This window comes from Adiantum capillus-veneris, chromosome 26, assembly GCF_014529385.1.
Source record: "Adiantum capillus-veneris isolate H3 chromosome 26, ASM1452938v2, whole genome shotgun sequence".
In the NCBI taxonomy this organism is placed as follows: domain Eukaryota; kingdom Viridiplantae; phylum Streptophyta; class Polypodiopsida; order Polypodiales; family Pteridaceae; genus Adiantum; species Adiantum capillus-veneris.
Window position 1 is genome coordinate 98,965,453 of NC_140956.1, and position 72,089 is coordinate 99,037,541.

A 72,089-nucleotide genomic window follows, 5' to 3' on the forward strand; every position below is an offset into this window, starting at 1 on the left:
TTGGTATGAGAAAGCTGACACTCATTTGGTCAAACGAGGTTTTTGTAACAGTCCAACAGAAAGCACATTGTATGTAAAGCGTGAGGGTGATGTACTTCTCATTGTGGTTCTTTATGTCGATCATTTGTTGATCACTGGACCAAATGAGAGACATATTGTTGAATTTAAGGCTGATTTGAATGCTACTTTCAAGATGAAAGATTTGGGGTTGTTGCATCATTACTTGGGTATACAATTTAAGCAGTGTGATGGTGGTATTGCCTTGTGTCAGAAAAGTTACATAGAGACATTGCTATGTAAGTTTGGACTTGAGGATTGCAAACCTATTGCCACTCCCATGGAAACAAGTCTGAAGGTGAGTCCACATGATACTGGTGATCCTGCTGTGCTGATGTCACTCTTTATCAAACTACTGTTGGCTGCCTCATTTATGTATGCAACACGAGGCTGGATATTCAGTTTGCAGTCTCACAAGTCAGCAGATTTATGCATAGCCCAGGGTCTAAGCATTGGCAGGCTGTTAAGAGGATTTTCCGCTACCTTAGTGGCACTTTACATCTTGGCTTGTTTTATCCCAAGGGGGGATCATTGCCGCCAGACTTACATGCTTTTTCGGACTCAGATTGGGCTGGTTGGTTTGACACGCGAGTGTCCACAAGTGGTTTTTGTTTCATGCTTGGCAGTTCATGCATATCATGGTTGAGCAAGAGGCAACCTACTATGGCCACTTTGAGTTGTGAGGCTAAGTACAGGGCAGTCTTCACAGCTACGGTTGAGTGTGTATGGCTCAGACGCCTTATGGCTGATTCGGGTGTTGGACAGGACACTGCCAACAATATCTACACTGACAGCTAGAGCGCATTGGCAGTTGCAAGGAACCCAGTTTTTCATGCTCGCACAAAGCACATTGAGGTGCATTACCACTATGTCAGGGAGAGGCTCTCAGCAGGAGAGATCAGCTTGGCTTATGTACCAACACAGGACAAATTTGCATATCTTTTCACAAAGGCATTGTCTCATGAGAAGCTCGAAGCTTTCTGCAAAGCTTTGGGCTTACTCCCCTTTGTGGACTGATCATGTCCTCAGGGCATGGAACTTCCCTTTACGCATGTGCCAGCTCTCGTTCACCACATCACTCCAGGGGGGGATTGGTTACCATATACATGTGGTAGTGATGTGTGTGAACACACAAAGACCGCCAAGGAATTTTTTCCCTCTTTAGGAGGTTTTTTCCCCCGTGCATTGTATATATGCCCATCACTTTAGGGCTATATATCTTTCCATTGCACACTAAGTAACCCACTCTCTATTGTGTACCTTGAGCTTCCTTCATCTTCTCCAAGCTGTGTGTGTTTCTCTGCAACCCTAATTGCAACATAAAGCACTGTTTGGACTTACTGCATTTTGTCTTAATCAGTGTGCCAGTTCTCTGAGTCTATACAACCCTCTGGCTCTTCCTTGGTGGAACGAGGCTTCAACATGTTAAGGCGGCACTATTCCAATCACCAATTTTTTGTTGTCTTGCGGCCTTATGTAAACCCTAACCCACCTCCCCCTTTCCCTCCGCATCCTAATTCTTTTTATGGTGATTAGTTCTTTGTATGTGGAATCAATTCCTCCATGCATGCTAGATGTTAGGCCACCAAAAATCTTAATGCATGTATGAATCTGCAGGCTTGTTGATTAGAAGCGGTGCAACCTTTTGTACCGTTATGTTTATGCAAAATTATTCTAGACAGAAGCTTCACACCCTTTGGTGCCTCCAACCCTCTCACCCCTTCATTCCTTCCTTTAGTTAAAGATTTTCCCACCTTGTGGCTAACATAGTCTCAAGACAAAACGAATGTGGTAAAGCTTGACTCTTGACCATACATCGTGTCATTTTTGTAAGTGATTTGTTTTTTCTTTTAGCAACACCATTTTTTTGAGGTGTATACAAAAATGTAAATTGGTGTTTTATCCCACAATTAGCCAGAAATGCATTAAATTCATGAGACATATACTCCCTGCCTCGATCTAGAACGGAGGGTGACATAGTACATTTAAAGACATTTTTATCCATAGCGAGAAATTGCTTGAAGCACATGAACACTTTGCACTTATCTTTAAGCGAATACACCCATGCATGCCTAGAGTAATCATCAATGAAATTCACAAAGTATAGGTAATTGCTTAAGGATGGAGTTTGCATAGGCCCACAAACATCAATATGCACAAGTTGCAACCTGCATGTAGCTCTTATTGAACCATCCTTTGGAAACTTCAAACATTGCGTCTTACCCAAAATACAGCCTTCACAAACATGCTTAAAAGGTGCTTCAAGAGGTGGCAAAGAATCAACCATATCATATTTCTGCATACATAACAAATTGGCAAAATTCAAATGCCCAAAACGTGCATGCCAAAGTTTTGCATCTGAAGTAGCCTTTGAATCCACGACTGTATTTGCTAAAGTATGCCCATACTCCTCATATAAAGTGAGCTTATACATCCCACAACACAAAATTCTTGATACAACAATATCATCACCAAAACTCAGATCGTGGACTGTACATCTATCATCCACAAATTTGACAAGCATGCCAAGTCTTGGAAGTGAAAATTTAAACAAAAGATTTTTTTTTATCCTTGGTGCTTATAGTGCATCAACAAGTGTAGCAGAACTACCATTTGCACCAATTAGCACAATCTTTTTTACTTCCTTGATCGGATAAGAGGCATTGGTAGCACAAGTGACTGGATCCCCGTGAGGGATAGACTTGAGAGAGGTAAACAAGTCACAATGTGAAGTAATGTGCTTTGTAGCACCACAATCAAAGTACCACACATGTAAATCTGCATCAATTGATATGCATGCACCATGGATAGAAGGATCATAAGTGCTTTGCACTAAATGTCCACTTTACATCTACATTAGCATCGCAATCTCCTTTCCAAGAAGATTCTATAATAGTTGCACTTGTAGTGGAACTAGCCTCTTTCTTCTTGGCCCTTTTGTCTTTAATTTAGGACATTGCTTTATCAAGTGATCATTAGCTTTGCAATAATGGAAACACATCTTCTATTTGACTTTTTCATTAAAACTCCCAACCAAAGTGTTGCCATCAGAAGCATTAGAAACGGGTGATTTGCTACTTACTAACAAACCATAATAAGTGGTTGTACTACTATTACCACCTTTTCTTTGAGCAACAACAAAAGCCTATTCAATTGCACTTTGTTTAGCCATGTTCTCTCTTGAAAGTGACTCTTGAAACAACAATGTGCATAATGCATCAAATTTGACAGCTTGTTGGTTACCTTGGGTCATAAGTCTCCAAGTACTAGCAAAAGTCTGTAAGAATCTAGAACTGCATCAAGAATAGTCTACACAAGAGAGCTGTCAGAAATGACTTTGCCTGCAGAAATGAGTTTCTCAGCAAGGAAAGTGTCCATGTCATCTTTCTCTTGCATAATCTTTAACTCCATCTCTATACGTAGCAGTGCAATTTTAGCCTCATTGCGAATTACATAAAGACCAACCAAAATATTCCAAGCCTGTTTTGATGCTTTTGTTGAGAAAATGTGAGGAGTAATAGTTCATTCAGTGACTGAGCATGCTCATCTCTAACATCCCAATGAGACTATTTAGCCATAGGCAAAACAACTCTAGCAGTGACAAACCTGTCAAAACCTGCGTCGTCCTCAATAGAGCTTGTATCCATAGAAGGTGGATGTACATCAAATATCGTACACAACATTCCAAACGCCCTTTGACACAAGAACATGTGTCATCATGTAAGCCCACATTGGATAGTTATCCCCATCTAGTGTATCCTTAGCAACGAACATATTGAAAACATGTCAATCATGGCGAGTGACTGCACCCGAATGTAAAGACTACCAAAAAGAGAAAAATAAATCTAGAGTAACACGTGCTGTATAGCACACCCCAAAGAGGATTATAAGAGACTTGTTTTGCAAAAAATTACGCTGACAAAAATTCTGCACAAAAGTATGAAATTGCATATGCAGTACTGCCTATAGTGGAAACGGAGCTGAAATGAGTCCGAATCAAAATTTTGAGCACGCCAAGCTCTTTGAGCTTACGCAAATTATTTCTCGACCTACCAATGCTCACCAAACAAACCTCACCCAAATCGGAAAAACTGAGCAAGCAGATGTTAGTGATGCTAACGACTACCCCCATGAGGATGCAATCTACTCTAATACCAATTGTTGGAATTAGGGTTGCAAGGAAACACACACAGCTTGGAGAAGATGAAAAAGCTCAAGAGGCACAACAGAGATTATACTGCTTAATGCACAAATCGAAAGATAAGTTAGCCCTAAAAGGATGGACGCATATACAATGCACTAGGGGAAAAACCTCCTAGTGAGGGAAAAAATACCCCAACAGTCCTGAGTGTGTTCACACACATTACTACTACATATATGATAACATTCAAGAGCATTGTTCCACACATATATATATATATATATATATAAAGACACACACACACACACACTGGGTGGAAGGCCAATCAAAGCATGTATAGCTTGCTGGATTGTAGGCAAACTAAATACCAGAAAGAAAATTGAATTCAATAGACAACGATATTGTTGGAATTAGGGTTGCAAGGAAATGCACACAGCTTGGAGAAGACGAAGGAAGCTCAAGGCACACAATAGAGAGTGTCTTATTTAGTGTGAAATGGAAAGATAGATAGGCCTAGAGTGATGGGCGTATATACAATGCACGGGAAAAAAACCTCCTAAAGAGGGAAAAAATGCCCGGCGGTCCTAGTGTGTTCACACACATCACTGCCACATGTATATGGTAACAAATCCCCCTTGGAGTGATGTGGTGAACTAGAGTTGGCACATGAGTAAAGGGAAGTACCATGCCCTGAGAACATGATCAGTCCACAAAGGGGAGTAAGCCCAAAGCTTTTCGGAAAGCTTCAAGCTTCTCACAAGACAATGCCTTTGTGAAAAGATATGCAAGGTTGTCCTGTGTTGGCACATAAGACAAGCTGATCTCTCCTGCTGAGAGCCTCTCCTTGACATAGTGGTAATACACCTCAATGTTCTTTGTGCGAGCATGAAAAACTGGATTCCTTGCAACTACCAATGTGCTCTGACTGTCAGTGTAGATAGTGCTGGCAGTGTCCTGTCCAACACCCAAATTAGCCATAAGGCGTCTGAGCAATACACACTCAACCGTAGCTGTGAAGACTGCCCTGTACTCAACCTCACAACTAGAAGTGGCCACAGTCGGTTTCTTCTTGCTCAACCATGATATACATGAACTGCCAAGCATGAAACAAAAACCACTTGTGGACACTCTCATGTCAAAACAACCAACCCGGTTTGAGTCCGCAAAGGCATGTAAGCCTGGCGGCAATGATCCCCCCTTGGGATAAAACAAGCCAATATGTAAAGTACCACTAAGGTAGCAAAAAATCCTCTTGACAACCTGCCAATGCTTAGACCCTAGGCTATGCATAAATCTGTTGACCAATGAGACTGCAAACTAAATATCCGGCATCGTGTTGCATACATAAATGAGGCAGCCAACAGCATTTTGGTAAAGAGTGGCATCAGCAAGATCACCAACATCATGTAGACTCAACTTCAAACCTGTTTCCATGGGAGTGGCAATAGGTTTGCAATCATCAAGTCCAAATTTAGATAGTAATGTCTCTATGTAACTTTTTTGACACAAGGCAATACCACCATCACACTGCTTAAATTGTATACCCACGTAATGATGCAATAGCCCCAAATGGTTCATCTTGAAAGTAGCATTCAAATCAGCCTTAAATTTGCAATATGTTTCTCATTTGGTCCAGTGATCAACAAATCATCGACAATTAAAGAACCACAATGAGAAGTACATCACCCTCATGCTTTACATACAATGTGCTTTCTGTTGGACTGTTACGAAAGCCTTGTTTGACCAAATGAGTGTCAACTTTCTCATACCAAGCACGAGGAGAATTCTTCAACCCATACAAAGCCTTCTTACATCTTCACACTTTGTCCTCTTGTCCTTTCTTGACAAAACCGCGAGGCTGCGTTACATAAACTTCCTCAAATATGTCACCATTCAAGAAAGCTGTAACAATGTCTAATTGATGTACATCCCAACCAAAATGAGCTACCAATGCACATAGAAAAAGCCTTATGGCTATCGATCTCACCATCTAGCTTGTGTTTCAACTTGTAAACTCACTTCGTATTAATAGCCTTTTTGCCAAGAGGCAAATCACATAAAGTCCATGTGTCATTTTCTATAAGTGCATCATATTTTGATTTCATGGTAGCCATCCAATTTTTTGAATTTTGTGCTTCATCAAAAGACAGAGGTTTCTCAACATCATGTAATCTAGACACATCCAAAGCATAACAATCTGATGCATAAGATGCATGGCGAGAGCCCGAACGAATACGACTAGACAAAAGTGCATCCAATTTACTGTCACGCAATGCATGCACCAGCCATTTTGGCATACCTCTAGCCTGCTCATTCTCAGCCCTTTCCTCATCAAGTACATCAAGTACAGCCCTTTCCTCATCAAGTAAATCATGCAGACCTACATCAGTAATAGGCTGATCTGTAACATTTTCAAAAACCCCCATAGGCTGTACATTTGCCTCATTGTACATTCGTATTTCCACCACTGAAAAGAGGCAAAAAAGTGTCATAAATGTCATGTGAGCTTACATTATTGTCTCTAGTACATGACAACAAGGGCTGAACAGAATCTTCCACAACACTACATCCTGTAAAACTAGAATATGCTTTGGATGATTCAACCTGTAACCTTTGCTTTCAACACTATAACCAACAAAAGTACATTTGACAGCTTTATCATCCAATTTTTTGCGTTGTGTTTGTTGCACCAAAGCATATGCCAAACAGCCAAAAACATGCATGTGCTCAATAGAAGGCTTTCTATCATGCCATGCTTCATATGGAGTAATAGACTACTAAGCTTTCGTAGGACACCTGTTTAATACATAAGTGGCATACATGATGGCCTCAAGCCAAAAAGAATGCACAAATTTTGACTTTTGAGCATACATCGTGCCATCTTTGTAAGTGACCTGTTTTTTCTCTCAGCAAGACCATTTTGTTGAGGTGTATAAGGCACTGTACATTGGTGTTTTATCCCACGACTAGCCAGAAATGCATTAAATTCATGAGACGTATACTTCCCCCCCTCGATCGGAACGGAGGGTGCCCATAGTACATTTTGAGACAGATACATCTTTTGTCTACCAAGTGCAGATACAGACAAAAGATACAGCCCATTCTGCATCAACATCAGCATCATAGTCTCCTTTCACAAAAGACTCAACAATGGCTGCATTTGTAGTGGAACCAACATTTGCAGTGGAACCACACTCTTTCTTCTTAGCCTCTTTTGGCCTTCAACTTAGGACACTGCTTGATCAAGTGATCATTAGCTTTACAATAATGGCAACGCATCTTCTTTTTGCCCTTATCACCAGAATTTCCAGACGAATTGCTGCCAGCAGAAGCATTAGCAACAGAATTTTTGCCACTCGTAGCAGAACGATAAGAAGTGGCTGCATTGTTGTTATCACCCTTTCTTTGAGAAGCAATAAAATCATGTTCAAGTGCACGCTGCCTAGTCCTATTTTTTTTGGAAAGTGACTCTTGCAACAGCAATGTGCATAATGTATCAAACTTGACAACTTCAGGATTTCCTTGGGTCATAAGTCTCCAAGTACTAGCAAAAGTTTGGTAAGAATTTGGTAAGGAGTCAAGAACATTCTGCACAAGGGAACTGTCTGAGATGACTTCACCTGCAGAAATAAGTTACTCATTGATATCCTTGACACCAACAAGAAAAGTGTCCATATCATCTTCCTCATGCATAATCTTTGACTCCATCTCTTTACGTAGCAAAGCATTCTTAGCCTCATTGCGACTTGCATAAAGACCAGACAAAATATCCCAAGCCTGTTTTCCAGATTTTGCTGAACGAATGTGAGGAACAATGGTGTGCTTCACAGACAACACAATTAATGCATGAGCTTGAGCATCCTTTACATCCCAACGAGATTGTTATGTCATAGGCAAAACAACTCTAATAGCAGCAATCCTTGCAGCAAGACCTGCCACATCCTCAGAACAAGGACGTGCATCAATGCCCTGCACAATATTCTAGACTCCCTTTGACACAAGAACATGTTGCATCATGTAAGCGCACATAGGGTAATTCTCCCCATCCAATCTATCCTCAACAGCAAACATCTTGAACACATCTGTGTTGTTGTCAGCCATGTTAAATGCTGCACCCGATGTGAAAACTGCCCGAAAAGAGGAGAAACGAAGCGGGAACAACATGTGCTATATAGCACAAACCATAGAAGACTGTAAGGCACTTGTTATGCAAAAAAACGACATTGACAAAAGTTCTGCACAAAATGACAAAATAGCATGTGCAGTACTGCTTGTAGTGGAAATGGAGGCCGAAATGAGCCCGGATCAGAAATATGAGCTCACTGAAATCGGAGAAAATGGGCAAGAGTGTGTTGGAGCTGCTAGCAACTAAGCCCGGGAGGACGCAACCTGCTCTGATACCAATTGTTGGAATTAGGGTTGCAAGAAAACGCACAGCTTGGAGAAGACGAAGGAAGCTCAAGGCACACAATAGAGAGTGTGTTACTTAGTGTGCAATGGAAAGATAGATATCCCTAGAGTGATGGGCGTATATACAATGCACAGGAGAAAGAACCTCCTAAAGAGGGGAAAAATGCCCCAGCGGTCCTAGTGTGTTCACACACATCACTACCTTATGTATATGGTAACAGATACCACCGACTGCTACAAATTTTGATGCCAAAGGTGGTGTTTCAAGCAAGTCAATAAGTACATTAAATTCAAAGTTTACCATTGTGAACTTATCAAATTTTTCAAAATTTTCTACGAAGATAGCTTTGAAGTTGGCAAGCAAAAGTTGCCTTGGCATTTTGTAGTTAGATGAAGTTTGATAGCTAAGTTTTCTGAGCTATCTATTGTCCACATTAAGCAATCTATGGTACTTTTATGTTTCTCAATAAAACATGCGATTTGACAAGGTTGATTCTTTGTGAAAGCTCGACAAGGTCGGTTATATACTGCCATGAGAACAAACACTCCATCTTATTTTAGTCTTATAATGTCCTTATGTGAAGCACGGCTTCAATTTTAGGCATCTTGTATAGAAGCTTCCATAGCTTGTAATATGCTATTAGCATACAAACTTGGGGGGACTTATCAACATTTCTACATGATTTTTCACTGGAGGTCGGTATAAATCAAGCTATGAGGGCATGCATGGTACATCCAAATATCAACATACATGGCTATGAGCTAGATTCAAGCAAAGACAACGGGCCTCAGAGGGGCAACAAGATTAGACAATTTCAAGTTCTTCTTTCTTTGTTGTGCTTTAATGTTTACTTTGGACAAGATCTTCGTTTTGCAAAGCAAGGTGCTTTGGTGGTCGTCATGAGAAGCAAGGTTTCTAACCCATACTGAGGTATTGCTCATTGAGTTGAGATCAAGAGCAATGGCATACGACATTGGTAATAAGAGGATATAAGCTCACATTTTACATTTGGCAATGTCAAATTATGATGTATCCATGCCAGTATAGATTGTGCAAGGCACGTATGGAATAAGCTCAAATTGTTGAGACTGCCATTGATACCAAGGGGTTATCACTCTATTTTTCTAATATGCATGCATGGCATGCCAATACGATGGAATTAGTTCCATTGAATCATTGGCCATTTTTTGCTAATTCTCTCTTGTTTTATTTCCAAATGAAATCTCATGGATATTTCTAAGGCATTTTTATCGCCATTTTATTTTCACAATAGCTTGCCGCAAGTCTAAGAAAATTACCCATCAGCTTTTGAATGTCACACAATCCTTTTATCATTGATATGTTTTGGCTTCAACATCCTAATTCTAGCTCAATTAGAGGCGTTTCTGAGCATTTTCTCCCTAGTAGAGAGGGCATATCATTCTTTTAGTTTCATTATTGCAATCTAATCGCATAGCTTACATGCAATGAAATGAAGTTCTTGAGACTTATTCCATTAATCAAACAATCCAATTGATGATAGCAATATTGCAAAGGTTCCAATTTCGCATTACAATTGTCAAAGTTTATCCAATTACCACAAAATCCAATGTTTCATGTAAAAGCTAGGCACATTGATGTGAAGTATTACTTTGAGCATGAGAAACGTTGAGCTTGTCAAGATTCAATCTTAGTAAATAACCCTATAGATCTTACGTAAGGACACACTCCAAACGATTTGCACACTACCAAGTACTTATGGTCATTGAGTAGAGATTCATGGTTGTGTTTATGTCATCCTTTACTAATCATTACTAATTTTACATGTTCTCTTTATTTAGCCTAGAGGACAATAATGAGCTCTCACAAACCTTTCTACTACTTCACTGTAAATCTTCACTAGTTTGGTACCAAAAAGGACATTCTTTTCACACATTTTAATAAAATGGTACATGAAATGTATAAAACATCTCAAGAAATGCTTTTGCAAACTTATGAAATGCTAGCCAAAGTAATTAAAAATTATAATCTTTCACTTTTTTACACTTCAATAAGAACTACTCATGCAAAATACCTCCACAAAACAACAATTGTTGGTTCACTAAAACTTGTACCCTAATTTTGGGGGGGGGGGGGGGGGGGGGGGGGGGGGGGGGGGGTATATAAGGTGCATGCAATAATCCATCGTAACTACTTATATATGTGCTTGGCATTTTTGCAACTCTCATGAGATCGTTGTCACTAGAATTAAATAAAGAAAGCCGTGTGGATCAAACATACACCATTTGTGAGTTCAATTAACGACCACAAAAAAACATTTAATTCGTCTAAATTTGCAATGTCTTATGTAAAATATATACTAGATCTATCACTCCATTACTCAAGGTGATGGCGATGCAAACCACATTTGGTAATTCATGTATTAAAAATTATGCTTAAGACTTTTTGAAACCAATCTGCCTTTTTTTCGCATGAAGTTGTATAGTTGGGCCTTACAAATCTACCACTAAGTACCTCATTTACTTCAGGTGCATTTTTCTCTTTTAATCCCTAGCTTTGGACGTGTGGACCCAATGCTTTTAGTTTTGGCACTCAAAAGAGTCGAATAAATTAGTGTTACACATTGCTCATCACCATTGGGTTGTGATTGCACAATAAGCTATGTAAAGTGCCATGTTTCGTCAATTTATTTTAAGTTATTAAACAATTACCTTGATTTATTTGGTTTAGAAAGCCCACAACAAAATTTGTATTCAGCTCTTAAGAAAAGAAGAGAACCATTTTCCTGATGCTTTAGGAACTCTAGGAAGTTGTGGACTCTTAAAATCGATATGGTACAAGCCAAAGCGTGAAGTAAAGCCGCTCATCCACTCCCAATCATCCATAAACGTCCAATAGAAATAGCCCTTCACATTCACATCGTCCTCCCTATAAAAAAAGAAAACAAAAAATCATCAACAAACCAAATGCCCCCCCCCCCCCCCCCCCCCCCAACCCAACACAAACCCACCCCCAAAAAATAAAAAACAAAATAAAAAAAACTATTCATCACATTGCACTTCCTAATGAGTGAGTGACCATTCATCCCAATAATCCTAGCACCTTGAAACCAGTTGCATGCACTAAGTTGAAACTCAAGATTTTTGGGCAGTCAATAGTTTAGTTTACAAAAATAACAGAAGCAGTAAGAAATTTCATTTCACACCCCTAAGCGAAGCGGAAGAAGTTTTGAGATTGATGCTGTCACACAATTGAATAATAGGGGTGGCATTGCTTAATCAATTTGATTAAGTTCTGTGAAAACAAGGTTCAAACCTCTTGGTCTGAGAGTAAAGCTACTCATCATCCTCTATGCACCCTTTATACCTTTCTCACAAAGTTCAATTACTGCATGTATCACAAGGCACTCCTTTGATAAATCCAATGACTCACCCTCGGATGTATCAAAAGGCAAGATTAGTCAAATTAAAGGAGCTTTACCAGGTTGTAACACCTAATGTTCCCAGAATAACCAAAGAACAGTTCACTTTCCTCGCATGATGACTTGTATTTCCCTGTTCAAGTGCAGTATCACATTGTCCTCCTTGTTCACGGATCAGCCAATGAGCACCCATTTTTAACAACGCCAAATTGTTCTTAACACACAACCTATTAGCCAAGGCATAGCTCTTGCAATGATGTGACAATAAGTCTAAGAAAAGACCCATATCGTAGAGAACATTCAAGTGTGGGCTAATCATGCCTCTTGAGTGTTGAGCATGTCTGTGAATGCCCACTTATGGTTCTTGGCCAATACCTTGAAACAGAGGGACGCTCACAAAGTCTCTTCAAATGTTTTACGGTAAGCAAATGCTGTAACACTTGGAACTTTACTTCTTGTCAATTCTGAATGAAATGCTCAACCTGAATGCAGACTAGTGGCCGAGACTGATACTCCGCATGGATGAGGAATGTAGAACAGGAAGACTCAATTTTTTCATCATATCTACAGGAGAAAAGGTGACCAGCTGGGGCTTCTCTACTTCACCTTAAAGAGCTCAAAAAAGAACCTAGAACTGGGACAACCCTCACGTGAACATATTTGGATGCAATCAATAGAATTGTATTTTTTCCCTCTGATATCCTTCTAGAGCTGGGAGTCTTTCATTGCCGAACCATAACAAACCAGAGATTCATACTTATGTACTTATTTATTTATTTATCTATTTTTTATTCACATGTATGTGTGTGTGTGACACACACACACACACACTTTTTTTTGTAAATCGATTTGATTAATTTACTAGTGGGAAACCTCAAAGCGAGGAAAACCCACTGAAAGAGTCATATACAAGGGGAAGAGCACATAACTACTCAGCTGTATAGAGTAGCTAAAAACATTGAGAGGAAAGCTGATGCATCTCTGAGGTGATATCACCAACTTCCAAAGCAAACTGTAATGATTGCCTAAGAGAGAGCTTGAAGAGAGAATGGGTCTGCATGAGTATGATGGAACATGTAAGCATTACGTTGACTCCACAAAGTCCAGTAAGCCCAGTATCTGACCCACATAAAGAAGACCGCAAAATGCTGTAGTGACGGTGAAAAAATGCCAAATGCCCAGAACCTTTTGTGAAAGACTCCCAGGAAAAATGGAGTCGCATATAGGCCGACACACGCCGAAGGAAGTCTCTAGTAATGCAGCAATCCCACAGCAAGTGACAAATGTCCTCTTCTGCAGTCGAGCAACGAATGCAAGAAGAAGGACGAATATGACGCGCCCGAAGAAAAGTGCCGACCGGAAGCACTCCAAGCAAACAGCGCCAAAGGAACAAGCATTCTTTCAAAGGCAAATGGCTTTTCCACAAGGCAGATAGGCGCCTCCTCCACCAGAGATCAGATTTGTGCATGCGCCAAAGGGCATTACAATGACCATCAAGCCATGGTTGAGGTAGAAGAAGAGCGTAAATTCGACCTGCAGAAATATCTCGAAAAGGCGTTTCTCGAAGGGCCCAATCAAACATGCGGTCACCATCAGGCAAAGATGAAACAGGTAAAAAGTCGAGCAGCATCTCTGAAGCTCTCTCCAAAATTGACGGTAATGCATGCCCAATCCAAAACGGCGAGCAGCAAAGGGAAACTCAAAAGTGTATCCAGCCTCATCTACCACATCCTCAACCACACAAATGCCACGTCTCGAGAGAAAGTAAGCCTGACGAGGGGAGCGGTCGACCAAAGTAAGAGAGAATGCCCAACTCCAGTGGAGACTTTCCAAACGAATCGAATCACCTTCCTACCGAAGATTCCACGATAAACGCATCGTAAGCTCTTTCCAGGCAGATACTAAAGTGGAAGCAAGAGAACATCCAGGAATGTGCCCTTCCATCTTGCCAAAAACCACCTCCAGATAGAGGGTTGCCAATGGCCAAATGTAACAGACTTGGACACTCCAAGTCAAGAATCAAGCGCGACAGCACCAAATAACCACTTCAAAACAATTCACAGATCACAATAGATTTGCACTGGCCAGACGGAGTTCCGTGCCTAGAGATATTGGCCCCAAAGACTGGCGCCCCTTTCGGTATTTCTTTTTATATTAATCAATCATCAAAGTACAAGAGAGCGGTTAGGGTTTCACTCTCAGACTCTGCGTCCAGATGCTCTGAGAAGTGAGGCACTCACCACTAATTTAAAGGTTACAAGGGATGCCCAAAAGCAGAGCCCCAAAAGCTTTTAAAATCAAAAGCATCAGTTCTTTCTCTCTCTTAGAGAGTCTTTTCTCTTTTTTTTATTAAAAAAAAGCAAAAGCAAAATTCGCGTCGCTCATCATTTTCCACAAAAAAAAAAGAAAATAATCATAATAATAATAATCCGCCTCCGCGATTTCCGGAATTTAGGGTTTTTGACAAAAATTAGGGTTTGCAGGAATTTTAGGGTTTCTGGCAGAAATTAGGGTTTCTGCTGTCCGCCACGTCATCACTTTGTGACACCAAAAGCAGAAGTAACAACATGCTGACCAAGGAATGCAAACATCAGAGTCCAAGGCTGAATTTGTTGCACAAGAGTAGGCAACAACATAGCTTTCCTCGCAAGAACATGCTGGTGCAAATCCAAGATATTAAGTCCACCAAGACGTTTCGGAGTGCAAAGCTTCTCCATCGACATCAAGCATAAGCCTTTTTTCATAGCATGAGTCCACCACAAATGGGACATAATGTCCGACATAAGAGAATCAAGACAACGGCAAGGCCAATACATCAATGGCAAAAAGAACTGAACATATGCCAACAAAATACTCTGAACAATTTGCAAACGAACATGCAAGGACCAAGTAGATATATTCCAATAATGCAATTTGATATTCAAACGTTGCATGACCCAATTGACTTTCTGAGAGTGAGTAACATTCCATCCAATAGGATAACCCAAATGCCTAGTGATCACATTTGACGACACAATCTCCCCTGGCCATAACAAACTATGCCAATCACACGAACAAAGAGGCAAAAGCTTTGATTTACAAAAGTTGACTCTAAGCCCAGCCGCACTGCCAAAAAGTACCAAGGCTTCCATAATCACTTTGACATCCGCCTGCTGATTACGAGGCATAAACAATGAATCATCAGCGTAAGCCTGGCCAGCAAATGTACAGCCCAAAGGTAACCGCAGACCATGAAGACGCTCAGTAGAGGTCAAGTGATCAAGATAAGTCAACAGCAGGTGAGTAGCAATAGCATACAACAGAGCACTAAGGGGGCAGCCCTGCCTAACCGAACAACCAAGAGGCCAAGATTCAGTTAATTCATCTGCCAAGATCCCTGAAGACGTGCTACATGCATACAAAAAATAAACCACATTGGCGAATTTAGGACCAAACCCTAGGCATCTCATCGTGGCGGCAATGAAATCCCACTGCACAATGTCAAAGGCCTTTTCAATGTCAACTTGCATAACCAACACATCTTGTTGAGTGTACTTAGCATACTCCATGCCAATCATAACATTAGCTAGATTATCCATAATCTGGCTTGGATAATCTGGCGACGTGGAATGAAACCATATTGAGCCTGATGGAGTCCTGCAAAAAGATGGTCCTTTATGCGGTGCACCAGCATCTTAGCCAGTATCTTACAAACCACCGACATCAAAGTAATCGGGCGCCAATGAAAAAATCGATCACAGAGCGCTTGCTTAGGCAACAGTTTAAGTAAACCTTCTTTCCAAGATAGAGGCAAATCCTGTTTCTCCCACGCCGCATTATCATGAAAAGCAGTGGATGCTCAAGAGCCTCCCAAAAGGAGAGGAAAAATTCCACAGTAAGTCCATCCCAGCCAGGAGAGCGCCGACGGCCCAAAGCAAGCAACGCACTATGCAATTCTGAAGCAGTGAAGGGGTCCTCAAGGCCACATGCATCTTGCGGGGATATGATCGGAGCAACAAAGGAAAGCATCAATTGACGCGCATGGCAAGCAGCCGAAGATGCCTGAGAGGGAGCAGCAAACACCTGTCGATAATGCAAAACCATGGCATCTGCAAGTTCTTGCTTTGAAGAAGTCCAAACACTTGAAGAAAGCATAACCCGCTTGATGGCCTGTGAGAATCTCGAATGATGCAAACGCTTAAAGAATTGCTTTGAAGCACAGCTTTTATCCATGAAAGCCTGTTGACGGGCACGCGTCTGCCATTTAGCAAGCTTTCGCTTATCATTACGCTGAATACACACAGAAGCTTCATATAACTCTGACATCTCAGAATTAGACAAAGGCCGCAAATCAGCCAACGCTTGCAGACGTTACCAAGTATGCTTCGCATCTTTGACATCCCCTCGAGTGCATTGCATAAAGTGCGTGCCATAGTCACAAATAACACTTTGCACCCTCATGACAAAACGATACCAGGAAGCATCAAGATCAAGATGCATCTGAGCAAGCAGGGGGGAATAACCTCCGAAATCATGTCACGGAAAACCTCATGTGTGAGATAAGCAGTATTAACCATTAGCAGGTGTTTCCTAGGAAGAGCCCGATCACAACGAGTCTGTCCAAAACTCACATCCAACAAAACAAGGTAATGATCCGATAGCTACAAGGTGTAATCGATGTTGACCTCACATACAAATTCCTCATATTGTTGCAAATTAAGCAAATACCAACCGTGCTCGATAAGAAGAGTGGGCAACATGCTGAAAAGTAGAACCAAAGGCATTTGGATACAAATGCCGCCATAAATCAATCATCTGAGTAGAAGCAAAAAAATTATCCCATTCTTGCTTTTCCGCAAACAATATATGTGAATTGCCAATGGTACTATCATCCATCTCAGGTGTATTATTAAAATCCCAGCAAAGGAATGCATTCGAGGTCCATGGGAGAGAAGAGATGTCTCGCCATAGAGCAGCCCTTTGTCCAAATGATGTATACGCATAAATGCCTCCAAATTCATACACCTGACCGTTCAACAAGAATTGAATCACCATCCAACGGCCGTGCGGATCATTAAACAAGAGAACTGGCGAAGCTCATGCCGAACCAGCATCAATAAACCTGAGTAATCTTGCAAACCAGCATATGCAATCCAGGAACCTGCAAAATAAGAGCACTGACCAACAAAGTCATGTTGGTTGTGTTCTTGCAAAACCACGATATTTGCCTTACATGTATGTACATAGTGCCAGGTCAATCGCCATTTATCAAGGTTACATAACCCACGCACATTATATGAAATGCATTTAGTGCGACTATGCATTGAAAACAGTATTTACAACAGCAAGAAAGACAGGGATCAAGTCGAGATGCCCATATGGACATCTCCATCCGCCACATCCATGCGGAACCCGTCCGCTAAGTCAAAGCAGGAAATTTGTCTATAGAAACCGCTTGAGAAGTGGAAGCCTCACCCAAAAGTACATCCTTATAAGAGTGCATCGCTTTTTCCGAAGCGTCAATCAACGTGCGATTGTCATTGCAGAGAAGCTACTTAAATGATAAATTCTTGTTGGCGTTAACCAAAGGAACATAATTACGGAAGGAGGGTGGAGTACGAATTTTCACTGTCTTTTTAGGTACCACCCAGGAGCCAACATCACTTGATGCAACATTTTTGGCTTTCCCTGCATTTACATTCCCAACCTCCGTAGACGGCGGATTTTTGTTTTTCCCTTTATCAGCATTGGAAGTCACCTTGATAGCGGGGACTCCATTCGATTTAGCTTCACCAACAGATTTGCCTACAAGGTAGGGGAAGAGGAAGGCACAGCCAAAAGAGAGGGCTGTAAAACAGGTTCACGACATTCAGATTGCATGTGACCGAATTTACCACATCGAAAACAAGAGTTAGCAAATTTGCCCCATTTGAGTTTAAAAGGGCGCTTGCACACCCAAGGATCCCCTGAATCCACCATAATTCCATCTGGGGTATGCTTATCCGTATCCCACAGAATGCAAAACCTGTTGGTGTTTGCATCCAATTTCGAAGGGCAAATCACCTTGCCAAGTTGAGCAGCCAACAAAGGAAGAAAATGCCTCCACAAGTGAGGAAAATCAACAATTTCCACCCACACAGGACATTTGTGACGAATAAGACTTTGATAGTCCTTTGTCATTGCCCAAGGCAAAACATGAGTCATCTGCGTGCCAAAAAAGAGGGGAGACATCTCCAGCAAAAGGTTTCTAGCCTCAGTGTTTGCCAATAGTACCTCACAGAAACCCCGAGCACCAAAATAAACTCCTCGGACAGCCTTGCGTTTGAGAAGAAAATCAACCCACTGTCTGACATCCTGCGCAACAGGCATTTTGCCAGGGAAAAACAAAATGACCGCATTCATGGAATATTGCGCTACGGGATCCATAAGATCTTGTACAGGAATTCGCACCTCAAGGGCAGGTGTCTGACCATTCCAGGCTTTACGGGCCTCTTCACAATCTTCATACAGACAACTTTTGATTTCCGAAGCACTTTCCGAAACACTGCCCATGGCTTTACAACGCTTGAAGACACACGGGAACTCTGACATGCATCAACCAGAGCACAACCGAAAACTAAAGCAAAAGACTTTTTTTGTATTTTGTGAATTAGCTATTTACAAAATCCTCAGAGATATGTACATCTCCACAAAACGCATACATCTGCAAAATGAATGTGCCGGAAAAACTGTACTCTGTACTCTGTAAGCAGCTATAGGATGCCTGATAATGCTGCTGCAGCCAGTCGTACCCACTGTAGAGAATCACACAAGTTAACTACATGCAGGCTGTTCTTTGTACAGAGTGTCTTCGCACAAACCTGTGAGACTGTGCAGGCTGTCAGCGCACAGATGTGCAGAGTCGCGCAGAGACACAGGGCAGCACGCACGCACGCACACACACACACACACACACACTGTCACACCCACACACACGCTCTGAAGCAGACCAGCAGCAGCAGACGGAACGCGAACAGGCAGGTGCTGATTGCTGCACGCAAGGGGACTGCTATGGAGAGGAGCGCAGGGCGCGCGGAACGCCCAGTTCGCAGAGGTAAAGTCGTGCAGGAACCAGCAACGCGCAGGGATTGCAGTTCGCGTGCAAGGTTTTCACGAAGTTCACTCACACACTCTACACACACTCTCTCTCTCCACACACACACACACACACACACACACACAGGTGCAAATCGATAAGAGAAAAAGAGAGGCACCCACAAGCGAGCCACGGTGTGCCTCTCAAAAATCTAATTTTGAAAACGCCTAGTTAGGTTTCCCCTCTTAAAGATGTGAACCCGAAAAATGGACTCTCAATATCAGGATGCTGAAGGAAAATCTAGATGCTTGCACAAGCAGCACAATGTGGACAATTTTTGAGACAATCGACATACAGCAAGCAAATACTAAGCTCCTCAAAACACCATACCTGATGGACTCAGATACGACACGTAAGTGTTCCCGTAAGAAATTGATTCTCCCCTGATCATTGTAAGGCTCATTCAAAGTTGCATTCATGTCTCCGTCTGTCATCCCTGACACAACATTGTCAAAGAACATGCCTCCCCTTCTAAGCCCCTCTAGAGGTAAACTACTCATAACTGATGCACAAGTTTCATGAAATGAAAGTCTTGCAATGCGTACCATTCTCCGTAATATAGATAGGTATGTTGCCATACCGGCTTCGGAGTGCTGCCAATGCTTTCCTTAGGCCCCATGGGCAGCTGCGAAAAAGTGCTTGTTCATGTGGTTCCTAGCAGTAATGACAACAAATTGGAGGGTTTAACTGAAAGAACTGGAGGCATATTTGCTCATTGAAAACTTTTAACTTACCGGTGCCTCGCCCAAGAGCTTTCCGTTTGCATCAATCCCTGCACAACACCAACCACAGTAAAGCGAAATATTCTGCAAGTTCTTAAGTTTTGACCCTTTAGATGACACAAGTTACAACTCACAGTGAAGATCTGCTTCTGATTCTTTCAGCCACACGTGAAATCCTCCTGGGCTAACCACCGCTGCCTTTTTTGCCCAGAGCACAAAATAGTAGTTCAAACCAAGAAAATCGAGGCTGCCTTTGAGGTCTCGGCCTTGCTCTTCCGTAAACCTTGGCAGCCTTTCACCCACAACTTCTCTCATCATTTTGGGATAGTCACCGAAAAACAATGGATCCAGAATCCTGAAAGCAGATAAGTATATCAAGCAAAATGTCTAGGAAACAACATGCATGTTATTGGCTCCCTCTGCTTGGTTCCACGCACAAGGCGATATTTTGAATTTGTAACTTTGTGTCAAAAAACTAGCAACAAATGTAGCTAGAGAGCTCGAAGCATTCAACGAGCGCCACAAGCTGAGACACCAAAATCATCAATTCATGCCTGGTTGTGGCAAATACTAGACATTACCTTTAAAGTAATAAATGCTTAATATCTTAGTAATGTATAAGGACACTTACCCAAAACCTCCGACACACGTGCAAATCCCTAGCCACCCCCGCCCCCCCAAACAAAAAAAAACAAAAAAACGAGATTCTGAAACGCCTCTCTTACCAGCCCATTCCGAACTCTCCACACCTCACGGCAGCATCAATGTCTTCTTGACGTTCTGAGATAGGCTCAAACCATGTGACATCAGCACTCATGCCGATGAAACCCTGATGTTCTTTCTGAACCAAACAGCAAGGATATATTCACCAAAATGAAATAATCAACCACTAAAAAATTGTGTAAGTCCATTATAACACAATTCTTTCTCCTATTCCTCTGAGAAAGTGAATATGTTTGATTTGAGTTCATTAATTGGTGTTTCACCGATAAATAAACAGGTCATTGTATCCTTGACCATGCCAAAAATGCGATGTCATCATCAACAACTACAATCCAAACAATATGTATACAGAAAATAGAGAGATGACATGCCTGATATCTTTTTCTATAGAGTTTAGCTGTTGCTGCATGAGCAAGAAGTAAGTGATGAGCAAGTATGTACGAGTCACTACTTGCTTCTGATGAATTCCCAGGGGGTATTAACTGGAGTTCACATGACAAAATTGTTCCCATATGTATTTCATTGAAAGTGATCCAATGTTTTACTCTATCTCCGAAGTAATTAAAGCATGTATTTGCAAAATATAAAAAATGATCTCTGCAAAGCATATACAAAATATCAGTCGAAAACGATTGGCTCGAGGAGAATGCAGACCAAACAAAACACAGACGTGCACATACATCCTCTTGACCATGTGCACACTCCTAAAAGCTTACATAATATTGGTTGTTAACCATCCCTTTACTTCAGGATCATCTTGAAGATACTGTGGTAGATCCCAATGGTATAAGGTCACAAATGGGGTTAAACCTAACAAGTAACAATTGAAATCAATCTCTATGGTCTATAAAGCTCAAAAAATACCACTGAAGTTACAAATACTGCACAATTAAGAGGAACTTAAACCAGTATGACAAGCCAGCAGGTGTGCGAATTGTCAAAGCAAGAGGACCAGTATACTTAAGGAACTTAAACAAGTATGGCAAGCCAGCAGGTGTGCGAATTGTCAAAGCAAGTGTTGAATTTACTTAAGGCACACACTCTTAGTAGGATCAGATTCAAATACAAAGATGACAAGCAATGACAGCAAGTTAAACTTGAAGGAGCCAACCAGCTTCCAGTAAGCAATCAAGGACATCACTGTAAAACGCCACCCCTTCCTTATTCAGCGTTTGGGAATTTTCTGAGAACACATTTGCATCATCCAATACATACATTAGCTTTGAGAGAGTATTGGCACAATCAACACATTAAATAATAATTTAAAATAAGGTGGGAGTTACATACCTGGAAAAAGACGGGGCCATGAAATTGAGAATCGATAAGCCTCAACACCCAACCTCTTCATTTCCAATATGTCTTCCTACATATCAACAGGCCCAAAGCTCAGATGTACCAATCAATATCTTACAACAGAATTAGGATGCTTGCGAGGTAATTAAAGCTGTGTTGCATCAAATGTAACAAGGTGCTGGCGAGAGCAGGAGCAGAGGAGTTGAAACTTTCTCTGTTTGTTTACAATTATTTAAAGTTTGTATCATTGGTTCTCGTTGGCACGTGAGCCACCTCATTACATAGACATGTTTTATCAAGGAACGTCTTGCCTAAGCAAACCCAGAGAAATGCCAGAACAAATAGCTGATCATCAAGGGTGCACTCAGATTGAGGAATGGCGCCCACATTTAAGAAGAATGGACAAAGTTTTTGGCAATTGATGACATATAAAACCGTGTAACTAAGTAGGTCAAGTCTATCAAGAAAGCTGTCAGGGCGTCCAGACGCCATGTAGCTGGGAAATGCTCCAAAAACCACTTAAAGTAAGCTCTACACTCTTGTGAAGTTTCTTTCATGTGTAGCTAGGTGCTACGTCAGCGTTTGACTGCTGTCAATAGTGGTCAATAGACTCACATCCATAGTTACCTGGAACGAGAAATCAAAACGCAGAACAGGGAATGGCAACTTGCATGAAATGTTATTCCCTGTTACTGATACTCACATCTGAAACATGGAATGGGATTCAGAACAGGAACCTAGAATGGGACGGGGAAGGGAGACCTGAAAATGGCCATTCCCTTTAACTATGCTCACATCAAAAACTAATACATAGAGTTTAGACAAACAAGTTATACAAGGGGTAAGATTTGTAGACCCCGAGAAGCCAAGGTGGACAAGTCCTGTGCATTAAGCCACTAAAAGCCCCAATTTAGAGTCGTTTTGCCACCACTTTGTCAACAAGAAGTTCCAAGCAAATCACATGATTTAAAATAGGAAGCTGCCATTCGCCAAGTGCTAAGCTCAAACCACCCTGGCAACATCAGCTTGTTTGGCTCAATTTGTCTTCTATTACATGCGCAAGTTTGTTACACGTGATTATCTTAATCATGGCATTCAAGCATCAATCTTTGGTAGAATCATATCCATGTCTTCTAACTACCCGCTAAAAGGCAAGTCTGATGAGCTTTGACTGCTCCAAAATTCGAAAAAAACGCAAAGAGCAGAAAAGGAGGAAAACAAACCAAAAAAGAAAAACACAAAGACACAAGCAAAAACTCTCTCTCTCTCTCTCTCTCAACCTGGGTAAAACCAAGGTTATCTTGGAAGCAAGTCTTCCAAAACAGCACCGAAAGGAGAAGTAGAGGTAAACCAGGAGCAGCTTGTAGATGAAGTGCTAAAAAAGATCAACTTGTACACCAAACCCCAAGCTAAACAGCCCAAGTGGTGTGCTATTGAACAAAAATGGACAAACCATGGGACCGAGGAATGTTATTATAACAAAGGATATGTGAGAGAGAGACCTTACGCTCCCCAAGCTCCAGTAGCTTCCCCTCAAGTTCCACCGATGCCTAGATATCAAGCAGGCAACTTACCAGGACCTGTAGGTGTAGAAAGACCACAACCGGTGTTGGGGCAACAACCACCCCTACCAGGATTACGACCAGTTGGTATAAGATACACACCAACAATAACTGAATCAGAGGAAAAGGCTTTGGTGCCTATGCATGCGTATTATGAAGATCCCAATGGATATGCGGCAAACCCTGTCTATTATCCACCGGAAGAACCCTCGACGCCAGAACCATGGAGCATGATAGGGAATCAAGGACCACCAACTGCTGCACAGGCCGCAGGAGAAGGAAGATATAGCTTAAATGAACGAACACTGATGTTCATAGCCAATGGCGGCATGGGCGGACAGAGACATGCTTACCAACAAAGAGGGGCTCAAGGAGCACCTCAACAACCCAAGGGACCCTGTTACAAGTGTGGTGGAGACCATTGGCTGAGAGACTGTCCTCATGATGAAATCATTAGAGTCAATGCGTATTGCCCAGAATGTGGAATTACTCATTTGATTCCCGATTGCCCTAAAAACCCGAACAAAGGAGCAAAAACCACCTTGAACATGTTAGAAACAGTACCTTCCAATGGAGGATCGGAAAATGAAACAATCATACCTATTCAGGCGGTAACACGGACCCAAGTCCAAAGAAGGACGAACGAACCCATAGTTGAAGGACCAAAAACCGATGCCCAAAGTTCAGAAACGAAAAATCAGAGAAGCACTTGGAAAGCTAGAAAGGCGCGTAGGAAGGCCAGGAAGGAACGAGAGCAAACAGCCCTATCCGAGGAGTTGAAACATACAAAGAACAGATTGGAGCGGTTAGAGGATCTAGCTAGCTTAAGCTCACACACCACAGCAGCCATAGCACCCAAGGAAATAGCAGAGCCCAAAAGTGCAGGATCAGGAGGATCTGTACTGGCAGACAAGGTAAACGAGCAATTGGATGCGCTTCTAAAAGCTTATGAAGCTCGACTTAAAAAGAACCAAACCCAGGAGCAAAGGTGGATGATTTATCCATATGCAGAAATAGAAAAACAGAGGTTGGATATGTGTAAAAAGATGATCGAAACGCTCAATCATTGATGGAAGACCCGTTGGGTAAACCGGCAAATTGTCATGAAGCACCAGCTCCAACCCCTATCCAACCAACATTAGAGAAACATGAAGAAACAAAGGAAAGACTCACTAATGACTATGAGTCCAGAGGAGAGCCTATCATAGTGCCAAATACCACCGATGGGACAAGTGACAGGTTCCAGCCTAAAATATTGGCAGAAATGGGTAAGGACTATAAAGGTCTAGATGATCTGTGGAAGCAAATCCGTGAGGCCAACGAAGCTAATAGGATGAGTAACCACCTGAATAGCGCGAGAAAAGAAAAGAATGTGATCTTACCTCCTATTGAAGAATTTGAGGCAGCGTCGCAAATGAACTTTGAGATATTCACAAGGGGGAGATCAAGGATCAATTAGTTCGGGACACAGCCAACCGGACTCTTTGAGAACTTTACCCTCTTACCTAGGAGAGTACGAAGCTAAGTCGGAAGTGAGAGCAATCCCATCTCAAAGACTTTCTTCTAACAAGGTGATGGATTCTCAAGGATTGATTGAGTTGTTATCCACTCCGGTGGCATGCACAATCACGTTAGCAGAACTCCTAAAGTTAAGGCCAAATATGTGGACCACAGTAGGAAAATGCCTAGAAAAATTTGGAGTGAAAGACCCCACCTTAAAGCTACAAGAAGGAATCAGAGAGTTGGACAGACCTCAACTAAACACTATGCCAGTACCATTGAATAAGGTTGGAGAATATTGCGAGGGAGAAGACGGAAACACTACACTACCAGTAGAATTCCAAGGAGTAGTTTCCAAAGCTATTCTTGACAGTGGAGCGGGAGTTGCTATTGCCACCAAAGAAATCTGGAAAAAATGGGAAAAACCAGCTTTGAGAGCTATCAGAATGAAACTGCAATTGGCAGATGGGTTCATGGAGAAGCCGTTGAGACTCCTAGAAAAAGTGATTGTCACTTCGTGCAGAATTGAGTATGAGCATACATTTGCAATAGTCGATTTCGACAAAAAGAACAATTATGAGATAATCTTGGGACGGACCATTCATGCGACAATTGAAGATAGTCCAAGATTGGGGTTATGACCACATATACCTCAGACATGGCGAAACGACAACTAAAATACACCTGAAAAACCATAGTTACAAGGATGTGAACCAAACACCGGTGGAAGAGTTTGATTCGGCTACAGTAGCAGGATCAGAACTACCAGCATGGTTAGGGCAACCAAAAGAGCTATGAATGTGCGGAGCTTCACATTGTGGAAGCTTAAGAAGAGAGGAATGCGTCTTAGAAAGAGCAATTGAGGACAAGGAGTATATTCCGGAACCTTTCCCTGAAGATGCCTTGGAACCTCTAGAATGGGAACACATACTGGTAACATTGGATGTTTGTACCATTATCGACAGTCTAACAACAAAATTTTGCAATAAGGATGGCTATGATGTGTTACCCTATTACATGGTAAGCGTTATACCAGAAAAGGAGACGGTAAAACCACCGAAACAAGAAGAGTTTTACAACTCCTCTGAACATTTGGAAGTAAATGATGATGCAGATAATGAGTGTTCAGACACCTCAAGTGAGCGTGGAAATGAAGCCGAGAATATCAAGTTTTATGATTTTGCTAATCAACATCCTAGACGCCAAGAACGCTATAGGAGGAAACGAGCAGGAAACAAAGCGAGAGAGAACCTGATGCCAAGGATAAAAGGTAAAACTCACTATTTGATGCTTATAAGAGCAGAGGATTGTGTAAAAGATCAAATATCAGGAAAATTCTCAACAAATCGAATAGAACGAACGGGAGAGGAAATAAAACAGGTACGAAAAGCTAAAACCGAAACAAAATCACAAAAATCTCAAAATTCAAAAAAAGAAATAACAAAGGACCAAGAGTGGACTAAACTGAAGCGTAAACAGAAATACCAAGAACTAAAACGGTCTTTGAGAGAGATATTGACTACGGAAAAAGATAGTGATGGTAAAGGGGAGTCAGAAATGGAGAACATTAATGTACCATCACACTATTAGAAATTTACTATCCAGGACAGAAAAATCATCATGACACCACCAGTAAGGAAAAGAACAAACCAAGAATCCTACGATGGGCCTGAAAAGGCAAAAAAGATAGACCTCGCAGAACCAGGTGAAAAGCCTCAGCCGGTCTATATAGCTAACGATTTAGAGCCTGAGGAGGAAGCACAGCTAACACAACTTCTCAAGAAGTATAAAGATGTGTTCGCTTGGTCCTATAAAGACCTAAAAGGAGTTGATCCATTGATATGCCAACATACAATTCCTTAAAAATCGGATGCAAAACCTAGCAAACAACGTCCTTATACATATAATGACACATTTGCTAAACGAATAAACTAATGGAAGCTGAATTCATCTACGAAATCGAACATACAGATTAGGTGTCACCCATTATGGTAGTTCCCAAAAAGAATGAAAAATTGCGAGCGTGTGTAAACCTCAAGAAGGTGAATGCAACAACCATAAGGGATAATTATCCCTTGCCAATTACAGAACATGTACTTGAGCGAGTGGTCGGGAAACGGGCTTATTCCTTTATGGATGGGTTTTCAGGATACAACCAACTGGCAATAGCAAGGGAGGATCAACACAAAACAACGTTTGCCACAGAATGGGGGATTTATGCGTATCGAGTTATGCCATTTGGCTTAACTAATGCACCAGCCACTTTCCAGAGGTTAATGACTCACGCATTCAAGGAATACCTAAGAATATTCTTAGAAATTTACATGGATGACCTGTGTGTACACTCTCTTCTGCGAGAGGAACATATGGACCATTTGCAAAAGGTCTTTGAAAAGTGCACGACATATCGAATCTGTCTTAACCCGGAAAAGTGTGTATTTATGGTTAAGCGGGGACGAAAACCTTAGGTAGATGACCGAGACTAATCCTTGAGGATTGGGATTTTTTGCTTGCCAAGAGTCTCGCTTTACATTTAGATAGGATCAGAGGGTGGAGGACTCTCTAGGTCTTAGATGGAGTCTAGGAACCGTGTGTCTGGCTTAGATCCTTCGACTTAGGTAAATGAGGTTGACTTAGGTAGTTTTAGGTAGTAGTCGAGTTCTAGAGTAGAAGTTGGAGTGGTAGAAGCGGTGAGAGGAGAGCTTGAGAGTCCGGAGAGGCCAAAAAGCAACCAAAAACACCATTATCACCATTTCACATGATAGGTAGGAGTAGAGTAAGTAGGACATCATGATTCAAGATCTAGGGCATTTCATGCATGTACACTTGCTTGGTAGAATCATTACAAGTTTGTAAAAGACGCAAAAAGACACAAAAAGACGCAAAAGTGTGTTTGAAAGCCTAATTGAAGTCTAAAAGTTACTGTGAGTGTTTCTGATAGATCTACAGAGCATCAGGAGCATTCCTGCCAAAAAAAACTTTAATTTTAAGCCAAGAGACATCCTACGTGTAGGATGTCTACAAGCCCATCTGGGAGGAATTTTGGGATTTTGAGTTGACCAGTGTGTTCAGGAGGTAGGGTTTACCCTAATTTCAACTGGAAAGTGAAAATTTAGCCATATCTTGACAGGATAAGGCCAGATAGACTGAAATTGCCAGACATCCTACCCAAATAGTGCCAAAACATTATTTTGGGACCAAAACCCTAAGATGGTTGCATGAGCATGTCTTGCATGATATATTGAGTGACTGAAAGGGGTTTCACCTCATTTGAGTAAGAAAATTGGGTTCAAAGCGGACTTTAGCACTTTTGACTAAAAAAGTAAAAACAGCTGAAATTTGGGACTTTTGACATCCAAAACAAAATCTAAGCATACCACTGGGTTACTGACATCAAAGGGAAGCTGTGAGACAAATCTGGGGTCAAACAGGCCAAAAAGACATCCTACGCGTAGGATGTCTACATCCTACGCGTAGGATGTCTTCTGAGTGATTTTGGACTCCAAACTGAATTCTGAGTATACCAAAATGATCAGCAACTCAAGGGGAGCCTGGGTTTTGAGTTTGAAGCCATTCTGATGAAAAAGACATCCTACGCGTAGGATGTCTAATGCAAGAAATTGAAGCCAGACTTTTACTTTGAGCATAGTAAGGTGTTATATAGCCTAAGGCAAGCCTCCTAGTCAACTTTGGTCCAATTTGGAGTTGATTAGACTGATCACTACCATCAACAGGCCGTCGGAACAGATTTCTGACTCTTTGACCAGCTAGTAGGTGTCCAAATCAAAAAGTAAAAGCAGCTGTAAGCTCAGCACAACAAGAGGAAACAACAGTGCAAAAATCCAGGCAAAACACAGCAGGAGACATCCTACGCTATTGGGGCATACTGCAAAGAAAATTTGACCTGGCATAGACAATGAGATTCCATTTGGCTTAAGGGTTTCAGAACTTCTTTCAGAAGTGAATTTGGACCTTGTTTGCCCATTTGACGAAGCAAAGACTGAATTCAGACTTTTTCGCGTAAATTGACCAACATCTGAGGGAAGTACTGTTTCAGATTAGCAAACCTAATCCAGAACATCAACAGTGTATAAAATACAATAGTGGTTGAGATTAACTCTCCAGTTATACCAATCATTACTAAGATAACCTCTAGCAGATAAATGCTTTGATTCGATTGCCGAAATTAAAACGCTTGTGTACAGGTATATTCAGCAACAAAGCAAGAACTTGTGCAGAAACTGACTCATTGCCAGGTAAGTGGTTGAATTTGTGATAAATTGCATTGATAAGTTTGATGAATTTAAGATCAGGAAGATACATTGTTAGAGACCAGAAAGTGGCAGGTGACCAAAGTAGCTTAGTGTCCACCGAAGAGAGTGTAACTCATGCAAGGCTAGATCCGCTAGCACCGATTATTGAGGAAGGTAGTGATACTGACACTTCGTCACACAAATCTTTCTTCATGATGGGTAGTCAACAGCCAGGAGGTTTCACCTATGATGGACCTATGCGAGGAGGAAACACCTCCCAAAATCCTTTGAATGATTCCAGGCTCACGGTGATCTTCTTAGAGGAAACAAACTCGAGAGGAGCCCTAGTCTATTCTGACTCTCGAGGCCGCAAGTGCATTTGTATCGAAGAGAGGCCAGCTCAAAGATTGGAGATAATCCGAGTGTATGATGATGGAGATAGATTCCGAGACGAAAAGGGGAACCACTATTTAATAGTTAGTAACCCTGAAGATTACAACAGATATGGAGATAACGTGGCTGAAGGGAAAATGGTTTCAGAAACTCAAGAACCGCCACCAAACATTGATAGACCCGGAGCTATTTTTATGTATGATAAGAAAACAACCAGGGTTCCAACTTATAACGAGAATGTGGGAATCTACAAACATGAAAGCGAGGGTATAGTCTCTTACTTTCGCAGCAAAGAACCGTACGTAAACGAATTAAGCAAAGACAAGGTTCTTTACTTATTCTCTTATGAAACTGCTACGGGGAAGGGCATAGTTTTTGTTGATAGATACGGACGAGAATACCAACGTATTCTCCCATAGGAAGTAGAGAGAGCAACAGGTCCAGGAGCATCAGCATATGCCCCTGAGGAAGTGCCAAGAGCCGCCCACACCCCAAGCAAGTCAACGAATCCTTTTTCAGATGAGTATGACACTACCTCACATTCCACCCGACCGCAAGCATTCAACAACCAAAACCAATCAACAAACCAGCCATCATTGCAGGCATGGCTTTGACAGAGTGCAACAATGGAACCAGACCGAAACCGAGATGGTTATCAAGCCATACGAGGGCTCAGAGATTTGCAAGAACCACCACTCTATTCAAGGTATCAAGCAGAGAGTAAGCCAAAGACACAAGGGACGACATGAGCAAGGAGGGGGGGAGTGTTAGAAGCTGGACACACCCCACGGCATCTAACTACTCGGAGGACTATTATTTTTTGTAATTATTCATTCATTGAGGAAAACCTGATTTTTCACCTTGTAATTATTGGGACTTACAGAAGTTTCCAGATTGTATCTCAGTTTTGATAGTTAGATTGAGTAGATGGTTGATTTTGGAACTTTAGGGTTTGAGAAATTGTAATGTATATATACCACTTTTTGACCTTAATGAAAAACCTTTTGTCATTTTAAACAAGTTTTGAAGTCTGGGAGTGAGTGTACTGTGTACGAGAGAGAGAGTGTGAGCTTCATCTTGACGCTATGTGTGCTCCGAAGGTCGGAATCGAGTGCGAAGAAGTGCAGAGTGTTGCCCCCGACTAAAGCTACGCGCCGATACCAACATTGCGCGCGTACAGTCCGGCTTTGTGAGCTCTTTCTACGAGCTTCATCGGTTGTTTGGGTGAGCATACGTTGTCCGATTTTGCATTGCAGCATATCCACACGTTCACATTGAGTAGAACTACACATTAGGCACTTTAGATTTCGGAAACGAAGACCTGCAGATTTCGGCCAGACATCCTACGTGTTTCTGCACAAGGTGTTTTGGGTCGGGATTTTGGTTCATAGACCTTAGGGAGAGCGACCTATTGGTATTAGTAGGGTCTCCTTCAAGTTCTATGGTGTTTCGAGATTGTTTGATGGGTGTTCGGCTCTAGGGAGCGTTGTAGGAAGTTTCCTCTTTTGCACTCTTGAAGGCTGTGACTTAGACAATTGGTAGAGACCTCTGTAGGAATTAGTTAGAAGTCGGTCGAATGTAGGTTGACACCTTATGCTTGCTTCCACGCGCCTGCGGGTCGAGCTTTGTCCACTAAGGTGCCTCTCTAGGTGCTTCGTCTTTAGGTACCTCTACCAAGTGGATTAGGTATTGTGGGTACTTTGTAAGCAAAGCCTTCCTCCACTTTGGCTGAGAATCCACTATAAGCTTAACTCCTTCTGGCTTCGAGGTGTCTACATTGTAGAGAGGTACCGTTGGCTCTTCTCTGATCCGCTTGTTTATTGTAGCTGCCTCATATTTCAGCAATGGATATGGGAGAGAGGGTTGAAGCCACTCGCGCCTGAGATTGCTGGCGTCGATCTTCTGAATTGTCATAGATTTGAAGGCCCTCTGCTCCCATTCCAAGGCTTCCTTCGTGCTTTCTCTTAGCTCTTCCTCTATTGCCTTACGCAATTTTTCCTCCTCTTCTTGTGTTAGATCCTGTGGCTCTTGAGAGGATCCTGCTATGCTTTCGTCTTGCATGGGTGTGTCCACAGGATCTGCCACATTGTCGAGGTCGATGTCCTCATTGGCGGCTGGCCCTGAGCTTTTTGCCTCTCCTCCTTGCTGGCCTTTCAACTCCTCAATTTGACTGAGGAGTGTTTGCTTTTCCGCTTCAGCTTCTCCGCCCATATTCACGAGGAGATCATTAAGTTCAGCGTTTACTCTTTCCGCCTCCTCGAGCTTTTTCTTTATGCTTTCCACTTCTTCTTGCAGGGCTTTTTGGCCCTCCTCCATTCTTGTATGCATTACAATAGAACCTTCAGCCATCATTAACCTCTGCTTTTTCTCGAGAGTCAGCTCCTTTTGAAGTTCCTGCATTTGCTCTTCATATAGTTGACTCTCGGAAATGATTTGAGTCGGGCTCGTAGCCTCTGGATCTAGCAAGTGATGCTCGCAGTCTCTGGATGGTTTGATCTTTGACTTTTAATTGGTCCTTGAGCTCAAGGACTTCATCCAGGCTTGCTTCTTGTTCTATCTTTGCTTTTTCCTTGGCATTTCTCATGGCCTCTACTTCTTTCGATTCTTCGGCCAGCTGTAGTGTCAGATTATCTCTTTCTCTTTCGGCATCTCGCAATGACTTGCTGAGCTACAGACACTCTTCTTCAGCTGCTTGTATTCTTTTTGTTGCTGCCTCGTTTGCTTCTTTCATTGCTTGGCAGTTTTGTAGAGTCGTTGCCAAGCTGGCCTGGAGGTCAGCTTCTCTCTCTTTTTGCCCTTGGCTTTGTGCCTGCAGAGAATCCCTTTCCATTTTGGTCTTTTCTTCGGTGGCTTTGAGAGTTATCATCTCTTTCTCTGAAGCCATAGATTATGCCCTCAATCCGGCTAGCTTTGTCATCACCACATCCCAGTCATTGGAGGGCGGGTGAAGGTCTACCGTGTCGGTAGCAATTTCTTTTAGTTCCACTAGCTGGATGCCTTGCATCTGTTCTTTATGCCTTGTCCTCGCCAAGTCGAATGCGACTGTGGCAGCTTCTTCCTTTGTATAGCCTGCAGCTAGCAGGTCCAAAAATGCGTAGTAGGCCTCATCTAATCCTTTTCGCTCAGACTCAGGCTTGCCTCTTCTTTTGGCTCAGGTTCCTGCCTTTGCTCTTGCTTCTCAGCTTGCCTTTCATCTTGTTTGTCCTCAGCCTCCTTATCTTCTGGTGGAGGGCTGCTAGGAGGTGGTGATGGCGGTGGTGATGGTTGTGGGCTGGGTTTAGGGCTATCTGGTAAAGCTGCCGGTTTGCCCTTTAAGTCCCTGTCTGCTTTTGTTTTCCTTTCTCTTTCTTGGCTTTCTTGTTCATCTAGCAGTGTCTGCCTTATCTGCACAACTTCCTCCTCGGTGAAAGGGACATGGGGAATGTTTTCCGCTGCAACATCAAGAATCTCGAAATTCTTGATATAATCTTCAAAGCGGTCCCTTTGCACTCTTCTGGATGATCCGGACATAGACTCGAGAGATGGCTTCCAGAGTTCGTTTAAATCACCCTTGAGGGCTCTTTCTGCTCGGAAACTCTCCATCAGCCTCTTGAGTCTTGCCGCTTTCTGAGACCTGGTTTCTTTGGCCGGCACTTGAGCAAACTCCTTCTTTCCTTTCTTCTGCTCGGGTTGCTCCTCTTCAACTGGCTCCAACCGTCTCTTCAATCTCGTAGCCACCCTTGGTGCCCTTTGCGACTCATCTTCCTTGTCTTCTTTTACTCTCAGCCATTCATTCTGAGATGGGGGGTCAGGCCACCTTCCTTTAGCGTGTAGTGCCCCATAAACCACTTTGGTGATCAGCTCTCCTGGCACTATGTAGGTTGGCTTTTTGTTGCCCATCTTTACTAAGCTGTCATGTATGTATGCCACATAGTTGATTATCTTTGGGGTGCCTTTTGTCATTGCCCAAGTAAACGTTGTGGCAATTGCACCTGGCGGCATCCTGTACTTCTGTGGCCTCTTAGTGCACATGTGGAAGTACTGGTTGTACAACTGGCTCATAATTGCCACCTTTGGGTTGGCAATGTCTTCAAAGGTGTAATTTGCCTTTTTCTCTTTGTACACTTTGACTTCATCTCTTCTTTTTGTGACGTTGTCCCCCTCATTGGAGAGGTCTAGTGCATGGGCTTCAACCCGCTCCGTGATTATGATATTTGTATCTGGTCTGCCTTGTAAATCTGTTACCTTGGTCACTCCATCTTCTTTGATGCTTGTTACAAATTCCTATACTCTTTTGATGTCCACCCGTGCCGGCATTGCTTCGAAGTAGTTGTGGAGGTCAATTTTCTCCAAGTAGCCGGCCATTTTGCTTCGTACAAACTCATTGAGCTCTCTCGGCAGCAGTGGTAGCTCTATGACATTGCCTTCATTGTCCTTGAACACTCCCTAGTAGATCTTTAGGTCGTTTGACTCTAACAGATCTTCTTGTATCCAAGTGCTGGTGGGCTTTAATGTTCCTTCTGGAATGACAAAGGGTTCCACTTCGTCCAGATAATCCTTGATGGTCATTCTTTTCCTCTTTGCCGGTGACTTCGAGGCTGCCATTGATCCTGTTGCACTCAGTAGTCCGAAGTTAGCGTTTTTTACATATCAGCTGCGAAACTGAGTTTTACTTATCCAAATGACTTGAAAATTGAAAATAAAGCTTAAAAGGAACTTGTGAAGCTGTGCATGTGCTCACAGTGCAAATCTAGCCAAAAATTTTCATCTAGACATCCTACGCGTAGGATGTCTTTTTCATCAGAATTGGTTCATACTTGACATGCAGGTAGTGTAAGGCTCATGGAACATGGCTATAGGCTTGGATTTGAATTTGGATATCAAAAAGTTGATTTTTGGGCTGATTCAGACTTTAGGTCACAATTTGGGTAGAATGTCCATCATAGGTAGCAATTGATGTTCAAATGGGTTGAAAACTGGTATATAGGCTTATTGCACCATGGTATTGGCTCCCATGATGTCATTCTTTACACAGAAGGCTAAATTTATGCTGGAGACACCTACGCATAGGATGTCTTTTTTCATCAAAATGACATCAAACTTGTTCTGTGGGTTGTCCTTGGCCTATGGAACATGGCCATGTTCTTGGATTTGAATTTGGACAAGATTTGATGCTTGTAAGGCTCTGTGAGGTGTTTTTGGGCTCAAAAAGTGTATCTTGAAGGTGTTGGGGGTCAAAAGTGATTAGAATGGCTTCAAACTTGACGTATGGACTCTTGACGATGAGGTAATTGGATCTGGAATGATAAAACATCCCTTGCATGCCAAAAAGGTCAAATAGACATCCTACGCGCTTATGGTGTTTAATACCACCCCACAGTGGATCAGGAGGTCAGCACCTACATTCACATACGGCCAGGAGACGGTGGAGTACACAGACGCTTACACTTATCTTGGAGTGGTTTTTAGCGGACCTGCATTCTCACTCAGAAGAGCAGCACAGACCAGACTTACTAGAGCCCACGCAGCATTGGGTAGATTGGAGAGGATGTGTTCGCAGGTTCAGTTTCAAGAGCCCCGGACGAAGCTCTAGCTCTTTGACACCTTGGTGGCTTCAGCACTGCTCTATGGAACCGAGATATGGGGACCTTCACTGGATCACCACGGGAGGCCGGGTCGCTCAGACGGATGGGGGAACATGGAGAAACCTCTCGTCTCTATGATCTCGCGGCTCATTAGAAGCAAGGCATCAGTACCACGGGCCATTATCCGAGCAGAGCTAGCGGCCCCCCCACTTGTGGTGGAGGCGCTCACCAGATCAGTCTCCTTCATAAACCGCACATGGGCACTTCCTAGAGACAGATATGCCCGCATAGCACTAGAATCCTCTCGACAGCTAGCCATACAAGGAGATACAACATGCTGGTATGGGGAGATGACATCATGGTTTCAGGCACATGGGTTCAGCATAGACAGGCTGCCACCATTCTAGTACTCATTGGATGCACCATCTCTCACTCTTACACAGTCAGAGATCACCAAGCTCATCCGCCAAGCCCTGACCCAGCTAGACACCAGGAGGACATGGATACAACCAGCACAGGAATTGGGCACGAAGATGGCTTTCTACAGAGACCACCTCCTCCAGCTTACGGAAGATGGTTTTGTGGCGAGACCCAGATACATGGATACCCACCTGTCTCATGGGATACGATGTGCTATCGGCCAGTTACGCACATCTTCTCACCAGTTGCGGATTGAGACTGGGAGATACAGCGGAGTACCAGCAGAGGACAGGACATGCCCCTTATGTAACATGGAACCTGAGACAGAGCTACACTATACATGCCGCTGCCCCGTCTACTACAAGATACGAGGCCGCTTCCATTACTTGTTCAGAGAGGGTTTTGGACCGCTCTCAAGAGTCATGGGATACGAAGATCAGAGATGCATGGGTTTGTTCTTGCTCGAGCTGCGCAGACACAGAGATAGCCTGATGAATGGCGAGGCTAGCCAGTCTCAAAGACGGATCACAGACTTCTTCAAAGCAGACACGGGACAACCGCAAGAGCCACTCCCACAGCAGAGCTCCCCCCCGTCTCACACCAAACCGAGCGATTGAACTGGGGAAATCCAGGCGCCCGCGACTGCGAAGAACTACACAGCATCGACGAAGGCTACGACAGAAAATTCGGAGCACGCTGGCTAGACATACAAGACGCCCGGTCAGACTACTTACCATGGAGGAAATTGATGAGATTCGCCAACGACCGATGCTAGATCTCTTGTGATTCAGCTATCCCAACAAGCCACCCATTATTCTGCTTAGTTTTTTGCTTGACTCACATAGACCAACTTAGGACCCCATAGTATATATCTTTGTTTTGTATTGTTGTTAGGTTATTTTGTTACTCTGACTTTGTATCAGATCCACCACTTTGTAACTTTTGGGTCTCATAGGTCATTGTGGCCTTTTGAAGACGTTAATATAACATTTCATTTCATTTCATTTCTCTCTCTCTCCTCTTCTCTTTTATTTTGTGCCAGTCCGAACTATTTTGTCTTTTCCAATAGACAAAGGACATACACAAATGTATACGTGATTTCTCTCTCTCTCTCTCTCTCTCTCTCTCTCTCTCTCTCTCTCTCTCTCTCTCTCTCTCTCTCTCTCTCTCTCTCTCTCTCACACACACACACAACAAGTCTTGGGATTGAACTCGTCCAAGAGATCTTTGAGGTCTTGGGATAATTTTCCACTACATTAAAAATTCTCTCTTCTCCTCCTCCTCCTCCTCCTCCTCCTCCTCTCTCTCTCTCTCTCTCATCACCCAAAGGACAGTCCCCTTTTTCTATTTTGGATGATGACATATGGGAGTTCTCTAGAGATGGTGACATTATCATTCTAGGGGACTTCAATGCTAGGACTGCCCATCACCAGACAGTGTTTTATGATACTTCAGAGGAGATGCTGAGAGAGCTAGATGTTGTAGAGACGGGCCTGTCCAGACTATCACACGATGTGGAATATACTGAGTATGGGCGACACCTGATAGACATGGGCACCGCACATGGATTGGCCATCTTGAATGGCCTACAGAGATTTCCTGCTTTTTGCGGGAGGTTTTACATGCTTCCCACACAGACATGGAGCCAGCATAGTGGACTATGTCATGGCACAACCGAATCTCATCTCTAGTATCCAGGACCTCACAGTTGGGCCCAGACCGGTCGGGGTGGCAGTGGATCATGCTCTTGTGTCGATGACCACCTCTTTCCAGTTCAGTGTAGCACACAGGCCACGGGTAGCAGCCCCTACTCGCTACACCTTCACGCGGGAGACGGATTCTGTATACATAGACGGCATCTACAGGTGCCTATGCACTAAGGAACCGGGGCGACCTCTGGAGGAGCTAACTACTATACTGACACAGACATTACATGATGCAGCAGCAGAGGCATACCCACACATCCAGCCTCAGCAGAGACGCCAATCAGGGAGCATGCCTCGGAACAGCTGGTACGATGAGGAGTGTCACCAGATTAGAGCTAGACTTCAGAGGGAGGTGCTTTTGGGGGACGTCACTCACAGGGTCACAGATTGACTTCCGACGCCTGGTGCGGCGGAAGAAGAGGGCATTTTTGGCTCGACTCGAGCAGGATCTATACCAGCTATTCTTGAGTCAGGACTTGCGTGAGGCGTGGCGGCTCTTTCATGAGCAGTCCCCCCCCCCCCCCCCCCCCCGTTGTTACCTCCACAGAGACCTAGGGTTAGTACGCATCATCTTTGTACACAGTACCTGGACAACCGCCCCTTCCCAACCCCCCCGATCCATGCCCACACACATGTGCTTTTTTCATCGCTGAGATGGTGAAGAAAGCCATTGACAGGATGAGGACTGGGAGAGCATATGATCATGTTGGTTTAGTCGTTGAGCATTTCATGCATGCCAAAGACCTACTAGCAGAGCTTCTAGCAGTTATGTTTAACCGTGCCATGTGTGAGGGCCTACCGGACACTTGGAGCCTATCTACGATTGTACCTATCTTCAAGTCAGGAGACCCCATGGAGCCTGGGAATTATCGCACTATCATGATTGGACACACACTGGCACGGTTGTATGCATCCATTCTTGAGCAAAAGTTGAGTAGATCGACAGAGAGGGAAGGAATGCGTGCAGCGGGGCAGGCAGGGTTCAGGAGAGGCTTCTCTACTCTTGACCATAAAGGCCATCATTGAGGAGGACAAATCTCATGGGAGACGGATCTATTGTAGCTTTGTGGACTTCCGCAAAGCTTTTGACACAGTACCCAGAGCTAGATTGATGCGCAAATTACAGGAGATGGGAGTACCCACAGAGCTCATTTGGGGGATCATGGCATTGTACAGATCAATAGTAGGGCATGTACGGCGTACGCACCCCTGAGGGACTTTCTACACCAGTTCACTCCACTATTGGGGTGAAGCAGGGTTGCCCGCTCTCTCCTACTCTTTTCGGTATGTATGTGGATGAGGTTTCTGAGTACATTGAGAGCGATGGCGATAGAGGTGCACAGTTGGCAGGGACATGGATTCCACTTTTGTTATATGCTGATGATATTGTGTTGATCTCCGGATCTCCGGAGGGAATGCAACGTCAATTGGATGCTTTGCATAGGTTTGCCCACGAAAGTGGTTTGTCTGTCAACCTTGGTAAAACCAAGGTTATGGTGTTCAATACCACACCACAGTGGATCAGGAGGTCAACACCTACATTCACATACGGCCAGGAGACTGTGGAGTACACAGATGCTTACACTTACCTTGGAGTGGTTTTTAGCGGACCTGCATTCTCACTCAGAAGAGCAACAGAGACCAGACTGACTAGAGCCCACGTAGCATTGGGTAGATTGGAGCAGTGTAACCGCGAAACGTTTCAAGGCCGAAACGTTTCACCCTGAAACGCGGCGTTTCACCACGAAACGTTTCAGTCCAAAATGAGAACACAATGAAACGTGAGACCGAAACGTGCGTTTAGCGGCTTTGAAACTAAAACTATGGTAACTTGTTGTTAGTGAAACGGCTAGGGTTTCACTTGGTGAGCGAAACGTTTCAAGGCCCGAAACGTTTCACTTGCCCTTACCTGCCGAAACGCGTTTCATGGTGACTCTGGATTGGAGAGGATGTGTTCGCAGGTTCAGTTTCAGGAGCCCCGGACGAAGCTCTGGCTCTTTGACACTTTGGTGGCTTCTGATTTGCTCTATGGAACTGAGATATGGGGACCTTCATTGGATCACCACGGGAGGCCAGGTCGCACTGATGGATGGGGGAACATGGAGAAACCTCTCATCTCTATGATCTCGCGGCTCATTAGAGCCAAGGCATCAGTACCACGGGCCATTATCCGAGCAAAGCTAGCGGCCCCCCCATTAGTGGTTGAGGCGCTCACCAGATCAGTCTCCTTCATAAACCGCACATGGGAACTTCCTACAGACAGATATGCTCGCATTGCACTTGAGTCCTCTCGACAGTTTTCCATGCAAGGAGATACAGCATGCTGGTATGGGTAGATGGCATCATGGTTTCAGGCGCCTGGGTTCAGCATAGACAGGCTGCCACCATTCCAGTACTCATTGGATGCACCGTCTCTCACTCTTACACAGTCAGAAATCACCAAGCTCATCCACCAAGACCTGACCCAGCTAGACACCAAGAGGACATGGATACAACCAGCACAGGAATTGGGCACGAAGATGGCTTTCTACAGAGACCATCTTCTCCAGCTTACGGAGGATGGTTTTGTGACGAGACCCAGATACATGGACACCCACTTGTCTCATGGGATACAATGTGCTATTGGCCAATTACGCACATCTTCTCACCAGCTGCGGATTGAGACTGGGAGATACAGCGGAGTACCAGCAGAGGCAAGGACATGCCCCTTGTGTGACATGGAGCCTGAGACAAAGTTGCACTACACATGCCGCTGCCCCGTCTACTACGAGATTCGAGGCCGCTTCCATTGCTTGTTCAGAGAGGGTTTCTGACCACTCTCAAGAGTCATGGGATACGAGGATCAGAGATGCCTGGGTTTGTTCTTGCTCAATCTGCGCAAACACAGAGATAGCCTGATGAGTGGCGAGGCTAGCCAGTCTCAAAGATGGATCACAAACTTCTTCAGGGCAGACACGGGACAGCCGCAGGAGCCACTCCCACAACAGAGCTCCCTCTCGTCTCACACAAGAGGCACATTGATCGATCGAGCAATTGAGCTGGGGAAATCCAGGCACCCACACGACTGCGGAGGACTACACAGCATCGACGGAGGCTACGTCAGAAGATTCGGAGCACTCTGGCCAGGCATGCACAACGCCTTGTTAAACTACTAACCATGGAGGAGATTGATGAGATCCGCCAACGACCGATGCTAGATCTCCTGTGATTCAGCTATCCCAGCAAGCCGCCCATTTTGCTTAGTTCACATCGACCAGTCTAGGAATCCATAGTATATATCTTTGTTTTGTTTTGTTGTTATTTTGTTACTCTGACATTGTATCAGATCCACTACATTGTAACTTTCTGGTCTCATAGGTCACTTTGGCCTTTTGAAGACGTTAATATAACATTTCATTTCATCTCTCTCTCTCTCTCTCTCTCTCTCTCTCTCTCTCTCTCTCTCTCTCTCTCTCTCTCTCTCTCTCTCTCTCTCTCTCTCTCTCTCTAGCTTCTCCAACAATCACGTCTTCTCAAAGACACCAAGTTTTGGATCGCAGAAGAACTCACCCCGCTACAACTCAAACGCAAAAGTGAAGAGCTCAAGAAGGTACATGAAGCCCGCAAACAAGGCAAATGGGCAGTCTACCGAGGTGGTAAAGCCATCATCCAGGAGTTTCGAAACCCCAAATCGGCTCTCCCCACAGCTGATCCCTCTTAGGTTTTTGTCTTTTTCATCTTTCCATCTTTCCAATGGACCCTCAGTCCTTAACTGATATGTATTCAGTGCGATTTGCTACAAATGTCACCGTTGTACTGTTTGTTTTTGGTCCCATGGGTCATATCTGACCTCCGTGGACAATAATTTAATCTCTCTCTCTCTCTCTCTCTCTCTCTCTCTCTCTCTCTCTCTCTCTCTCTCTCTCGCGGGGGCAAAGCACTTATCCAAGAATTTCGGTCCTCAAGACACCACACCTCCCCAAAAAAAAGAAAAACACATAGACACAAGCGAAAACTCTCTCTCTCTCTTAAAGTTTGCAAAGCACGAGCCAAGGGGAAGTGGACAGTCTATAGAGGCGGCAAAGCACTCATCCAAGACTTTCAGTTCTCAAGACGCCCCACCTACCCCCACAAACCCCCCTACTCTCCTTTGTCTTTCCCAGTGACCTATGTCTCAAGTTCGTTGTAATAGTCTCTCAGTGCAAGAGGCACTCATGTACATTTGTTTTGGTCCCATGGTTCATATTTGACCTCCAAGGATGATAAAGAAATCTCTCTCAAAAAAAAAAAGTGTTGTGTTTTGGTGGCGCAAAAGCTGTAAAATGTACAAAAGTAGATGGGTATGTGCATCAAGGCAGCCTATAACCGACCGGTGTGGACTGACTCACCACACACACACAAACACACACGCATGTTTAAGTTGTGCATGAAGATATGAATACCTTATACTTATGAAAGAAATCACAAGTTACATCCGGGGTGCTACCATCAGCTATCTTTCCTGAGAAAATTTATGCCAATTTCTTCAAACATCAGCTGGTAGAGCAAAATCAGAAATTGCAACAGGATCAGGAAGAATCTCCACCTGGAATGCTTGAAAATGTATCCCATATGCCCTTGCCTCGCCCCCCTTCAGAAGTTGCACCTTCTATCTGCATTCCAACCACACGCGCACACGCACACGCACACGCAGAGAAACAACCCTTCAAACGAGATATATATGCCCTTGCACACGCACATCAAAGTCCATGCCATACACACAACATAAGGCCATGGCATCAGTCACATTTTCCGACGACCTAGGCATGCATACGCAATGCAATAGACAGAATTGTGTGTGTAAGATTTGCCAAAACCAACTGTGTGTGTGTGTGTGTGTGTGTGTGTGTGTGTGTGAGAGAGAGAGAGAGAGAGAGAGAGAGAGAGAGTTGCCTGTACAGAGCTAGACGCAACCCCAAAGAGGAAGGAGGGGGGGAAGAGAGAAGAGCGTGAGAGATCGGCCGCCATGGCAAGCACCTCTGTCAGCTGCCACAGCCTAGGAGCGCCTCGTCTGATGCCAGCTACTATGTACTATCAGACACCCTTCTGCGAGAGCTTACAAAATGGAGAAAGAAAGGTCACAATGGATGGAGGGCGGACACCCCTGTGCAGTACTTGTCAAAGGATTATTTGCGAACGCTATCACGAGCTGGTAGTAGTAAAATTGTCGCCCCTGCGGCAATCCTCTCGACTCTCAGCGATTCTTCTGCTTTTGCAGAAGCCAAGATCCTGGCCAAAGCTATCGTCACCCTCTCATCATTGAAAAAAAAAAAAAAGCATACCACAGTAGCCTACCTGGTTTTATATGTTGATTGGTTTCTCTCTTTATTGGCTTATTAATTCATTTAAAAATTCAAAGTCATTTTCGGCCTGCTCCAAAAGGCCCTTACACAAGAAGGAATTAAGGTGGTGGTCACATGAGGGCTCACTAAGCCTCGTGCGCATTGAATGAGTGAGAACTGAGCCATGATCACGATCACACGCAAGCACAACGATTCCTTGCATGTGGCAATCAACAAAAACTGCATAGAAGATATTACCTTTGCTAGTAAGTAGAGAAGAGAGAGGATCTAGAGAGAGAATATTGATTCATTCGAAAGCTGCCTAACCCCCCCCCCCCCCCGCCCCCCAATGCAACTATGCCAAAATCGGTAGAATTACAAAAGGCTATGCTCGATAGTAGTGAGCAGACTCAATAGGATTCGCATGACCACTTTGCGGCTCAGCTATCTGCATGAGTTATTGATAACTGAGCCTCACGTGACCACCACCTAAGGAGTCCATTCATAGGAGTTTGATCTCATGATGTGAATGGTTGATCTCATTAAGGAGTGCATGCATAAGAGTTTGATCTCATGATGTGGATTATTGATTCAATGAAAAATAGTAATATTTTAATTTGTGAAAAATAGCTATTCATTTAAAAATCCATTTCATTAAGTTATTTTATTATTTACTATGCTTTTTAGATCTTTTTTTATAAAAGCATTGAATCGTTTCTTTTAGTTTTCAATTATTGTTTTTGTTTGTTTTGACTAGTGTGTGACCTGCGCATTGCTGCGGTTAAGAAAGCATGGCCGTTGGGTCACACACATACACATATTTGTAGGGTTGTGTGTGCACGCGTGCACACAAGTGAGGAGGGTGTACTTTAGTCCTTGTAATCACTTCAAAATAATTGCAATCCCCCCTCTCTTTCTTATTAGATCTTGAGATCAAGATTCGTCGAGTAGACCTTTGATATATGTTTGGATTGTTCTTATGACAATAAAAATTCTCTTCTTCTCCCTCCCTTCTTGCCCCCGCCCCCCCCCCCCCCCCCCCCCCCCCCCCCCGCCCACACCTCTCTCTCTCTCTCTCTCTCTCTCTCTCTCTCTCTCTCTCTCTCTCACACACACACACACACACACACACACACAAAGTTTTGAGTTTAATAGTTTTTGGGTAGATCTTTAGGATCTCTCTCAGTGAATAAGAAAAGGAAACTATAGTAACCTTTTGTAAAGAATGAGGATGCAAGAGAGCTACACAAGACAAACACAAAGCACACAGAGATGGAAAGCTTCTTCTTCTTCTTCACAGAAAAGAGAGTACAAAATGACTAAGTGCTAAAGCTGAAAAGTAGCACATATGTACATGCGGTCACTGAGTGTGAACTCGCTAGAAGCGTACTAGGCTGGCACTATAAGTGTAGTCCAGCTGTAGAATCATTGGCAGAGATCCTCCGTGTCGGTCACCTAACGCGCCAGTGAGTAAATGCCGTAAGCGGCCAAGACCCGTAGTGGATGCCAGCTCAAGGTGTAGAGCTCGACATCTCAACACTCCCCCTCGAGCTCTGCATGTCGCAGAGTCCAAGCATAGTCCGGCAACGTCGAAGCTTCTCAGCTCCGAGGGCCTTGGTAAAGATATCCGCTATCTGCTCCTCTGTGCTGACGTAGACCAAGTCGATGTCGCCCGCCAACACTCGCTCTCGAACGTAGTGGTAATGGACCTCTATGTGTTTGGTCCTGGCATGGAACACTGGGTTCCTAGCCAACTGCATGCTGCTGAGGTTGTCACAATGGATGAAAATCTGCTGGTCCACCTGCACTCCCAAGTCCTCAAGTAATGTGCGTAGCCAAGCTACCTCGCACGCCGCAATTGCTGCACCTCTGTACTCGGCCTCTGTGCTCGATAAAGCAACCGTAGGCTACTTTTTGCTGCTCCAAGTAACAGCAGCACTCCCAAAAGAGAACATGAAGCCACTCGTAGATCTCCTATCAACAATGCTACCTGCCCAATCTGCATCTGTATACCCATACAATGCTAATGGTGCATCTGCTGCATAGAACAATGCGTAGTCAAGAGTACCTTGCACATACCTAAGTGTGCGTCGTACTCCATCCAAATGTGGCTTCCTCGGAAGTTGCATGAACTGACTCTCCAAGCCTACTGTGTAGCTCAAGTCTGGCCTCGTGATAGTCAAGTAGATTAGACTACCCACAATCTTCCTGTACATGTTGACATCCTCAACAACATCACCCTTCTCTGCACTCAGCTTTGCATTCACATCCAAGGGAATAGAAATTGGCTTACAATCAGCCATACCATACTTTGACAACATGTCCAAAGCATACTGTCTCTGTGATAGCCATACACCCTCTGGAGTCCTGATCACCTCAATGCCAAGAAAGTAGCACAACTCGCCTAAATCTTTCATTTCAAACTCCTGTTTGAGAAGACCCTTCACATGGTCAATCTCCATAGCATTGTCACCAACAATAATAAGGTCATCTACATATATGGTAATGACCACAATCCCCACATCACTCTCACGTACATAGAGTGAATGATCAGCATGAGCTCTCCTAAAACCAATACTGACAAGATACTTGGCAATCCTGTCATACCATGCTCTAGAGCCCTGCTTCAAACCATACAAAGCTTTGAGAAGTCTGCATACATAATCTGGGTAACCTGGATCGACATAACCAAGTGGCTGATCCATATACACTTCCTCTTGCAACTCACCATTCAAGAAGGCATTCTTTACATCCATTTGATGCATAATCCATCCTCTAGATGCAGCCACTGCTATGACAGCTCTCACTGTCGTCATCTTTGCCACTGGAGCAAAGGTCTCCTCATAGTCTATGCCATACGTCTGTGCATAACCCTTTGCGACCAGCCTTGCCTTGTGACGCTCAATGTTACCATCAGCCTTATGCTTGGTTTTATACACCCATTTACAGCCAATAGCTTTCTTGCCACTTGGCAATGGCACCAACTCCCATGTGTCATTTGCTTCCAATGCAGCCATCTCTTCATTCATTGCATCATCCCAATGCACATTTCCAACTGCATCCTCAAAACATGTGGGCTCCACATCCTGTATCACCTTAGCCATGTAGGCTTGGTGATGCGCTAGATACCCATCATAAGTCAATTTCTGAACTGGATTTCTGACTCTATTAGATCTGCGCGGTCCTGGGTCACTCCTTTGCCCTCTAGCATCTTCTTGTACTTTCCTTACACCAGGTGTCCTGACAGCCGGAATTCCAAATTCCTCATCAAGACTTTGTTCATAACCATCTGAATCCATGTCTACATGTGAAAAACCTGATGATGCATCAACCATAAAGGGAGGTTCATCAACCTTTTCCTTTCCTTTTCGTGATACATTCCCTGTACCTGTTGGTGGAGTAACCTGCGTACGTAGTCTACCATTCCATGGTTTCTCAACAGAGCCACGAGAAGAGGACTCTTGTGGTCCACTCAAAACCTGTGACTGTGGCCTCACATTTTGTACAACCACATCATCTTTTACATCAGCCCCAATAGTGCCATGTGCATTACTGTACCAGCTGCTCATCTCATCAAAGACTACATCTCTGCTCACTCGTAATTCTCGTGTAGTAGGATTGTAGCACCTGTACCCCTTTTGTTCAAGGGAATATCCCACAAGAATACATTTCTCTGCTTTAGGATCCAATTTCCTACGCAACTCATCTGGTACATGCACGTAAGCTATGCAGCCAAACACTTTCAAGTGTGCCAAATCAGGCTTTGTACCTATAAACTTTTCCTCAGGTGTTACATCATGCACCGCAGTTGTAGGTGTCCTGTTCATAATGTACACAGCTGTATTTACAGCTTCAGCCCAGAAATGATGAGGCATGTTCTTCTCATTCATCAATGCACGTGCAACCTCTGCAATGTGCCTGTTTTTCCTTTCTGCGACCCCATTCTGCTGTGGAGTATATCTGCATGTAAACTGCCTGTGTATACCATGCATTCGTAGAAAATCTGAAAAATCATTGGAGAAGTACTCTCCCCCTCCATCTGACCTCAATGTCTTGATTTGCATATCTGTCTCCTTCTCAATCATGACTTTGAAGTCTTGAAAGTGACCAAACACTTCACTTTTGTTACGCATGAAGTAGACCCATACTTTCCTTGTATGGTCATCAATGAAAGAGACATAATACCTGCAACCATGTATACTTGCAGTATCGGTTGGACCCCAAACATCTGTGTGCACCACCTCAAGTGGCTTTTTACATACATTGCGCTCATGTGGAAATGAGCCCTTTGACTGTTTTCCAAACTGGCATGCTGCACACACTTTATGCATACCATCCACCTTGAATTTGGGCAAACCTTTTACAATCTGTTTTGATTGCATGCTGCGCAATCTCTGCTCATTGACATGGCCAATGCGTTTGTGCCAAATGTCAACATCAGCCACAACACCTGTGCCCTGTGCAAATAATGCAGCTTTTACCTCAGGCATGTCTACATTCAGCGTAAACATTCTGCCCACACATTTGCCCTCTGTGATCAGCTTACAGCCATTCTGGAAATCTTCTACATAACAGCCATTTGGATTGAAGCGAACCTGCAAACCCTGCTCAACCATTTGTCCAACAGAAACAAGATTCTTTGTAATGTTTGGGACATGAAGTACATCTGCTAAGTACTTTGATTTCCCACTCTTCGTATTTAGAGGTATGTCCCCTACATGAGCAATGGGGTGAGCTGTGTCATCTCCTGTCTGCACATAGCTTGACACATCTGGTTTGCGCATATCTCTAAACCACTCTCCACGAGACGTCATGTGATTAGAGGCACCTGAATCCACATACCAAACATCATCTTGGGTGGAATTCTCTGCAGTCATTGTATTCATTACATGTTGCATAACAAACATGCGCTCGTTTTTGCTGTCATCTGCATCTCTGCTAGTAGATGCATAGTTGCCCTGTTCTCTCTTTCTACTTGCTTTTCCCTTTGGACAGTCACGTGACATGTGACCTCTTTCACCACAAGTCCAACATTCTCTACTATCTGGAGTATGTTGCTGCCTGCTTGATCCTGCACCACGACCTCTTTGACTCCCCCTGCCTTGAGACTGGTTTCCCCTGCCACTTGTATTGTTTTGATTTGATTGACCTTCCAAAAATTGGCCCCTTCAACCCCTTGGGCCTCGACCACGACCTCTACCTCTACCTCTGTTGGAGTTAGAATAGAAGGCCTGTTCAGAATTATTTCTGCCATGAGAAGAAGATGTGTCAAGGTTCTTCTCCTCAAGAATAAGCATAGAAATCAAATCTTGGAACACGGGGATGTCGTCTCTTGTATTCATGGAAGACCTAAAATGTACATACTCATCTCCTAGACCATCCAAACATGCACGGACAATGTCATCGTCTTCCACTGAGACTTTAATAGATCCAAGAGCCTCAATGATACTCTTGATCTTCAAAGCATAATCATTGATGGAGAGGTTGTTCCTCTTAACCTGATTTAGCTCCGACTTTAGTTGAAGCTTCCTGGCCTTGGTGTTCACCTCGAACACTCTGCCTAAGTTTTTCCATGCAATGGCGGGGGTTTCAGCATCCTGTAGATAGCCCATCATGCCATCTGTGATGCTCATAGAAAGCCAATACATCACTTTGCTCTGGCCTTGTTGCCAGTCCCTCAAAGCTTTCCTTTGTTCTGCTGTAGCATTTGCCTCGGGAATCTCTGGTTCCTTTTCATTGTCTCCTTCTACATAGTCCCAATAACCTTTTCCTTTTAGGAAATTTGTTATTCTGAACTTCCATGCAGGGTAGTTATTTTTCTCAAGCTTCTCAGTAACAATCTGACTGAAACCGTCAGACATCTTGAAGCACTAAGACAAAATAGCTGCAATCTGCAAAAACCTGCAAATCTGCTGAACCTGCTATCGTGGTTCCTGTAACGCTTTCTACACTCAACGAGTGTCCACAATCAAGCGTACATACAACCACTGTACTTGTACAGTAAATCTCTGTATACTGCACTTTGGAGACCTGTTCAGAAACTTGTGCGAAAAACCCCTAAAAAAATTTTCGCTGCGCGAGCCGCCTTCGGCATCTGGTCGTGGATTGCGAACGAAGGGATTGTGATGCTCTTGCTCTCTTAGCCTCTCTTGCCTGCACCAGGCTCTGATACCATGTAAAGAATGAGGATGCAAGAGAGCTACACAAGACAAACACAAAGCACACAGAGATGGAAAGCTTCTTCTTCTTCTTCACAGAAAAGAGAGTACAAAATGACTAAGTGCTAAAGCTGAAAAGTAACACATATGTACATGCGGTCACTGAGTGTGAACTCGCTAGAAGCGTACTAGGCTGGCACTATAAGTGTAGTCCAGCTGTAGAATCACTGGCAGAGATCCTCCGTGTCGGTCACCTAACGCGCCAGTGAGTAAATGCCGTAAGCGGCCAAGACCCGTAGTGGATGCCAGCTCAAGGTGTAGAGCTCGACATCTCAACACCTTTGAGTGTGGCAGATTAGTTATCACAATTCTCTCTTAAATACCTGGTCTTAAATTCAAGACTTGTCAAATAGAGCTTTGAGATCTCTTCATGTGTTTCTATGACATAAAAAATTCTCTCTCTCTCTCTCTCTCTCTCTCTCTCTCTCTCTCTCTCTCTCACACACACACACACACACACACACACACACACACACATGCATTCAAGTTGTTGGTTACCCTTTCTATCTCCCTCCATCAATCTGTATCTTCAATTGTAGGCTCATAGGGAGATGTAATTTTGTGTGTGTGTGTGTGTGTGTGTGTGTGTGTGAACGCACAAGTAAGGAGAGTGGATTGTAGTCCCTATAATCACTCCACAAAGATGAAAATCCTCTCTCTCTCTCTCTCTCTCTCTCTCTCTACATTGAGATCAAGACTTGTTGTGTAGATCTTTTATATCTATTCGGATTATTCTTATGACACCCTCCTTCCCTCTCTCTCTATCTCTTTGTGCCTATTTCTATTGCTCTCTCTCTCTCTCTCTCTCTCTCTCTCTCCCTCTCTCTTTCTCTAACACAGACACATATATGCACGTTCACGCACACATACATACACACACAATTCCCTCTTAAGTATCATGTCTTAAGTTCAAGAGATTTGAGGTCTCTTGACGTGTTCCTTTGGCATTAAAACCTCTCTCTCTCTCTCTCTCTCTCTCTCTCTCTCTCTCTCCATTGCATGATGCGTAGAAGCATTGAGCGCTCAGATTTCTTTAAGCTCTTTACGATGAAATATCAAAGTAGAGTCACCCATCAAATTTGAGGGCTTGATTTTCTTTGTGGCCTTCAATAGGAAAAGTAGAATCTCACTTTAAATGACACATGGATGCCTCCAGGGATCATCTCTCTCTCTCTCTCTCTCTCTCTCTCTCTCTCTCTCACACACACACACACACACACACACACACACACACAGTGCCCCATGGGAGGTTATAACAGATTTTTAATAGGTGTGCCCATCGTTTCTTGGCATAGCATGTCCTCGAGGTGGTGAGAGAGTGATCGTCGATATTGGGCATTCAATTTTTCTATGTATATTATACTCTTCCATTTTGGGACTATTTGAGATTCCCAATGTTTGCAATAAGCCAAGGTTTAGTGTATTTTTACCACTAAAATTGCAAATTTCTGGCTAGATTTCACGCAAAATTTTGTAAGTTTTATTGTAAATATTCTCAATTCTTTAAATTTCAACTTAAAATTAAAAGACTTTTATCGTGCAATTCTTTTATATAAGATTTTCTTGATTAAAAATTTATTTTTTGGTAGGTCCTATTCAAGACCTCTCTCTCTCTCTCTCTCTCTCTTAGATACACACACACGCGCGCGCACGCGCGCCAATTCAACTCCGAGACCATTTGACTATGTCCCTTTGCACAAAGCTACAATGTGCAAGTGCATACATGGAGGTGCCAAGTGCGAGATTTTACTTCAACGTTATACAATGCGTGAAATCTTTGAAAGTTCTACATTTTTTTGAAGCTCATGTATAAATTTCAAGGCTAAGCGTGCAATTGTATAGAAAGGAAAAGGGAGTTATTTATCTTCTGCACTATCTAGCACGAGCACAATCAAATGGGATGGATGGTGGGGGTCATGCGGATCATCAAATTCAAATTGTTGAGTAAATTTAGTGCGAAAAAGTAAATTTAGGCCAGCAAGTTAATTCGAGCGAGTCGAGATTGTCTCACACCTTGCACGTTAAACCCATGACTTGCCCCGTTCAAGGCATGGACTCTAACCACCACGTCTGCATGCTTTTACTGAAGATCATGGTACTCCAATGTCTTACATTGTAAGTGTGGGCTGATTTGTAAATTCATGTGTCGATCACATAGTCTATAATGCATGCATGTCATGATCCGTCACCTCCACCCTTGATCCCATTTGAGCATGCACATGCCATGTAGTGTTTTGCGTTCTTTATGGCCTTCAAAATGCAAAGTAGAGCAACCCTTTACAAAAATAGAAGTAGTCACCCTTCAAATTTGAAAGTTGGAGTCGGTGTTCGAGAAAAGTGTCTTAGATTTGCCTTGAGCGAGCTGAAAACTCAAATTGTTGAAGGGAGAGGAAAAAAAAAATCAGCTTGAATAATTTAAGAAAATAAAGATGCATTGTAAAAAATACCGATTATTTTAGAAAATTTTCTCTTTGAATCTACCCTGAAGAAAATTTTGTGTGTTTATGAAGTTGACTTTTTCCAACACTCGCTGGAGTGAAACTCCATGGCCTTGTCATAGATGAAGTACTAAGCTTTTTGACTATAAATAATATAGATATAGATGAAGTACTATGCTTTTTGACTTTTTGACACGACTCGAGAACTCAAAACTAAAACTATTCCTTTTCATTTTCTACCATCATAGTTATTAGTACTTACCACCTACCCTTCACTTTTGCATTTCAAACCAAAAGTTTTTGAAAGGCTTTCTTTGAAATGAACCAAGTGTGACATGTGGATGCCCTCCCCTTCCTAGAAAATTTTAAGATGCATTATATATAGTAAGTATAGAAGTGTTTATGTGTGTGTATGTCACCTTGTTGTTTAAGTGAGAGCCTTCATAACATATAAGGCATTTGTGATTAAATGTGTATGATGGACAATACAATCTTATATTAACAAGTGAAAGGGTCACGACTGCTTTCAAAGACAATAAGAAATTGATAAAATTGTTAGGTTGAATTAAACTAGTATTAGTGTTTGGGAAAGGATTGCCTCAGCTTAGTCTTGAGCTGATTGAAAATCGAGACTAGCTAACTGCAAACCATGGTAAATGGAAGAAAACCGATGAGATATGTAAGAAAGTCGTCCAAAAAATTTGCAACTCAAAATTTATGCTAGTATTTTTTATTTTCTTCTTTGTGAGGAAGAAACTCAATTAACAACCGCTTAATAAAAGATACTTTCTCAAATGTTAACACTGACTGGAATCAAGCTAGAAAATACAAGAAATGTAAATCCATGTGAAGTTGTGAAATGAAAGGTGAAATAAAAAGAACTAATTAGTATACATTTGTGTATAGAATTTATTAGAATTATGCAAAGTGAAGCTTCACTTTAGCTTTCTAAAACAACTAGTGCAACGGTGCCGCCTTCGACGGCGGCACCGCCTCCGACGGTGCTATGTGAATGCACATGAGAGACACCCTTGCGACCAAGGTAGTGCCAATCATGACATTTTTTTTCAACGACCCTTAACTAACAATATCATCACGAATTCTTTTGCCCATATCAGCATCTTGTGTAATGCCACATTCCTTCAAGGTGCAAGTGTATGTGATTCATGACCCTGCTGTTAGACATATCTTGCGATCAATGCACTCTTGTGAGTTCCCATCACAACAAAAAACAGCCTAGAGCGTCTTCTCTCTCTCTCTCTCTCTCTCTCTCTCTCTCTCTCTCTTTTCGGCATCTCGAACAAAAAGCTCCTCAAGCACTTTTTGTGCTTAATGGAGTGCATCACATCTGGCATACATGTCCAACAAGGTAGAGTCAAGCACAACGTTTTCTTTCATCAACCCTCTGACTAACATGTCAACGAAGGCAATGCGAAGCACGCCGTTTTCTTTCAATAACCTTTGACTAACCATATCATCGCAAATTCTTTTGCCCATATCTGTATCTTGTGTAATGCCAAATGCCCTCAAGGTGCAAGTGTACGTGATTGCTTAGGGTCTTTGAAGGCAGAAATAAGAGAGAGCGCAAGATAGAGGAGATCTTGTGACATTGAAAGGGGCTCCCATTTCATGTTATGGCGACCATTGTGCTCAACTCGACACCTTCCCTTCAAATTTTGGGCTCCTATACTACAATATATGGAGCGTGCCTCTTGTTCATCATGCATCGAGATGATCCTGCTTGTGTTCGGCTTGTTGGTTAGTAGACAATGCATTTATTTCCCTTGCCATGGAGTTTGCACCCAATAAATTTGATCCATCAATATCAAAAAGCGCCGAAGAATGCCCATGTACATCACCTTCACCAGAATAGTATTCAGATGTGCAATCCAAGAGATGACGTACCACACAAGAAGCTTATCAAGAAGTTGTGCTTTTCAAAAGGACGACACACTGTGAGGTCCAGTCCAACGCCGCCGCCATCAACAGACGGGAAAAGGGAGAGCATTAGGAGGTGTAGGAGATGATGCAAAGGAGGGGCCCTATGCATGAACGTGCATGGTGGGTGGTCGACTGCAGCTATAGAACAGTGAGAAGAAGAAGAAGATTGCAAGGAGCTATTGATAAATTTTTCAGTGGCAGGCGAGTGTGGCTTACTTACACATGGACCTCTCCCTCTCCCCCCCCCCTCTCTCTCTCTCTCTCTCTCTCTCTCTCTCGCTCTAATATCGTATAAATATAGATATAGATTGTCTCTAATGTTTGGGAAAATTGTTAGTATGTCCCCTCCGAGGAATTCGGAAGTGCCTCTTCATAACTCAAAAATGTAGGTTTAGCGCATAAAGAAAAGGAGAATATTGTCCTTTATTTTTTTAAATACTGTAAATTCAATTTGTAAATTAAAAAACAGTAGGGAAAGCTACCAAAATACCCCTCTACTTTGTGAAAATTCCCAAAATACCCCTCAAGTTTCAAAAATTCCCCTCTAGCCTTTATTCCGTTTTTGCAAGGGATTCATTTCAAAGCCTACATAACCAACTCATATTCTATTTTTAGTATCTTTAGAGAAAAGCTACAAATTTTTTTATCTAGAGAAATTTAATCTCACGACCAAGGTATTTTGGGAATTTGTGACAAAATATTGGGGGTATTTTGGGAATTTTCTTAAATTAGAGGGATATTTTGGTAAATTTCAACGAAAGGGCAAAGGCGCAACTGGTGCTCCCTCTCTCTCTCTCTACCGTAGCGTTGAGATATCTCTCTTTCTCTACCCCTTCATAGTTGAGAAGCTTTTAAAAATGGATCAACTCTATTATCGCTACTTCTACACCGTCCTTAATACCACCCTCCTAGGCTTCTCTCTTATGGACTATGTGACCACCTTCAAGCTCTCCCCCATCCCCGGCGAGAATCAAGAGCCCAACCACCTCCTCGGTTGGAGGTTCACCTGTAACCCCACTTCGTCCATGTCCCTAGAGGATGCTCTCTCTATTGTCTTCTCTTTGTACCAAGCTCAAAATTCGGCTCGCCTTGGTTGCTCCCAATTGTGTTGCCCTCTTTTGACTCTCTCTCACTCTCTCTCTCTCTCTCTCTCTCTCTCTCTCTCTCTCTCTTCATTTCATTGCATGCTCCTAACTCATTCAATCATATGTCAATAACGACAATGTCTTCAGACTCTCTCTCTCTCTCTCTCTCTCTCTCTCTCTCTCTCTCTCTCTCTCTCTCTCTCTCTCTCTCTCTCTCTCTCTCGCTCTCTATTCATTTCATTTCATTTGATTGTTCTAACTAATGTAGTCATAAGTCATTAACGGAAATCTCTTCAGATTCCCTCACTTGGGTCTCCACGACATGGAGGCAGTGTTCGAGAAAAATGTGTCTCAGCTTAATATCGTGCCGTTTTCAATTTCGAAAATGTCAGTTGAGAGCAAGAGGTGAAGGAGAAATGCCGCCCCAAAATACAAAAAAATAGTGTAAAAACCCCAAAAAACAACGTAATTTTTAAAAATTTCCTCTTGGCAGATTCAAGGAAAGGAATTTTGTGTGTTTGGAAAAATGATTTTTCCTGAACAGTGCTTGGAGCTCACGATGTGCCTCCACAACCTTGAGCCATCGCCCAGTGCATGCATCCATCCTACATCACTGTTGCCCCTTTCCCCCACCCCCCACCCTCACACACCCCTGATGCCTTGCGTATGCCGCCTCACCTACTGCTTTGTCCACAACATGTCTACACTACTGCGCCCGACTGCTCGTTCAACAATGTTGCACCCTCCACAGCTTGTCGTGCAGCGTTTCTGCGTGGCCCTTGTCCCCCCCTCCAAAAAAAAGAAAAGAAAAAAAAAAACCACACACACACACACACAACACTTGATGCCTTGCATGTGCCACCTCACCTGTCGCCATGTCCAGAACCTGTCCGCAGTACTGCTGCCTGCTGGTTGCTGGACCGTGCTGCATGTCCCTCCACCTCGAACTCTAAACAGAGGTGCATGGTTGCAGGTAATATGAGCGGGAGGCCGCCTCAGACCGTGTGGGCCTATTTAGAGCTACGATTGGTCCGAGATCCAACAGAGGTGTGCGATTCGCATGATGTAGTGGCTAGAGATCACCAAAACATTTGTTGCATGGTGTTCTGATCCTCTAGAGTCGAAGGTTGGGGAGCGGTTGGGTGTTTGGAGCTGGTTTCTGTGTTCGGTTATCCACTTGTGGTTGAGGATGTGGATTCGAAGTGATGGATTCTGTATGAGGTGCTAGTTGCGGATTTTCAGTGCTGTCAGTTGCAGTGGTGTCATTGTTGTGCATAGTAGTATACTCTTGTGTATCATCCTTGTTGTGCAAGATATGAGTGCGTCTATGTTTGGGCGCGAGAGGATCTTCTAAATTATGCAAACAAGAATGAACTTTAAGTTCTGAGTTTTGACTTATATATACTTAAAATTTTTTAAAAATTTAAAAACTCAATAAAATCACTCAAAATTAAAAAAGACTTCAAAATAGACCAAATTTGACCCATGGGACTAATAATTGTGGCCTTAACAACTCACTTTGCATGACAATGCATGTTTACAATAAAAATGGTTAGTGTCAAAAAAAGTTTAAATTTACACCTAATGCCTGCCACACCGCCTTGTCTCCAATCAGCATTGAAATTGATCTTTTCCACAGTCAAAGCCTGATATGATTGTGATCGCCTCAAGCTAACCACTTTCCCTATTCTACGTTTCAAACTTCTTTGTTCTCTAGTCTTCTTTCTCTCTCTCCCTGGCTAAAACTCTATAGAACCAATTGAATATCTCGTGAAGGACAGTGCTCTTTTTTCTTCCACCTCCATGTCGTGTGATTTTAAAATACACTGCTTTTGCTTGATCGTAAGAGCACTCCATTCCTTGGCTGCTCTAGATGCCTAATGAACCATAAGTGTCAAGAAAAAATGCACTATTTGTAAAAGGAATGTGCTGAAAAAAAACCAAACTTTAGTTTCGTATACAGATGTATTTCGATTGCAAAAATCAAATGTTTAACACACCATGTAATGTGTTATGTGTGTCTTCCCCCAAGCATCTACCATTTGTGCTATAAAAATATTGATTACAAACTTTAAGGTGGATATCTCATCATTGGTTAGCTTTGCATTTTCAAGAAGACAAAAAATATCATCAATAGACTGCCACACACGAGCATGCTTAATTCCTAAGGCTGCTTCATTACCTTTGTAGGTGGTAATGTCACACATTTTTTCCACAAATGAAACTCATTGGGACTTTGGGAGTCATAATAGTTTGAAAGCAAATGCTTAGCTTTACTACCACCCATACATACTTTATTAGGGCCATCATGTGTACATCCAGATGTCTTCTTGTCCTTTGATAGCTCAACTGCACCCCCATATAGACCAACGCTCGATAGAATAGATTTGAGTTCTTGTATACACTTTTCTCTTCTTCTTGTAGGCTCCATATTCAAAGCGTAATTAATATGGAGCATAAGCAACTTGTTAAGAATTCATAAGAGGGCATGAAGGGTGCACACATGCACATTTATCAGTGGTATTGAAAGAATAGAATCCCAACTTGGATCATCCATGTTTCGATTAGGGGGTACTTGTTGGTCACAACTGAGGATACCTTGAAACCATTGTTGTAGTGCTTTACCCACTGCTTGTGTAGTGGGTACACCTTTTGCATAGTTGATTGTAACCTTGTCACCCTTACCCTTACCACCTTTCTTCTTGCTGGCCTTTGCACCCTTGCCCTCAATTCCCATTGAGACTTTATTGTGGCAACAATAAATGCATGGAAAGAGGGTCATTACACCTTGCTTGCACCCTAACATACACTTGAGTGTTTTCAAGTCTCTTGCCAAATGCCACTCAACTTGGAACGTTCCTGAAACATGGAGTCTCTGTCCTTCTTGTTGTTGCTGAATGACCTCAACAATTGCGGTGTGATTGAAATACCATTTCAGAGCCTCATGTGGGAGATGAAAAGCTACCAGCCACCAAATATTCTTCTCTGATTGAACACCTAAACATGTGTTTCCCTTCTCATTGGCATTTAGCTCGACATCGACACCCACCAAGGCCCTGCTCATCAACGTAACACTTACCCTCTTGAGCCCTTGACCTTTGACAACTTGGCACTCATCAAGCTTCATAACAAATATCACTTTGCCATCACATTCTTCTTGTGTCAACACCCATAAAATTTTATTATTGACTCTTGGAGCTTCAACAAGTCAACATACATATTGTTGAACTCGTTGTAGCAGAAGAATTTGTTGTCTTCTAATGGCATGTCATCCTTGATATACTCAAATCCACCCAACAAGCTTGCAACATCATTATTGGCGTACTTTTTTGCAACACTGACACTGTAAGGCGCTGTCAAAAACCTAAACAAACCTTTTGTCCGATGACCGAGTGTGACACTTCTATACAAAGCTTCATAGGCCTTGAAACTTATTCCTGCACTGTCACACACCTCCATCATCTCTTGAGGCGACACAATGCTAAGTTTAGCTCACTGAAATACTTTTATCGCAAAACATTAGCAATGCCAACATTGGATGGATCATCCAGTAGCTCAACCAACTTCTTTGGCTTGATGATATGTTACAACAGAGCACGTCCTACTGTTTGAGCATCGAAATTGATTCCAATTATCATTTGAGACAAGTTTTTGCATATTGAATTAGCATTACACCAACCTGCTGAACATGTAAGAAATCAGAATCTTGCATCCGTATTCTTACCGTGTTTGACAGACACGTTCCTTTTGAGCTCCACCGCTTGAGGATAGCAAGGAAATTGCTTGTATGTTGCGCTTACAAATGAGGTAGCCCATGGCAACTTGTGTGAGCTTATCGATTCACCAATGCATATTCTGTGAAGTCTATTGTAGTTGAGCATAATCGACGCTCCTACTCTTTTTTTTCTTGCTGTACTTTTTCATTGAGATTCACCATCTCATCGTTCAATTGCTTCCTCTTATTATTGGATTCCTCTTTAACTTATTGTAGTTTTTTTTCAGACTTTTCTTGCAATGATTAATAGGTAGCAAAGAGATGTTTACTTGCTTTCATTAACAAGCTAAATACAATCTCCACAGCAGTAGCCAAACAGTTGTCTCTTCCATCTCCAATAAAACCGAAAGTTCGGCGACATTACAAAAGGATAGTGGTGCATTGGTCATTGGATCACCAGGGTAAATGTGACCATCAACCCATAAGTTGAGTGCCTTGCACCCAATGCTTTGTAGCTGATCTGCAGCATTGGGATTCGATGTGCCAAGTCACACAGTAGCGTATTCCTTCTCCAAATCATTGTTTAATCGATATTTTTTTGTCCTGTTAGTAATGTCTTGTAGTGGAGGTCAATTGAGTGACATGTTTGTTAGCTACTCAAGCAAATTAGAGAGAGAATGTGTAATGGTGACTGCTGCAAGCAGGGAAAGTTGGCTATGGAGGGAAAAAGTGGAGAGTACTCAGAGATAGTAGAAAAGGATTATGTTGTGGAGGGAAGAAAGAGAGGGAGTGTAGCTCAATCTCCTTTTAATTCATAATGTTGATCATTCAAGCTTTAGAGAGAGAAATGTTGTTGCACACAAAGGTAATAAAGAGAGAAGGAGAAAAGGAAATGTTGTTGCACATAGGTATTTTTGCCCTCTCTTTTAGGCTTGGCTTAAGCTTTAAACATTTCCTTAAACTACTAAATAAAGAGGCCCTCCTATACCCCATTCCCTTCCTAATGAGTCTACGTCGGAGAGAAGGAGAGCAAGCACACCATACATTCAAGAATGAGAGAAAAGTTAGGGTTATAGGTCCTTATGTGAGTCATCCCAACAACCACACTTGGGCACCCAAAATTGACCAACAGTTAGTATGCTCTCTCTCTCTCTCTCTCTCTCTCTCTCTCTCTCTCTCTCTCTCTCTCTCTCTCCCCCCCCCCTAAATGTGTCCTCCACCTATCATCAACGATCACCCATGAATACATGTGTGGAGCCAACAAGCCCAAACCATAGCTTAATAATAATAAGGAGGATGACCAAAGCTAACATGCCCCCCTTCTTGATGTAAATTCTGACCTCGAAATTTAGGAAAGGTGTGTTCAAAAATTAGGAACTTGGTGGGTCCATTTGGATGGGTCTTATTGTAGCTAAAAATCTTGATGAGAATAGTGGCCCATGGATGTGCTCTCAATCAAGAAGTTTAATACTTCAACAACAGGCTTCATTGGTCCTCTGTAAGAGCTCAACTCTTTAGCTTCACTCGAATACTAAAAAATCAACCAAAAAAGGAACGGTAACTGCATTCTAATAAGAACATGGATAATTAAAAATCATATGCAGTGAACAAGCACATATAATGATTGGTAACATAATATTAAACAATTTGTTGAGCAGTAAAAATTAAAATGCAATATAATCAAACACATAAGTACTTGTAAAGGTTATTAACAAATCAAAAGGTCTAGGGTCACTAATTTAATTGTCAATAGGCACTAAAGGTCAACTATTAATGCCATGGGCAATCTTCTTGATTCTATATGGTCAATTAAGCTGTTTCATTGCAAGAGAAGAGTGTTTCATGTCCCAGTGCTGACTAGAGGCTACACCTAGAAGAACGTCTAGTTAAGATACGATAAAGGAAATCGCACATGAAAACATTGCCTAAATTGTTCTCATTCTTTGACCCCCCAAAGTGTTTATAATATATGCTTTGTTTCCACGTAGAGCCTTAATTGATTTTTTGGGCTCTCTTCTGTTCACATTGATTCAAAGTCATTTGTATGTGTGTGCTTATTTTGTATGACTGGGGATTTTTGATTCTCAAGAAAAAGCACCCACATTGGGAACCTCTAGGGCTCTAGTACCATAGGCATACATGTGAGTGAAGTACCAAATCAAACCAAGATTTCTCTTCCAACTTAAGGTTTTACATTGTTGGTACTTTGCTTTTGTTTTTTGGTTGTTTTTCTTTCATTGCCTTTCCATTTTGTAACTTTGGGAAGTCTTGACATTCTTACCCTCCCCAAGCTCATCACAATAATCAAACTCCCATTATAAAACTTAAGTTAAAGGTGAGGAGAAATTAAGCCCACTAAAAAGCACTGACACAATGCATGCCATGCTTAAGAATATCAAATTAAGAGCCTAAGTTAACCATTGAAAATTAGGAAGAAATCTCCTATGGTATTAAGAGAAGATCTCCAACACCCTACCTTGGTCAAACTAGCTTAGCTAGACTTCTTGATTAATAAACACGACAAGGGACTATGGCATAAAATTATATTGAATCTAATGTCTAATACTAAGAAAATGTATTGAACATGTTGCTACCAATCACAATCAAAGCATATAAAAATGGATGTTAGAAAAGACAACAAGAAATAATAATGGACAAGAAACACCTATTTGTACTGGCCATTGTACTTGATTTGATGAGTGGAATGGAAAAAGAGTTCTTGATGTTCAAAAGCTCAGATACTACGATGCGTTCATGTACAAACTAGAAAACACTAGGAAATACCTCTAGGGGCACATAGTTAGAACATAGACATGTGCTTTCGGGTCTATCTCGACACGGGGCCAATGGTAAAGGGGCCCAAATGAGAGATGATATGTCAAAGAGAAACGTTAGATAATGGAACTTAAATACCTTAGGGTTAGCTTCATTAAAGACCTCCAAAGGTTAGTGTTAAAAGTCCTTTGACCTTAGGTAAGCTAGGGTTGAGCTTGAGGTGCTTGTGGGAACACTATCCAACCTTGAGGTGATTTGTCATGCTTGTTGACTAAGGTGCTTAAGGGTAAGGTGTTCCACACAGTCAACAAAGGTCCCTACAAGGAGGGGGCAAGCCCTACAAGAAGGGGCTAGAGAGAGAACACACACACCCTCACACAAGGCAAGCTTGGTACAAAGAAAGCAAATTGGACACTTGTCAAGCTTGGTACAAAGAAAGCAAATAGCACACTTCCCAAGCTCCTCCTCATGTTGCCCTCAGGTTGTGCCTAAAGCCTATTGGTTGGCCTCCAAAGGGACCCAATGATAAATTAGTTAATTTAATTAATTGTTTTAGCATTTATCAACTCCTCTCTCTCAAAGGGGAAAGGGGGACACTTGTCCCAAGCCTACCCTTGTTGCTTGATATGCCTCTTGCAATTGATTGGCTAGGCCTGGAGGGGTCCAATGAGATTCAAGCATGAGCTACAAGGGGGGGTCGACCAAAAAAAGAAGGAGGGATGCTTAGGAGGTATACTCTCCCACATACACTCACAACACACACACACACACACACACACACACACACACACACACTCATTGTGTGAAGTGCAAAGTGCAAGAGCTCCATCTCCTTCTCCAAGCTAGTTGAGAGGTTGAGAGCCTACACCAACAATCTTGGCTATGGAATGCAAATCCAACCAAGAGCCACACTTCAATGCTTAAGCTTGCCATCTTCTCCATCTTCATTACTATGCTATTATGTATGCTAGCAAGAAGAGTGATGATAAGTGAGAACTATTTCTTTCTCCTACGGAATGTTTCTTCTTCCTCTTCCCAACCCTCATTACCTGCTACCTCTCTCCACCTTTGAATACATTTGAGGCCTTGGGACTGAGGCTTGGGATAGTTAATGCTTTTTGCAAAGTTTATGTTATGCTCGTGATGCACGAAGCTTTCCATCTTCATTGCATCACCTAGGTCACAAGGAACACAAAGATTTTATTGTACCAAGTCTCTCTTGATGGGAGAATCTATAATACAAATGCCTATTGGAGGGGGGACCGGCTCCACATAAATCCGTTCCTCAACTGTTGGCATGTTCTCTAAACTCTATCTCTTGCAAAAGTATTGTTCATGCCAAGTTAATTAAGTACTATGTTTATGTTGCTACCATCAATTAAGTTCTCCCTCTATGCAATCTCACAAAAATGCTTTCTCTAATTTTCCTAATTTGGCTACTCTCAAAGTTCATAGGCCGTTTCCATTACATGACTACCACCGACAGTTATCATCACTGGCGCGCCTTGGTGGATATGCATATCTTTTCTACCAGTGACACTATAGTTGTACTACACCAAGCTGGTCTACCTTTCGGAGTGATGGCACAATTATGTACTCACCTTACTCACTAGTGGTTCATACTAGACCATTGTACTAGTTCCCTTTTTATGTCGTATTTTCCCTTATGTATTGTAGACCTCTTATCTTCAGTTAGTGAAGAAGAAGAAGTAGAGTCTTTTGCCTCCATCTTTGTTTGTGTGTGTGTGTGTGTGTGCATGTGTGCACATGCACATGCTTGCAAGAGCTCAAGCTCTCTCATTCTCTATCTCTTGACATGGTATAAGAGCCTGGTTGTGTCTAAGGAGCTTGGAGCAGCAAGTAAGAGCAGCCGAGGAAGCAGCTTTGGTATTTCCCGGAGCCATCGTCAATGATCTCCGTTTGAGGTGATTTATTTTGGAGAGTGTGCATCTCAAGGTTTTATACAGTCCTTTGGACTAATCCTATGTAGCCAAATCTCCATTTCGGCCACGTTTTGACCCTGTTTTGGCATTAGAGTGCATTTGCATGCAGAAATGCTAAGGTTCGAGATTCTGCAAATCTGTATATAGGTGGTGCAAAAAGCTTTGGTTGGGTGCAGTGTGCACAAATATTGTGCACACTGCAGCCAACCAAAGCTTTTTGCACCACCTATATCGTGTGCACAAATATTGTGCACACGTTTTGACCCCGTTTTGGCATTAGAGTGCATTTGCATGCAGAAATGCTAAGGTTCGAGATTCTGCAAATCTGTATATAGGTGGTGCAAAAAGCTTTGGTTGGCTGCAGTGTTTAGTACATTGAAACAAGTGTATGTACATAGAATGTGGTTACAAGTGGTAACCAACTATTTTTAGCAGGCTACTTGAAGACTGTGTAAAGAGTTGGAAACATGTCATCCAACAATGATGCATTTAACCTGGTTGTCAGTGATAAGCTGGACAAGTAAAACTTCCATGCTTGGAAGTTCAGGATGACTAATTTCCTTACTGGCAAAGGTTATTGAGACCACATTGATGGAGAGCATGAGATATCACCACCACTGCCAGAGGAAGGTGCTAGTGCTGTGCAAAGTAAGACATTTGAAGATTGGAACTAGGGAGCTCGGAAGGTCCATATTGGCTTTCTATCAGTGTACATGATACTACGATTGGGCATATGCAAAATGCTCAATTTCCTAAGGAGGCTTGAGACACTTTGTTGTCATTGGATGTGACCAACACAAAGGCCAGGAAGCTGCAGATGAAGACTATGCTGAATACTGTGCAAAATAAAAACCTGTCCATCAATGACTATTCGATGATGAAGCTAGGGGTGGTTCCCATGGCCGCTTGGCCTACAGCCCAATAGTACACTGACAAAAAGCAAGTACATGACCTTTGGAGCTCCCTAGTTGCAATCTTTAAATGTCTTAGTTTGCGCAACACTCGCACTTGCCTCTGGCAATGGTGGTCCTATCTCATGCTCTCCATCAATGTAGTCCCAAGAACCTTTACCCATAAGGAAATTGGTCATTCGAAACTTCCTAGCATGGAAGTTTTTCTTGTTCAGCTTCTTCGAGCAACCTGGTTAAACCCATCATTGTTGGATGGCATGTTTCCAACCCTTCATATAGTCTCCAAGCAGCCTGCTAGAAATAGTCGGTTACCACCTGTAATCACAATCTCCATACATACACCTGTTTCACCGTACTAAATAGTATCTATGCACACTATATTCAAACCAAAGCTTTCTGCACCACCAACATGCAGATTTGTAGAATCTCAAACCTTAGCATTTTTGCATGCAAACATGCTATAAATCCAAAACAGGGATTGAAATGCACTCGGAATGGAAATTTGGCTGCACCGTATTAGTCAAAAGAACTGTATAGAACCTTGAGATGCACACTCTAAAAAAGGAATCACGTCAATCGGAGATCGTTGACGACGGCTCTGGGGAATACCAGAGCCGCTTTCTAGGTTGATACTACTTGCTGCTCCAAGCTCCTAAAACACAACCAAGCTCAGATACCATGTCAAGAGATAGAGAAGGAGAGATCCTAAGCTCTTGCAAGCACATACACACACAAAGATGGAGGCAAAAGATTGTACATTTTCTTCTTCACTAACTCAAGAGAAGAGGTCTACAAAACATAAGGGAAAATACAACATAATAGGGGAACTAGTACAATGGTCTAGTATGAACCGCTAGTGAGTGAGGTGAGTAGATAAGTGTGCAATAACTCTGGTAGATAGATCAACTTGGTGTAATACAACTGTAGTATCACTGGCGAAGGTATGTGTATCCACCAAGGCACGCCAGTGATGATGACTATCGATGGTACTCATCCAGGAGTCAAACATGTTGAGCTTGATCTCAAAACTCTTGTCCCACACTTCAACTCCATAAAGAAGAACCGGTGCTAACCAATGTGTCAAACCCTTTGCATCACTTTTGTCTTTATTTTCCATGGGCTTGACATTCCGTCTAGCCCCTTGTTGGAAATTGATGCGTAAAGCAACTAGGGTACAATGGATTACTTCGTTGATAGAACCAAGCCATTGAGAGTTAACATACTCGGCCATCTCTTCAAGTATTCCCACACAGAATTGTTGCTTTTTCTCATCTTTTGAAAGACAGTAGCCTTGAGATGTAAATCCCAAAACTTGTCCATATATTTGTGGATAGACTCATGAGAGAGAAGCCTCAAACTCCGCCATTCGGTGAGCACTTTGTCCTTTGCATAGCTTGCAAGGAATTGCTTCATGATGGAAACTTGTAGAGTTTTCCATGTCTTTGGGGCTTCACCGTTGTTAGCAGCAAGCTAACACGGATATTTTTTGGAGCTCCCATGTAAAAACATTTATTGTTTTTTATAAATCGAGAATATTGCAACTCTTATTTTTTGAATAAACATTGTAATTGATGAGCTGGGGCTGCAAGCTTCCAGATTGTATCAATTTGTCATTACCTATCTTTGGTTAAAGCTCCCAGATTATTAGTTTTGACCACCAAAAACCTTGGCTAAGGTATAAAAGCCAAATTTTGTAAGTTATTTGTAAGTTTTGGATAATGAAATATACAGCGTGAGCTAACGACGCTCACTTCTCTCCTTCTCGCGCTTCCTACTCCCTCCTCGGTCGTCACATTGCAGTCGCGTTTGTTGCATTGCAATCGTAGCAGGTAAGAGCTCTACGCATTGATGTAAACACATCACAGTAATTCGTAGCTTTTGGAATCTCCGACACGCGGTCTAAATCATCATAAGTAGGCATTAACACTTCAAAATAAAAAACTAATCATAGGCGGGGTATTGGGATATCATTGCTAAGCATTTAGGTGCATTTTGGGTCGAAAACGACTAGGCCAAAAATTCACTGTTGTTAATAATCGCGATTTTGGCACTCGACCTAAAGTGGGGTTTGAGACCATATGCATGTGTGCTTAGGTCCTATAAACATGTCCTAGAAGTTTCGTTAAGGTTGGATGTCATTTGATGGTGTAACAGATGTGATTTGTTTGCCGACGACGATGAGCGATTGGCTTTTCGTGATTTTAGTCACCTGAGTGTAGCTTGAGTTAGATTCGAGTTGTTTGTTGTTTTCCGAGAGATTGACAACCTCTTGTAGACTCTATGCTCTAGTCGAGTCAGCTTCATCCCATGGATTGACAATTTAATTGTGGTTCTCGCTAAAACTGCAATAAGATAGGATAGTGAGGTTAGACACATGTCCCACATTTGGCACCGTTGCCGGGGATCAAAGAGACATAAACTAGGGAAAAACACGAGCGCCTTATGAAGTTATCCTTTAACTTCCTCTAGCATCTCCTAGAGTAAAAACTTTCTTTTAGAAACCGCATAGCTTAAGATTGTCGTCTTTTGCTGTGTAGAGGTAGCTTGGAAGTAATCGTACTTGTCGAGTGCCTTTATGATTGTAGGACTGTGGAATTAGAATAGGATTTTGAGAATGGTTGATAGACAAGACAAGTCTTAAGATCAACGCTCAAGAAATCATAAAAAACAAGAAAACGAGTGTTTGTGGACACCTTCCACAACCCCATTGCATGAGAACCTAGGAGTAGGGTAAGTAGGATTCGAGGTGGAATTCAGGACATTGCTTTCTCCGAAAGAATCATTGTGAGTTGTTATTTGAAGTGTAAAATTTTAGGTCTACGGCTAGAAATAGCACAAAAAGACTCCAAACCACTCAATTCGATTGGAGAGCATGCTTAAAAGTTGTATGCACTAGTGGATAAGTTCAAGGACACTTTGAGGTAAAAATTTCAAGAGTTTGCAAAAACTCAGATTATTTACTTTTTATTGACATTTTAGGCCAAATTAAGTTTTGACTTGATTCATAGGCTTAAAACAACTCATGAAATGACAGTCCTTGGAAAAAGTACAAAAATTGGTCCATTTCAAGCCTGAAGTAAATAATCACCGTTATTTACTTTCAGCTCAAATCTGACCAAGGTTGATACTAGTGACTCATTGCATGTGTACAAACAACTTTTGTAAAGGCACAAAAGATTTAGATCACCAAAATGGAAAAAAACTGGGTAAAAACTAAAGTTTGTACTGACTTTCTGAAACTTGAGTGTAAATTTATGAAAAAAGTGTCCAAACTTAGTGAAATTTGATTCATAGGCTTATATTGATGTGATAAACATGTGTACATGCTCACTTGACCAAAAAGATGCAAAAAGTTGCCAGAAATAAATAATGTCGATTATTTACACCTATCCCATTTTTCAACTTTTTTGACCAAGTTAGCATACCACTGGTTTAACCATGTTGTAATAAGCCCACAAGCCAAATTTGGTGAGATTTGGATCATTGGACTGAAAATTGTGACTAAAATTGCAAAGTCAATCTGCGAACACAAAACTGATGACCATTTGACCAAAAATAGTCCAAACTTGATGAAACTTGGGTAGAGACCTTAAGTTGAAGTACTTAATAGATCTGTGTCAAGATTGGGGCAAAAACTTGCAAAAAATTAGCTAGAGTAAATAATCGCGATTATTTACTTCTGCTTCAAAAATTGACAATCTTACATATTTGGACATACCACAAGGTCAAGCATATCAAGTAGATCACATAACTCTATTTTGGTGAAATTTGGATCACAAAAGTGAGACATAAGCAAGATTCTTGAAATCAGAGTCTGCGGACACGAAACAGTTGATAAACTTGAACAGATTTTGTCCAAACTTGTTGAAACTTGTCCAAAGACCTTAACAGGTTGTACACTTGGCAAATCAAGCCAAAAAGTGCAAAAAACTGACAAAAGTAAATAATCACGATGATTTACTACTGCTACACAGAGCCACCCATTTTGTTTTTTGAGCTTGTACAGTTGTAGAGCAACATAATACAAAGCCACCGGGAAAGTTTGGGTTCAATCGAATCCAAATTCATACATGATCAATCAGTTTTTGAGTTGCAGATTAGTCCTTTATTTTTTGCGAAACTCGAGTTTGAAAATTACAATTGTTGACTCAATTAGCTCGATTTGCAGTGATACACATATAGATATCATAATAGCTAGCAAAAACTATATTGTCTTTATAGAAGAATAGCTAACTTGATCAAATTTGTGCAAGAGTCAAGTTGCAGATGAGGAATTGGTAGCTTGGCGGAAAGTGCAATCCAGTAAAGTGGAAGAAATTGACAACAAGTCAATCCAAAGGTAAGTACTCTATCTAGGGCCTTATAAGTCTTTATGAACCTTAGATTTGGTCGTGTACTAGGAAATCAAGGCATACTTGGAGAAACCTCCAGTAGAGTATCCACTGAAGACAGGTGAATCAAGGCAATTCCTTGCACACTATCCTTGAAGAAGTCTCATACACTTTTTCAGATTCGACATCTGAAATGTCTTCCTATTCGACTCACTCGAAAATCGGAACAACAATGCGCTATAAACATAAACTCTCTTTTTATAAGACTAATCACCATGGAGCTCAGGTTTACCTGGATCCTAACGAAGAGTGCCATTCTCATTGATGACCATGGTATTGAGTTTGAAGAAGAGATTAGGGCAAACAAACAAGGAAAATTGTACATGGATAGAAACAAAACTCAGTATTTACAAGTCGAAGACCCTAATGTGATAGACAAGTGGGGGTTAGAAGTAAACACCATAATCTCAGATATGTCAGCAAAAGAAGGACCACCAACCTTAGAATTACAAGGATACAATCAAGTTGATTTGAAGCCTTTGAAACGGCTTAGTACGGATGATCCTAGGATTAGAGTCTATTGTTGGGAGGATAGAAACGCAAAAGATCTTCTGTGGACTTCGCATTCTAAATCAGGACAATTAACAGCCATGAAGATTATCTATATCTTCAAAATCAAAGACAAGGGATCAACGAATCTACCAACCTACCTGTTTAGGATTGTTACAACGATAACTTTTTGTTATGATGACTCCTGAAGAGGTAGAACAAACCCAATACCAAGGGTATTCCATAAGGGATTGGATATTGGGCCAAGGACCTGAGACTATTCCAAGAGATGAACACCGCAAGAGATCATATGAGAGTAATATTAAGAAACTAGAAACCACCTCATTACGAAGAAACCTGGGTGACATTAAGGCCAGTCCAGGACTACATGAGTCACTATTTCCAACAAACTAGTTTGACCGACTCGGAACATGATCAACTGCCAGGAGATTGGGAGTTGAACCAAATAGACGTGTCAGACTAGCTGATTTTCAGAAATGGGTCAAAAAATACAGTGGATCAGGGGATCCATTGTTGCAAAAAGGGAGAACACTTCCCAGAATATTGTCCTAAAAATCCTTTAAACAAGGGTAAAACAGTAGTAAACGTAGTCCAAGTGATACCTAGTAGCTCATCTGAGAGAGAACCGATTGTTCCAATCAAGGTAATCACTAGACTCCAGGCTAAGAAAAAGAAACATAACTCCTTTGATGATTCAAAGATTACAAAAATTACCTCTCAAAAGACCAAAAGAAGCAGAAGCAAAAGATATGAGATGAGAAGACAGAAACAAAAGGCTGAAATCGAGGAGAAAGCAAAGAAGCCATTCCAGGAAAAGGTGAAAGAAACAGGAAGCGAATTCAAGGAAACAACTGTGAAATCTGGAGGATCAATTTTGGTTGATAAAATTTTTGAGCCTATTAATGCAGCCTTGGAAGCCTATTAATGCAGCCTTGGAAGCCTACCAAGCAAGACTTAAAGCAGGTCAAAACATGGAAACAAATGGAAAAACTATCCTTCTTCAGACATAGAAGCAGCTAAGCTTGAAGCTTATCAAAATTTGGTAAGAATCACACAAAAAATGCTGGAAAAACAAAAACCCAAGCTCAAAAGTAAGGCAAAACCTGAGGAGCTTGTGGTAAGAGACAATCAAGAAAAATCTGAAGTGTTGATAGAACCCGACCTTGAAACAAAAGAGCCAGAACTTATAGTGTCAGATATCGAAGATGCCTTAGACGGAATTCCATTTGTAGAGGAAGACTCGCCTGGACACTTATGGAAAAAAATTCGAGAGATCAATGATGGGAGCCTAACTCTAAAGTCAGCTCCTATAGAGGAAGCTTGGTTAGACAATCTACCTCCTGAAATGGACATAGATGTACAATCCTTATATGGGGATTGCGGATCTGAAGCTTCAGGAATGTCAAAACCATTGACCTTGAAAACATTACCCTCTTACTTGGGAGATAACAAAGATGAATCCATAGTGTGTAAGACCACTCAAGTAAAAAGAGCTGAACAAACCCTAGAAGTAGACAACATTCATTCAATCATGTCTACACCCATCCAATGCACTCTTATTTTGGGAGAACTGTTAAAAATCAGACCATATTTATGGAATGACCTACAGAAAACCCTAGAGAAGGTGGGGATAACGGGGCTAATCACAAAAAATGTGGGAAAAATTGAAACATGAAATGGACAACAAAGAGATTCGATATGTTCCAATGAACAAAGTCGGAGAATATTACAAAGGGGAAGAAGGAAACACCACCCTTCCATTGAAATATAGTGACATTGAAACCATGGCAATAGTGGAAAGTGGAGCAGGCATCGCCATAGCCACAAAAGCAGTATGGGAATCCTGGGGACAGCCAGCCATTAGACAAACTCGAATGAAATTGCAATTGGTTGATGGACACATTGAAAGACCATTAGGACTGCTCGAAAAAGTGATAGTCAATTGTTGTGGATTGAATATCAACACACTTTTGCAATAGTAGACTTTGGGAAAAAACTCAATTACGAAATCATATTGGGAAGACCTCTCATGCGACAGGTACAACTTATCCAAGACTGGGGAAACAATTATCTGTACTTGAAGCAAGTCGGATCTATAGCAAGGGTTAATCTAAAAGATCATACTTATAGAGATGTCATGAAAACTCCCATACAAGAGTTTGATTCCGTCTCCTCGGCTGAAACTAAACTTCCATCATGGTTGAACAAAGCCACTCCTATTTGGATGTGCGGAGCTTCAAAAACTGGGAGTTTAAAACGAGAAGAATGTATTTTAGAATGGGACTGCCCCAACGAAGCCTATGTGCCTGAACCCTTTCAAGAGCATTTGTTTGAGCCATGTGAGTAGACTCAAATTTTAGTGACAATGGATGTATGTGTGAATACGTCTATGCCTACTCAATATTGCAATGAGGACGGCTATGACATAATTCCCATAAAAATGATTTCAACCCTCCACATTGAAGATGAAATTGAGGAACCCAAGGACTTGATGAAAGCTCAACAAGTCTTTTAAGATCTCTACTACGATGCAACAGATGAGTTAGACGAACACTCAGCTACCTCAAAAGATTCGGGGTCAAAAAAAGAACATGTGAGAGCTAAGCTACTCATGAAAGGAGGGGAGGAAAAGTTTTTTGACTTTCCTAACCAGAAACCAAGAAGAAAAAAATGGTATAGACGAAAAAGGGACACCAGAAACATGAAAGCTAGACCTATGCCATCAGTCTCTAGTAGAACACAGTTCCTGATGCAGATAGATGCACATGATTGTGTCAAGGACAAAATCACTGGCATATATCTTTCAAACGAAAACCCAGAAATGTCAAAAATATCGAGAAAAACGAGGAAGGATACTCAAGAAAAGCCAAAAAAATAGGAAAAGGAGTCAACCATGACACGAGTTGAGCGGAAAAAGAAGTATTAAGAGTTGAAAAAAGCTCTAAAGGAGATATATACAGCCAAAATGGAAACCACAGAAGAGGATGGTAGAGATAATATCAGTGTTCCATCCCATTACAAAACGTATACTCTCCAACATCAAAAAATCATTGTCGACAAACTGTTAGAGAACTACGAAAACAGGGTAAGTCCTACGAAGGGCCCGAAAACACAAAAAAGATAGATTTGGCTGAGCCAGGAGAAGATCCTAGGCCTACCTACATTGCAAATGACCTAACAGAAGAAGAAGAAGAGCTTTTGTTAAGCTTGCTAAAAGAATACCGAGATATTTTGCTTGGTCTTACAAGGATCTCAAGGATGTTGATCCAGAAATCTGTCAACATACCATATCCATGAGAGATAATGTGAAACCAAGTATACAAAGGCCATACACATATAATGAAACATTTGCCAAGAAAATTAAAGAAGATTGAAAAACTAAAGGAAGCCGAATTCATTTATGAAATTGAACACACAGATTGGGTGTCTCCAATTGTGGTAGTATCCAAGGAGAATGGAAAATTACAAGTGTGTGCCAACCTCAAGAAAGTGAATGTAGCTATCATTAGAGACAACTTTCCTCTTCCAATGACTGAGCATGTTTTAGAACGAGTTGCAGGAAAAGAAGCTTATAGCTTCTTAGATGGCTTTTCGGGATACAAT

General features: G+C 42.3%; 1 protein-coding gene across 4 annotated transcripts; it reads right to left on the reverse strand.

Annotated features, from left to right (window-relative positions):
- Window positions 1–11,155: 11,155 nt before the first annotated feature.
- Window positions 11,156–42,539, reverse strand: LOC147423883 (beta-glucosidase 40-like). 4 transcript variants are annotated; one of them, XM_086500955.1, is made up of 13 exons: window positions 42,171–42,538; window positions 41,824–41,890; window positions 41,681–41,739; window positions 21,856–21,931; window positions 21,680–21,751; window positions 21,285–21,378; window positions 20,940–21,165; window positions 20,571–20,686; window positions 19,980–20,200; window positions 19,858–19,895; window positions 19,669–19,777; window positions 19,454–19,550; window positions 11,156–11,516 (listed from the first exon to the last, which is right to left on the reverse strand). In XM_086500955.1, exons 1-13 carry the CDS (start codon window positions 42,243–42,245, stop codon window positions 11,342–11,344), a joined length of 1,425 nt encoding a protein of 474 aa, XP_086357081.1. In that variant the 5' UTR covers window positions 42,246–42,538; the 3' UTR covers window positions 11,156–11,341. The 4 variants fall into 4 exon arrangements, with proteins under 4 accessions (XP_086357081.1, XP_086357080.1, XP_086357083.1 ...); XM_086500954.1 differs by having other exon boundaries at window positions 19,454–19,559; window positions 42,171–42,537; XM_086500957.1 differs by lacking the exon at window positions 11,156–11,516 and adding an exon at window positions 18,606–18,782 and having other exon boundaries at window positions 42,171–42,539.
- Between the last annotated feature and the right edge of the window lie 29,550 nt (window positions 42,540–72,089).

Coding starts and splice junctions, on each gene's coding strand:
- LOC147423883 (XM_086500954.1), bottom strand. CDS start 42,245: ATGGCGGCCGATCTCTCACGCTCTTCTCTCTTCCCCCCCTCCTTCCTC. Junction 41,740..41,823: donor TACATTTTCAAGCATTCCAG/GTGGAGATTCTT, acceptor AAATTTTCTCAG/GAAAGATAGCTGATGGTAGC. Junction 21,932..41,680: donor ATTTCTTTCATAAGTATAAG/GTATTCATATCT, acceptor GTTGATATGTAG/GAAGACATATTGGAAATGAA.